The 71,335-nt window shown below is 46.5% G+C and overlaps 4 protein-coding genes and 1 long non-coding RNA gene across 6 annotated transcripts; 3 read left to right on the top strand and 2 right to left on the bottom strand.

Annotated features, from left to right (window-relative positions):
• Positions 1 to 3,856: 3,856 nt before the first annotated feature.
• LOC101766459 lies at positions 3,857 to 5,977 on the bottom strand. Its single transcript, XM_004979929.4, has 2 exons — positions 4,140 to 5,977; positions 3,857 to 4,042 (listed from the first exon to the last, which is right to left on the bottom strand). The coding sequence occupies exons 1-2, from the start codon at positions 5,952 to 5,954 to the stop codon at positions 3,992 to 3,994; spliced, it is 1,866 nt and encodes a 621-aa protein (XP_004979986.1). The 5' UTR covers positions 5,955 to 5,977; the 3' UTR covers positions 3,857 to 3,991.
• A 12,391-nt stretch (positions 5,978 to 18,368) lies between these two features.
• On the top strand, positions 18,369 to 20,394 carry LOC101772804 (indole-2-monooxygenase). Its single transcript, XM_004980823.2, has 2 exons — positions 18,369 to 19,352; positions 19,560 to 20,394. Exons 1-2 carry the CDS (start codon positions 18,447 to 18,449, stop codon positions 20,193 to 20,195), a joined length of 1,542 nt encoding a protein of 513 aa, XP_004980880.1. The 5' UTR covers positions 18,369 to 18,446; the 3' UTR covers positions 20,196 to 20,394.
• An 8,679-nt stretch (positions 20,395 to 29,073) lies between these two features.
• On the bottom strand, positions 29,074 to 30,316 carry LOC111258216. 2 transcript variants are annotated; one of them, XR_002678820.1, is made up of 4 exons: positions 29,987 to 30,316; positions 29,583 to 29,789; positions 29,233 to 29,416; positions 29,074 to 29,131 (listed from the first exon to the last, which is right to left on the bottom strand). It is a non-coding gene; the product is annotated as an uncharacterized LOC111258216 (long non-coding RNA). The 2 variants fall into 2 exon arrangements; XR_002678821.1 differs by having other exon boundaries at positions 29,583 to 29,721.
• Positions 30,317 to 47,047: 16,731 nt separating this feature from the next.
• LOC101766054 (Bowman-Birk type trypsin inhibitor) lies at positions 47,048 to 47,879 on the top strand. The gene is made up of 2 exons (XM_004979927.3): positions 47,048 to 47,247; positions 47,318 to 47,879. Exons 1-2 carry the CDS (start codon positions 47,175 to 47,177, stop codon positions 47,578 to 47,580), a joined length of 336 nt encoding a protein of 111 aa, XP_004979984.1. The 5' UTR covers positions 47,048 to 47,174; the 3' UTR covers positions 47,581 to 47,879.
• A 13,996-nt stretch (positions 47,880 to 61,875) lies between these two features.
• Positions 61,876 to 62,704, top strand: LOC101765637 (Bowman-Birk type trypsin inhibitor). The gene is made up of 2 exons (XM_004979926.3): positions 61,876 to 62,075; positions 62,146 to 62,704. Exons 1-2 carry the CDS (start codon positions 62,003 to 62,005, stop codon positions 62,406 to 62,408), a joined length of 336 nt encoding a protein of 111 aa, XP_004979983.1. The 5' UTR covers positions 61,876 to 62,002; the 3' UTR covers positions 62,409 to 62,704.
• The last annotated feature ends 8,631 nt before the right edge of the window (positions 62,705 to 71,335 follow it).

Genomic DNA, 71,335 nt, shown 5'->3' with positions numbered 1-71,335 from the left:
GTCGTAGCATAGTCTTCCTTCGACTCTAGTCCGAATTGGATTCGAGTAAGGAGTGATGGACCGTGGCTGCGTTGTGGAGTCCGAATGGAGTTTGACCTGGATATGATTTGGAGTTGTAGTTGGACCCCAAGTTGGGGTTGAACTCGAAACTAAAAATGGAGTCATAGTCAGACTTCGAGTTGTAGTCGAACTCGGAGTCGTCGTTGGACTTCGAGTTGTAGTCGAATCTTGATCTGAGATTGAATTTGTCGATTTTCTCGATGAGGCTGTCTGCTTCTTTACGAAGAGGGTTTTCGTTGAGATGCTCTTTCTCCCGGTTGTCGATGAGGTAGCACTGGAAGGATCCGGCGCCGTTGGTGATGCAAAGCCAGGAGTCGAAGATGAAAGTTGCGCCTGCTTTGAAAGCGAGCGCTGGCTTGATGACAATTGGTGCCATCGATCTCGCGCTAAGAAACTCGGCGACTTCCCCTACCTGGTGCGCCAGCTGTTGGTGTTTTAGACCGGCAACCCGCTTAGGGAGTCCTCTAGGAGGTATTTTGTGTGGTGGAGACGTCGAGAATCAAGGAGTTGATGGTGATGCAAGGCACACGATTTAGACAGGTTTGGGCCGCTAGAACGCGTAATACCCTACGTCTTGTGTGATGTTTGTATTGCGTATGAGTTGGTTCTTTGGAGGGGGTCCCTGCCTACCCTTATATATCGGGGGAGCAGGGTTACAGGGTGGAATCCTAGTCGATTATGATTACAGAGTCCTACTCCAACTAGGTAGAGTAGTTTCCTTATGCACCAAGACTAGTCTTCAGTAGTCCGTGTAGGCTACGTTACCCTGTGACATAGCTTCCAACTCCTGCTCATGTCCGAGTACGCCCCTGGGTGGGCCGTACAAGGCCTACTCGTGGCCCTGAGGTGTATGCCCGACACCTCCTCCTCGTCTTGTCCTTCGGCGCCTCCTCCGTGTCCCCACCTCCTAGCGGCCCCTGCTACCATGTGCCTTCTTTGCCTCGCATCGGGACCACCGCCGCACCACCCAGATCGCCGTTGTCGCCTTCACACTGTCACCGCTCCCTAGGAGCTCACCGCCGAGGACTGCAGATGTCGCCACTGGGGTCGAGCCCACCAGTGCGGTGTTGCAGCTGCATGATGACCACAGGGCGCACTGTGACGAGGAGGAATTGCAGCAGCAGCATCTGGACCCGCCACTCCCCATCACTGATCCGCTGGCTCTTGCTCTCGTCGGGGAACATGGTGCGGTCCTGGAGGTAGTCATCGAAGGAGGCCTGCACGTTGACCCCACCTTGCCATAGGACCGCGGCCGCCCACTTCGCCCCTTGCTCAGCCTTGGCCCACGCAGCCGCCACCGCGCGGCATCCACCCTGGCGCACACCGCTCGTGCAGCTTCCGCACCGGGCAGGGTGACCACTGCCCCGCGTGGGGGAAGCCACCGCCACCGCACTTGGAGACAGATCCGGCATCGAGGGCCCCGGATCCGGCCACAGGGGCCCCGGATCCGGCCTCGCTGTCACGGCCGTGTGTCGCCCTACGGGCGACTCCCTCTGACCTCCACAGCGGCCACGCCCACCAGGAGATCAAGGGGAGAAGCAGGCCGCCCCACCGCCGCCGTCCTCATGAGACGCGTAGGCTTTCAGCGGCCGGCTTGGGCGGTGGCACAGCGGTGGGGAGAGGGAGGAAGGGGCGGCAGCGGCGAGGGTTTCGTCCACCAGTGTCACTCATGCGGGAGCAACGTGGGGGCGGTGGGTTGCGGGGACTTGCAAATTCCATACTTCTGAATCTGAACGTCTCTGTTTGTTCATGTTCCCATGAATCATACGAGTGGGCCCATTTCCTCTGGACACGTTCTGAGTCGAAATTTCCGTGCCCTTGCAAAGCATGAGCATCGTTTTCATAGGTTCTGCAAGCACACGATTGAAGGAGAGTATTGGCGTGCCTGCATGTACTGTAAATCGAAAGATGCCGCCAATGGTGTTCGGGTAACACCATAGCAGTTGGTCTTTCCTTTAGCGCTTATTCTCCTCTCCTTTACTTTATCAAAAGGCTCAAATGACAGGGGCCGCCAAAGAACAAAAATTCAAAAGATGAGCAAGCCTTAGCATTTAAGGTACTGGCATAACTTTTGTCACATATAGTTCCAAATGGGAGAGAACCCATGGTATCCTTCTTTTGTTATCAATATCAGCAGGAATCTTGGCCCCCAAAAGAGAGGACCTGATGCCTTCATCATTATGTTTTTTCTTTTGACGTTTTCATTCTAGCATCCTATTCTTTAGCTAATTAAAGAGAAGCAATAATATTTGAGATATATGCATTGCTAACAGTATAACAGTATCTATAATAGTTGAAGTTCGGTCATTGATATGATGTACACAATGATAATGTTGTATCCCTCTAACAACATTGATCGATGATATGCAGAGACAAGTATCTAAATTTTATTATGTGGTGAACCACTTAGTGGAAACTATCTATAGAAGAAAAAAGTGTTGGAAATTAATCTTGACATGTTTTTCATCCATGCGTTTGTTGTGAACACGCATGAGAAGATTAATCAAGTTACATGCATGTGTGAAAGTGTTACATGCAGAAAGAGGGACATGTTGGTGGAGAGGAGGTGGCAGACACTAGGCTTGCAATACTAGAGAACTGACCTTCCATCTTGATGCTTTTATCTTGGTTGACTTTGGACTCGGAACTAAAGTGACTTTAGTCCCAGGTATGAGGCACCAAAGGCCACCGACTGAAGGGGCTTTAGTCACGGTTGTAGGCTTGGTTCTAACAGCTAAAAAATCTGACATCGACGCCACCCTTATCCCGGTTGGAAATTCCAACCGGAAGTAAATCTTTTGTCGCGGTTGGAAATTCCAACCAAGACAAAATCTCGTCGCCTCCCTTTCTCTCCACTTATCTCCTCCCCTCCCTTTCTTATCTCCCACGCAGGGCCTCTCCACCTTATCTCTTCTTCTTCCTCCTCTCCCTTTCTTCCATGCTCCGACGCGGGCGGTCGGTCGGGTGGGTGCGGGCGGGTCGTAGCACGTGGTCGGCGTGGGCGCGGGCGGGCAGCATGAGGCCAGCGCGGCCGTGGGAGGCAGGCGGGCGGCGGGCGCGGATGGCTTTTTTTATTTTTTTTGGAATTTTTTTAGTCTCGCTTGGTAACACCAACCGGAACTAAAGGGCACCTTTAGTCCCAGGTGAATGACCCGGGACTAAAGGAGTCATTTAGCCTTGAATAGTTAGTCTCGATTGGATTTTTGGGATCTATGATCCTTACCAACCGGGACTAAAAAACCGGGACTAAAGCTCTGTTTCTTACTAGTGTTGAGAATTGTGCGCTCACGTCGGAGAAGTGGATGAAGAGGTTGTGGTTGGCCTCGTTTTCTAGGAATTACTGGCATCAACCCATGCATTCACAACGGGTGGCTATATATCTATTTTTAATATATCTTTCGTCCACTCCCTTAGTACCGGTCACATTATGACGCGGTACTAATGTTAGCGTTAGTAGCGGAATGGAGCATGTGAGATGAACCATCCCAAGCAAGCTGTCCTCGAAAGATCGGCACACACGGGAAGCCAATAATGCTCTATGGTTCAAACGCATGACGTGCTACCTCCCACGGTGCGAGGGCTGGCCTGGTCATGCCGGTGTGCGTACACAGCACCCAAAGCACGGTGATGAACTCACCGCCGCGCGCCAGCGCCTCCTTGTGGGCTTTCACGTGGAGGTCGCCGGCCGACGGCGCCACATACACCATGACCTCCGTCCAAAGGTCGTTCAGCAGCTCCCACACGCGATCACGCGCCTCGTTGTTCTCCTCGGCCTTCTCGATCAGTGCTGTCCCTAACCTGGCCCCGTTGCGCACCATTGTCACGGCCTTCTGCTTCGATTCGCCGATCTCCATCAGCCTCTTGTACCTGGTTCCCTGCAGCGACAGGTGGTACCACCAGCACCCTCCAAGCTCCTTGTTCATGTCCTCCTTCATCTTCTTGTAAGTGTGCTTTGTCCCATTCTTGTCGTCCGGAAGAAGCCCTGGGTAAAAGCCCACCAAGTAAGTGCAGTACTTGGACAGCGTCGTCGCCACCTTGCGATGAGATCCCATTTCCTTTTCGTCCTGCGGGTACCTCACCTCCATTAGGGCGGTGGCAATGTGACAGGTGAGGATGAACTCAGCGATGCTCTTGCTCTCACACACCGGCAAGAGCAGGGGACGGTATGCCCTGTGCTTCTCCTGTTGCAGTGTGGAGGACCAGGCCGAATTGAGAGGGTCGTCATGGCCATCGATGCCGTAGACATCCAAGTGAACCACCAGATAATCCACGATCGACTCCATCACTTCCTTGGGCACTGCCTTGGTTGGCACCATGATCGGCGAAGGCGACGACAGTTGGAAGAACCTTAGCACGGAGAGCTGCTTGAAGCTGAGGTTAGGGTGGCTTAGCATGCTTCGCACCCACAGGATGCCGCGGATGAGCCAACATACCATGCGGCTCTGCCGCCAGTGGCGCTTGGCGGTGTACTGACAGAGGAGCGACACGATGAGCCAATTGGAGAGGATAAAGACGAGGACCTCCACGACTTCCTCGTAGACGAAGGCCAGGATGAGCAGAGTGGTGGTGCCTAGGTCGATGCTGGCGAACAGCACCTCGGGTGAATGGGCGATGTTTCTCAGGAGGCATCTGGTCAGCGTCGTCGCGCCAGTGTATATGATGTAGTTGTCACTTGTGATGCTCTGGTAGGCGTAGCGGACGCTCCCATTGCCGCAGATGATCAGTGTTAGGAGGCAGAAGGCAGAAACTACAATGGGAAACAGGATGTAGTTGACCAGGAAGAAGAAAGGGTCGGACAAGACGACGGGTAGGACGGAATGGTAGTACTCGCAAACGAACTGGGTCTCATCGTTGAAGACTTGGAACAGTGCGACCTCGGCACCTTCTTGCTCCTTCAACAAGCCCTTGAAGATGAGGTTCCGGCAGTTCCGGGTCTCCTCTCTTGTTGTGGGGATGTCCTCGAACCTCCGGCGCAGCAGCTTGTAGAGAGCAAAGGAGAGGCAGAGCCTTCTAAGGTGTTCTCTCCGGAGGAGGCTGTCCGGCTCGGCTGCTGCCTGCGTCCAAATGTCACCAACGGTGACAACGGCCGCCTTGTTCAGCTCCACCTGGTAGCCATGCCGGCCAGCCGTCCTCTCCAGATTTTCTTCTCCCATCACGGTGTACTCGCACTTCTTCAACAGCTCCGCCGACGACGATGATCCCGAGTGCTCCTCTTGCTCTTGCTCTTGCTCTTGTTGGATGATCTGGGCCATGTATGAGTTGAGCAGCTGGGTGTTCCTTCCGTAGGCGAAGGAACGCTCCAGCACCATCTTGACGACGACCCTTTGCAGGAACTTGGCAGCAGTGAGGACCCATAAGGTGCCATAGATCGCCTTCTTGCCGGGGCTTTTGACATTGTAGAAGACGAGGTAGCCGAGCCAAACGATGCGGGCGAAGCGATCGATGGCGCCTGAGTACCACTGCATGCCCACGCTGACCAGGACGGCCTCCACCTTCTTGCGGAGGAGCTCCACAAGAAGCATCCACATGAGGATCGTCCTAGCTCGAAGCGACAGCTCGTCGCCGAGCTCGCCATAACTGGAGCTACTGCTAGTAGTAGCAGCCATGGTCGTTGCACCTTGGTTCTTGGCCTCGGAGAAGAGGTAGGACATGACCGGCAGGAAGAGGGACAGGGAGGTGGAGAGGAAGAGGCGGACGCTAGGGTTGAGAATCGCGCTCACGTCGGAGAAGCGGCTGAAGAGGTTGAGGTTGAAGAAGAACACGGCCAGCATGAACATGGCCAAGGTGGTGGTCACCATGGTGGCCTCATTGTTCTGGTCGATGTAGGAGGAAGTCAGGTTGTAAACATAGGGGTAGACTGTGCTGTTGCAGAAGGAGTCTGGTAGGCTTTTCATTTTCAGTAGTTCAGTCAGGCTATGGTACTACCTCGAATGGACTGCATTGGCACAACATATATAGAGGCACACATTCTGATCGTGAGGTGCCACCCACAGAATATGACATATCTAACCATATCAATTTTATAGAGACAGTTAAAGCATCGCACAACAGATTGGAGGAATCGGAGAAAGGGAGGGGGGCGCCACCTCATCGTCCTCACCTAAAACCCTCGCCTCCTCCCCCTCTATGCAACCAGTGGTAGAAAATTGACTATTAGAGCAACTTCAAAAGTTCCCAAAAAATTTTTCCCGAAAATAAGATATTGGGAGCTATGCTAAAAATTTTCCCTCAGGCCACAGCAGAACGTTAAAAATACTCCTCAATTAATATTTGCCACATCATCGTAATTGGACCTACCGAACATACCTCCTTCTACACTCGAATCGATATCAGACAGGTCGAAATAAAGAAAATGATGATGTTATTTCCTGTCAGACAGAAATCTAGGAGAGAATTCCAAAAGCGAGATTCGTAGGAAGTTCGAAATGCCAATGACACAACGACATAGATTAATCTAGTCCAGATAGCTAGCTCATCAAGAATCATGTGTAGTTTGAAGAGAGTAAAGAGCAACGTTTTTGTAGTTTGGTGTTGTTGCGGGTGGAGACAAACAAAGACGGGAGAGCAGCACCAATGGCACTCACCGTTATCCACGACGGGACTGGAGAAAAAACCCTGGCGTCGAGCTGCTGTGCCGCGGCAGCGGCGCCGCCACCGTCCAGCAGCTTCCCCTCAACGCCGAACTGGTGGTAGCGATGATGATGCATCCCTTGCCCGTGCCCGTGCCCTAGTGAGATCTCGCCATGGCCACTGAGATCCGGTGCATGGTCCCCTGACGACGCTAACGGCGGGACTTTGCAGATCCTGACGACGCCCAAGGGAAAGACCATGGGAGCGGATTGGGGAAGATGGGGACGCCCCGAATATTTGGTGGACCGTTGGAGTTATTTTTTTTCTTTTTCCCTAAAAAAGGTATTGGGGTAAAATTAACAGTCTCTTGGAGTTGCTCTTAGTCCCAATCGGGAAGGAGCATATCTCTCCAATGACCAACCAGGACTAATTATATTTTTTGAGACAAAAGGGGTCCCGTTTAGTCCCAGTTCTAAAAAAATTTCGAAAAAAAACGCACCACGCCAGCCGACCGCTGCCCCCGCGAGCCCCCCGATCGTCGCCTGCGGCCCCATCGGCTCCGCCTCCCTCCCCTAGTTTGCTCCGCCCACACCGCCAGCTCTGCTCCACTCCACGCCACCCGGATCCGACCACTCCGTCCCACCGCTCTGGGACATGTGTAATCGTCAACACATGGGCTCTAGGCAGGGCCACCACCTACTGGGAGAGTGCAGAGGAGTTCATGCCCGAGAAGTTCATGGAAGAAGCCGTGGATGCTTCTTCCGACTTCTAGGGGAAGGATGTGCCCGGGTATAAACTTCACCACCGCCACTTTGAATTCATTCTTGCCAACCTCATCTACCACTTCAACTGGTAGCTTTCTGGGGTTGAAATTATTGTATGGCATTTCACACCTGTTTGCAAATAAATATAACTAAGTCAATGTCGGTGTTGTAGACCGGCAACCTGCCTAGGGAGCCCCCTAGGAGGTCTTTTGTGCGGTTTGGGCCACTAGATTGCGTAATAACCTACGTACTGTGTGGTATGTATGATCAAGTATATTGCGTTGGTATGGGATTGTTTTGGAGGGGGTCCCTGCCCTCCCTTGTATATCTGGGGGAGCAGGGTTACAGGATGGAATCCTAGTCGAGTACGATTACAGAGTCTTACTCCGACAGGGCAGAGCTATTTCCTTATGCACCGCGACTAGTCTTCAAGAGTCAGTGTAGGCTATGTTACCCTGTGACGTAGCCTCCAAGTCCTGATCACGTCCGAGTACACCCGACAAGCCCCCGAATACTTTGTAGTCGAGTGGAAGAGCTCCGAGTACTTGTAGCCTGTGTTTTTTGAGCGCTTCCTCGTGGTGACCATGTGGGGCTACGAGGTAGGCTACGCTAGCGCAAAACAAAAATTTTCTACCGCGTAAACCAGGAAAACTGTCGTATATGGATCACGGGATTACCACTCGACGCACTGGTGCGGAAGATGTAAAATCGCGTTGGGGCAGCGAAGTCGATCAGCGTAGTCAAACACGTAGTCGATCATGTCGACATCGAGCAGCTCCTCAGTAGCTCGTCCACGTGCAGCAAGGTCGTCCTCGTGCCATGGCTCGTCGGCGGCTCGTCGTGGCTCGTCGCGGCTCGTCCAAGTGCTACAGGTGCAACACCTCCAAGGTATCCACACGTGCAGGGAGGAAGAGTCGCAAGCCAGACTGCTAGGTTCGCAAGTTGCAACAGGGCGAGGGTGTGGGAGGCACGGCAGATGTGTTTCGGCCAAAGGGATGAAACCCTAGGGCGCCCCACCCCTCTATTTATAGAGGTTCCTGACGGGCCTCTAGGTCTGAGGCCCATTAGTACTTCTAAACCTGATCCAACTCGGATCATATCCAAATTGGGCTTCTAGCCCCTTAAGTGTGTGACCCTTTAGGTTCGGATACGTATAGACATGGCCCGAGTATTCCTACTCGGCCCAATAGTCGGTAGCAGCCTCTAGCAAGACGTGCCAACTCCTATACGCACACGAAGATCATATCAGACGAACCGTCACAACATCATGTACATGATATTCCCTTTGCCTCACGATATTTGGTCTAGCTTCAAACCGACCGCTCTTTCTCGATACTATGATTTGAAATCCCTTTGTAGGTTAACTCTTAACCGTACGTAGCATGGCCATGCATTTTCGAATCTGATCACTCGAGGGCTCCAGAGATATCACTCTCAATCAGAGAGGGGCAAATCCCATCTTGATTGACCATGCCTCACAGCATGCTTCCTGACCAACCCGAACGCTACCTTTTTAACTACCCTGTTACGGTGTAGCGTTTGATAGCCCCTAAGTAAGTCAAACCACATCTTGAGTACATGCGACAATCTCAGGTCTAAGGATAAAGCGTACATGTTGTGTAAAGAGAGAACTACTTCTCTCGTTGGGTCAGTCCTAGCACATGTCTCTACATATGCCTACATTATTAGTTTGACATTTCCATGTCCATGACTTGTGAAACATAGTCATCAACTAATACATGTACCAGTCTAATATTCATGTGTGTCCACACATGAACTCCGACTAGGGACAACTTTTAGAATAACCATACAAGTAAAGAGTTCTACATACAATTCACATAATTGCAGATCAATTCAAGTAGCCTTTAATGGATATTCAATGAACACAATATACAAATCATGGATACAATCAGATATCATCATCTCTATGATTGCCTCTAGGGCATACCTCCAACAGACCAAACTTCGAGTGCCCGAGTACTGTCACATGGCTGCAAGGTATTCTTCGCTTCTCTTGAAGTTGCTTCGTGTAGACTTGGCTTGAATCTTTATATGGAAGTGCGATGACAATCGCACTCCATGTGGAGTAGCCCCCGAACCTTAGGTTGAACCGAAGAATCAAGATGAGGGTCATACTTGTAATTTTGCTTCGTCTTCTCCTTGTCTTGAGAAAAAGAAATCTTTGTTTGATGGGTAACGGTATATGCAGCCCCCGAGCCTTGAATTGATTGAATAATCAACTCAAGGATCTTGAATCTATGCACAAGTCATCATCCTAGTAATTTTTGCAGCATCCAACCCCCGAGCTTATGTGCTGGGCGAGCCGTAGGAGCCACATCGAGTAGTTATTGCGGCGTTCAGCCCTCGATCTTTGGAGCTAGCTGAGCCATTGGAGATATTTCGAGTAGTGATTGGTGCTTAGCCCCCGAGTTCGGCAAGTAGTATGTGCCGTTGAATGCACGCTTAGCGACATGATGAGCGTCATCGCCAAAGTTTGACCTGAAAGAAAAGATGCGTACATTATGTAGCATTTTTGTAAAATATTGAAACTACTTATAGTTATTCAGCGATTAATATGAAAGTTGTGTGTCAAGCTCTTGTTTCGGTCATATTCTTCTTGAGCAGTTAGCCTGTTACGTTTTAGGCTCTCCGTCCCCGTTTAGCCATAGGCACTACGTGTGTGAGTGCGTTGTCTCATATACGTGTATGTGCATAGCTGAGAGCGTGGTCTCGTGTATGTGTGCTAGCATTTGGTGTCACAGGTGCACCTGACACTTTCACGAGTTAAGGCATGTTCTGCTCGAGAAGATTAGTGACCTTAAGAGAAGACAAAAAAGAGTAGTCACTGCTACGACAAAAAGAGAGTGCGAGTGCGCAAGAGTTTGCTGCCCTCCAGCGAGTAGAGCGCATGTTGTGTGCAAGCGTTTGCTACCCTCCGGCAAATAGAGTGTGTGTTGTGCGCGAGAGGAAAGCAACCTAGGAAGTAGTAAGATAAGTGACTTAGCTTGATTCGTGGCCGATTGTGATGAAACTGTGGCGGTCGTCGATGAAACCGCGACAGTTGTTTGATGAAGCCGACTAGTCGGAGTCGATTCCAACTAGTTGTCGATGGTGGGAGGCCCGCCCTCGACTAGTTTTCTAGTCGAGACGAGTAGTCGAAGTAGCTGTCGACGAGTTGCTCATCGATGTAGTCGTCGGTGAGCGTCACAACGCCATAGGAGTCGTTGGCAAGCGTCACGACAAAGTAGTCGTTGGTGTGTCGCCGAGCCAAGTAGTCGTCGGTGAGTTGCCAAGCGCCCCCGCGAGGTTGATGTAGTCGGCGGTGGCTCGATGCGGTCAGAGTAGTTGACGGTGAGTGTCGTGACGTAGTTGGAGAAGTTTTCGGCGTGTCACCCGTTGAAGTTAGAGTAGTCGGTGGCGGGTGCTACGATGTAGTCGAAGAAGTTGTCGGGGAGTGTCACAATGTAGCCAGAGTAGTCGTCGCCGAGCTGCCCGACAAAGTAATCAGAGTCATCATCGGCGGGCGTCATGGCATAGTCAAAGTAGCCGCTGGCGAATCGCCTATCGAAGTTGTCGTCGTCGAGCGTCGCGACGTAGTCAGAGAAATCACTGACGGACATCACGACCTAGTTGGAGTAGTCATCGCTGACTGCCGTGATGTAGTTGGAGTAGTTGTCGGCGAGCTTCATGACGAGGTCATCATCGGCGGGCGCCACGACGTAGCCGAAGAAGTCGTCAGGGAGCCGCCCGTCGAAGTCGTCGAGATGAGTAGTTGAAGTCATCGTCAATGAAGCCGCGATAGTTGCTGGTGTACTCTTCTGGTGTATCCAAGTCATAGTCGTAGTCCTCCTCTGACTCTAGTCCAGATTTGATTCGAGTAAGGAGTGCTTGATGGACCATGGCTGTATTATGGAGTCCAAATGGAAATTGATTTGGAGTTGAAACCGATCTGCGCAGTGACTTCTTTGCTAGCTTACGTGGACTAGTCCGAGCCATGATCGAGTTCGAGCTGTAGTCGAACTGGATGTTTGAATAGATCAAAACTGTTGATTTTCTCGACGAGATCGTCTACTTTTTGTCGAAGAGAATTTTTGTCGAGATGCTTCTTCTCCCGGTTGTTGATGATGCAGTATTGGAAGGATCCAGCGTCGTCAGCGATGCAAAGCTAGGAGCCGAAGATGAAAGTTGTGCCCGCTTCGAAAGTGAACGCCGGCTTGATGATGATTGATGCCATCGATCTCGCGTGGATAAACTTGGCAACTCCCCTACCTGGTGTGCTAGTTGTCGATGTTTTAGACTGGCAACCCGTCTAGGGAGGCCCCTAGGAGGTATTTTGTGCGGTGGGGATATCGAGAATCAAGGAGACGATGGTGACGCAAGGCACACGATTTAGACAGGTTTGGGACGCTAGATCGCGTAATACCCTACATCCTGTGTGGTATGTATGATCGAGTATATTGCGTTGGTATGGGATTGTTTTGGAGGGGGTCCCTGCCCACCCTTATATATCTGGAAGAGCAGGGTTACAGGGTGGAATCCTAGTCGAGTACGATTATAGAGTCCTACTCTGACTAGGCAGAGCAGTTTCCTTATACACTGCGACTAGTCTTCAGGAGTCCGTGTAGGCTACGTTACCCTGTGACGTAGCCTCTATGTCCTGATCAGGTCCAAGTACGTCCTTGGATGGGCTGTACAAGGTGTACTCGTGGGCCCGAGGATGTACGCCCGACAGTCAAGCTCAGCTGCTATGTACAACAATAAAGTGCCTTGTTAGCTTCAATTATTCAGGTCGTATGGCATTCTTGTAGGCCAAATAAACGGTTTTGTCCATTTGTTTGGTTGATGATCGAATGTAATCCCTTTATCTCAAATTGTAGGTTATTTTTTTTAGATACATAATTTTTGCTATACGCCTAGACATATACTTACTAGAATATGAAGGAAAGGCGTCGGATGTTCATCTGACAGCTAAAAAAATTGAGTGAGGAAGGCTCATGTTTCACCTAGTAAGGAAAGGCGTCGGATGTTCATCTGACAGCTAAAAAAATCGAGTGAGGAAGGCTCATGTTTCACTCAGGTGACGCATAGACAGACCCAAAAAAATGTGAGTTAGTTGAAAGGGAAAGCTAAATCTCACCCGATTGAAATAAAGCCTCTCGTCACCCAATTTTTCTTTACCCCATCCCCCTTTCTTCTCCAACTCCAGCAAGATTCCGGCAAGGTTAGGGGTTCGAGGTTAGGGTTTCGGGATTAGGGGTATAGGGGTTGCCGGGGTGGGGCTCCTCACTGCTGGCCTTAGAGGGAGGGCTGCCGGCGGCGAGGCGTGGCGGCTTGGGCGCTGCCAGCCAGGCGGCGGAAGATAGCGGTTGGGCGGTGCCAGAGCGGGGGTGCCGATGGTGGGAGGCGGCGGTGGGAGGTGGCGGCGAGAGGGGCAGGAGGCGGTCTGCGCCGGCGGGCTTGGGGCCGGTCGGCACGGAGCTCTGGCGGATCCTAGCCCGCCCGCGCCGGAGGGGTCGGGGAGGGTTTAGGCGGCGGGTAGCGAAGGGGTGGGGGAGGAGATAAGGTAGACATTGAGGAGGGATCTGAGCCGCTGATTTTTGATACACTGGCACAAAAAATCGTGTGAGGAGGATCTTTGTTTCACTTGGGTGAGCTATAGACACTCTAGTTGAATGATAAGCATTCTATACGTTTCCATCACTAATCTGCACCCTTGCAAATGTTTTTCTAATCTGACACACAGCGCCACCTCTGAAGCTCAAAATGCTTCACAATTGCATGGTCATATAAATGAGTTGCACAAATTAAAGGTGGTCTTGCCCATCCCACCCATCCCAACAACCGAAAGAACCATGAGATCCAGTTTCTAGCTTCATCAAGCAGCGTACCACATTTTTTTCACCAAAAAGATGGCAAGAGGATTATCATGTTACTGCAGCAGCACATTGTCAAATCATGAACTAATTAGGCTTAATAGATTCGTCTTGTCATTTAGCCTCCATCTGTGTAATAGGTTTTGTAAACAGTCAACGTTTAATACTCCTAATTAATTAGTATCTAAACATTTGATGTGACGGGTGCTAAAAATAAGTTGAGGAAACCAAACGGATGTGACGGGTGCTAAAAATAAGTTGAGGAAACCAAACGGGACCTAGTAGAAAGGAAAAAAGGAATAAAAACAATAGTAAAAGAGACAACTGAAAAGCTGTGGAGAGACAGAGAGAACGCAACACTTACAAACGGGTTCCATAACACGAGGGGATGAGGATAACTAACACAAGAGTATAACCAAAGAAAAAAGAAATGCTTCCACTACGGGGAACAGAAGCTCTGCAAAGCCCCTAAAATACTTGGCGAACCCTCGGCAAAGCGGTAAAAATTCTTCCGGCAAAGTGTTTTCCGAGTATTTTCTGTCGGGCACTTTGCCGAGTGCCCAGAAAACACTCCGCAAACCATTTTTTCGAAAAAAAACACCAGCGGCCAGTATCCGCTGGCCGCCATCGGTCTTCGCTGCCGCCTGCACAACCTACGCCACGTGCTTGCCCTCCACCTTCGCCGCCGTCTCAGAGCTGCTTTCCGCCGCATGCTTGGTCTTGCCCTCCGACCTCGCCACCGGCTCGAAGCTGCTCGCCGCCGCTTGCTTGGCCTTGCCATCCACCTTTGCCGCCGGCTTGATGCTGCTGGCCGAAGCCCCCATGTTCCCCGCTGGCTTGGTGAAAAAGTCACTCAAGGACGCCGCCTTCACCATGCCACTCCCCGACGCCACCTTCACCACGCCACCACCGACCACCGCCTTCACCACGCTTTCAGACGGCTCTGCGAGGAGGGGCGCAGTGGATCTGGGGAGGGGCACGGTGGATCCGCCGGATCCGGCGAGGAGGCGGCGAATCCGCCACCCCGAAGGCCGCCGCCACCAACGCCACCTCTTCCACCGGCTCCACCACTGCCACCACCAAGCCAACACCGCCACATGCTGTGCCACCACCACCCATTCCACTACGCCGCCGGATCCGGGAAGGGGGCGCCGGATTTGGCGAGGGAGGGTGGGAGGAGGGTGAGGGAGGGGAGGGGGAGGGTCGGCGTCGGGAAAGAAGAAGGGGAGGGGGAGGGCTGGCACCAGGGAAGAAGAAGGGGAGGGGAGGGGCCGGCGGCCGGCGGGGCTGGGGGGCGTGGCTGGCGGCGCGCGCGTGGGGCGGGGGGCGGCCCCTGGCGGCAGGCGTGGGAGAGGGAGCGGGGGAGGTAGAGGGAGTGGGGAACGCAGAGGGGTTGGGATGGGGAAGGCGGAGGGGGCCAGGTGCGCGTGATTTTAGGGGCGTGGAGGGGGTGGTTTTTTTGGTTTTTAATGTTCGCAGAGTGTTGGTTTTTTACACTCGGCAACACCCCCCCTGCCGAGTGTAATTTTTTGACACTCGGCAAACCCCTTATTTTTTGACACTCAGCAAACCCCAAATTCAGTGCCATTTTCACACCAAATTTTTAAAAGTGGTTCTCCCATGTATCAACCCATTTAAATCCAAGTCTCACTAGTATCAACCCATTCAGATCAGACAATCATAGAACAATGTATATGCAATGAAATATATATAGATATATGTATATATATATATATTTATATATATATATATATAACCAGTCTCACAAGTTCTTACATCAATATTTAAGGTATTAGAGAGAACAACTTCAAATCCATGTGAAAATGGTACCGAGTACATCTAAGGGATATGGGTACCCCATGGGTCCCCACCGACTAGGATACTGGCTGGACCTGACAAGTGGGCCTGCCCGACCAGAGCGTGCGGGCTGAGGACATGAAGTTACTTGAAGGCAATGAGACAGTCCAAATCTATCTGGATATCATGGAACACGTTTTGTAGTCCAACTCAGATTACCTTCCATGTTAATACCAAGTAGATTAGATTTAAACTAAATTGTAGTCCCGAGGGCAATCCAATCGAATCGCATCGAACCACTAATCAATACAAACTACCAAGCATACAAGACGTAGGGTATTACTCTCTCTAGAGGCCAGAAGCTGTCTAAAAACCCTCGTATCCCCTTCATGTTCTCGCAATTACCTTCGAGTTCATGGTTTCGCAATCACCCTCGCCTACAAATTAACTACTTAGGTAACCACCTTGTGGACTGTCGGGCTACTAAATCGAACAGTTGGTGTACCAGGTAGGGGGTTGTGAGGTCCTTTTTGCGACCTTGATGGCATCCCATCCCGATGTTGTTTTCTCCGAGAGCATGAAGGACATCCTCAACAACCCAATCTAGATTCACTTCAGGTCCATGCTGGCAGATTTCGATCCGACCGCTTGTTCTGTTGACTTGGCGTCTTCCATCGAATCAGCGTCCACAACCAGCTTGGCTTCCGTCGGATCTGTTGCAGCAAAAAAAATTCTCCACCCAAGGATCGTCATGCCACTCTCCTAGCAAGGCGGCGAACTCTCTCTTTGTCCAAGAAGGTTCCAGATCTACTCGTCGGCGCCCGCCCACGCATGCCCAACAATCTGATCGTGGAGCTAGATCGCATCAGCAGCACTATTGCTGAGTGCATAGAGTTATCTGAGGTGGCACTATGCTCAACAAGGTTGGCGTAGGGTCCGTTCCCCATCCCTTTCAGTCTACGGAACTCGGCCGTCGAGTACTCCGGTAAGCTTGACTAGGTTTTCCAGATGCAATCTAGAGACCTGCCCAAATCCACCCAGTTTCCAAACTATGATGAATTGTAGGTGCCCCGCATCGTCCTGACACCAAATCCTTATGGAAGCGATGATGAGAGCAACTCCTTCACGCCCGATCATGAAGCTTTCATGGTCTCCGCTGATGAGCCACCACATGATGGCAAAATGGAATCTTAGGAAGAAGGCCGTAATGCCAAGAATCAAAACCGTGCAGCACGGTGCCAGCAGGAGCAAGTCAACGCCCAACAACAATCCGTTGCTAACGCAGATGCAGCAAGAGACTAGTGCTAGCAGCTGCGCAAGGACCGCGACAATGCCGACCAAGGCAGTGCTCGCTACATATTTCATACTCCGCTTCGCTTCCTTAGATATTCAACATAGTTTAAGTCTCCAATCCTAAAGCCTTTAACTTCATCAATATGAACTACAACATGGATTAGTGCACTTTCTATCGCTTCACATGAACAGTCACATGCACTACCATAAATCTCGAACAACAGGGAGGTAAACTCATATACCCTTTAGAAAGTGAGATGAATCTGGAGCTTGGAATCTCTGGGGCGTATCGGATTTCCATTTATGTAACTATAATTCAACACATCCAAGAGTTGATCCCAGAATCGCATGAAAGCTTATTGCTGCAATGGTTTGACCAAAGATAACATAAAAATGAGAATAACACGATGAAAGTTAAAAAATGTAACATAACTAGAGATAAAAGATTTATTAGATATGTTCCAAACCATGTCATTTTCATTCGGCTAACAAAGTCTCTCGGTAGTTATTGTCACATTGCTTTCTCCCACCTAAAGTGCCTTTATTCAAAAATATGATAAGACTAGCACATAGTACCCATGATCCTTAAGCTGTTGTAGGTAGGCCTCAAATTGCACTGAAGGAGAAGTGCCACCTAGAGCTTCGACAACATCTTTGAGCCAATTTCTTTGAGCCATCTAATAGGGTTGATAAGCTACATTGTATGTAAGTAAATTTATGAATTATTCATGTGTAGTAAAAATATCAATTATAAGAAGGAAATAATATTACTATGTTGAGAATTACTCCTTTACTTCGATCACCGGTAGGCAAGTCAATGGCGTGAAAAGGAAAGTGAATTCATGGAGGATGAGCTAATGGTGGCTCCACAAAAATGTAGCGTCCACTGTCACTTCCACGGCCGCCACCACCACCACGGCCGCCAACATCATGGCGGAAAGAATGACAACTTGCGCGTTAACCCAAACTATCCAAATATAATTGTAATAAGTTAGATTATCCCACAAACATCTACTCAATAATCATTACGCCATAAAACATCATAATTTACGAAATGCTAAGAATAAAAGATTGTCCATACTTCTAAGAATAAAAGATAGGCAACAAAATAATGGAAGAAATTTACAATTCTTGTTTTAGATCTCATGTATATATCAACAGAACATTTTTCATTCCACTTTGTCATATATCAAAATTGCAATAAGATAGATTATTCCACAAACATCATCTTTAATTCATGAAATTATTTAAAAATCATTTTAGTGCATCAAAATTAAGATTATCGGATTATAAAAAGAAAAACTAACCGAGGAGGGAGGCACGGCACTGGATACGGTGGAGCCTATAGGGGAGAGGAGGGAGGTGCAGCAGCGGCCTACGGGAGAGGCGCGGCGGTGACCTGCGTGGGAGAGGAGGGAGGCGCGGTGGTGACCCGCGGCGGAGAGGAGGGAGGCACGGTGGCGGAAATTACAAAAACAGGTGCCGTTGTTTTGTCAAACATTCAACAGGCTGGTGCGGAAATTACAAAAAAAAATAATAGTGGCCTTCCAGTTAGCACATGGGGTTGCAAATCAAGAACTTGTGGCCGGGTTTTTGTCAACGTTTGCACTTTTGGATGTGTGCATCTGATGGATACGGACAACGAAAATAGCACATGCATGGGATCTTAAATAATGCAGTTGCACTCAAGAACTTGTGGGTTTTTGAGAGATGTGCTTTGTCAATTCATGGATACCGATGGATCGAATCCCTTCGTATATATCCATGAATTATTTATGTTGTTACTCCATATCCATTCATGGATGAGAGATGTGCTTTGAGAGATGTGCTTTGTCAATTCATGGATACCGATGAATTATCCCTCCGTATCCATTCTATTTTTTTTTAAAGCTTCACTTGTGTTACTCCATGTGCAATTAGTACTTAGAAACTAATTAAATATATGTCAACTAAACACACCATAAGTCCACAATTACTGTTCTTTCACTTCGTCCGATGCATCATGAATGAATGCCAACTTCAGAGCGCTATAGAAATTGCAACGGGCACAGTACCACAAGCTAGCTGTTGATCGAGCACAGCAGCCGCCATGGCTCCAGTGCTAGAGCACCTCTTCGAGCACGCATCTCCACAGTCCCTAGCCCTCGTCTTCCTCCTCTTCGTCGTCGCCGTTCGCCTGGCTACGCCAAAGTCCAGGTCCGAGAAGCTGCTCAGCAAGCTCCCATCGCCTCCGTTCAAGCTCCCGATCATCGGCCACCTCCACCTCATCGGATCCCTTCCCCACCACTCCCTCCGCGACCTCGCAAAGAGGCATGGCCCCGACGTGCTGCTCCTCCGCCTCGGCGCCGTGCCAACGCTCGTCGTCTCCTCCCCCGGCGCCGCCAAGGCCGTCCTGCGCACGCACGACCACGTCTTCGCCTCCCGGCCGCGCTCCGCGGTGGCCGACGTCCTGTTCTACGGCTGCACCGACGTCGGCTTCGCCCCCTACGGTGAGTACTGGCGCCAGGCCAAGAAGGTGATCACCACCCACCTCCTTACCGCGGCGAAGGTCCGGTCCAACCGCGCCGCCCGCGAGCACGAGGTCCAGCTGGTTTTGGCAAAGGTGACGGCCGCCGCCACCATGGGCATGGCGGTCGACGTCAGCGAGCTCTTCAGCTTCTTCGCCAACGACATCGTGTGCCAGGCCGTGACGGGCAGGCTCCCCAGGGAACAAGGCCGGAACCAGCTGTTCCGGGAGCTGCTGGAGACGAACGCCAAGCTCCTGGGGGGATTCAACCTGGACGACTACTTCCCGAGCTTGGCGAGGTTCGACATGGTGTCGGCCAAGGCCGTGAAGCACAGGAAGATATGGGATGACCTCTTGGACAGCCTCATCGACAAGCACAAGAGCAAGACGGTCGTCGATGGTGAGGACGAGGAGGACTTCATCGACGTGCTGCTTGCCGTTCAACAAGAGTACGGCCTGACCACAGACAACGTCAAGGCGATACTGATGGTATGTTTAATTTATCAAATAGTAGATATGCCGTGTGTCTGGTGGTTTTTGCTGAGTGCATTCCATCGGACACTCGGTAAACAATACGTTTGCCAAGTGCCGCCAGAGAAACACTCAGCAAAATAATTGCTCTCGGTAAACAAGGCATATATGCTCCACTTTATTTCTCACGAGAGGTACATATGACTGATCGATATGTTCATGTAGGACATGTTTGAAGCCGGGACGGACACAACCTACATAGCCCTAGACTACGCCATGGCCGAGCTGATGCGTAATCCCAAGGCGATGACCAAGCTTCAAGCCGAGGTGAGGGGGTGTGCAGCATCCAAGGGGAAGAAGAAGGAACTGGTCACCGAACACGACCTGAGCAGCGGCATGAGCTACCTCAAGGCCGTGATGAGAGAGTCGATGCGGCTGCACGTGCCGGGGGCTCTTCTGATACCCCACCTGGCCATGGCCGAATGCGACGTGGAGGGCTACACCATACCCTCTGGGACGCGTGTGATCGTCAACGCGTGGGCTCTCGGCAGGGACGCCACCACCTGGGAGAGTGCAGAGGAGTTCATGCCGGAGCGGTTCATGGAGGAAGCCGTGGATGCTGCCTCCGACTTCCTGGGGAACGACTTCCGTTTCCTGCCGTTTGGGTCCGGGCGAAGGATGTGCCCGGGTGTGAACTTCACCACCGCCTCCTTCGAGATCATCCTTGCTAACCTCATCTACCACTTCAACTGGGAGCTTCCGCCGGGGTCGGCAGGCATCGACATGGCAGAGTCGTATGGGTTGGATGTGCACAGGAAGGAGAAGCTTCTTCTTATCCCTCGCATGGCTCAGGATGTCTAGATTTCTGAATTATTGTATTGCATTTAAAACCTGTTTGCAAATAAATATAGTGTTGGTGCTTTTTCTAGCCAACACACGAATACTCTAGATCACGCGCGGGTCACGAACAGACCGAATAAACATAGCTAAGTCAAGCAGCTCAGCTGGTATGTACAACAAGCACTGTTAGCTTTCAGTTATTCATTCAGGTCGTATGGCATTCTTGGAGGCCAAATAATTTAAAGGGTTTGTCCATTTGTTTGGTTGATGTTCCAACGTAATCCCTCCGTTTCAAATTGTAGGTCATTTTTTCTAGATACATAATTTTTGCTACGTGCCTAGATATATACTTCACTAGAAGATAGAAGATGAAGGAAAGGTGTCGGATCGGATGTTCGAGTGAGGTTCGAGTGAGGAAGGCTAATGTTTCACTCAGGTGACGCGTAGGCAGACCGAACAAATAAAAATCTGAGTTAGTTGAATGATAAACATTCTATAAGTTTCCATCACTAATATGCATCCTTGCAATGATTTTTTCTAATCTGACACAGAGCACCACCTCTGAAGCTCAAAATGCTTCACGATTGCAAGGTCATTATAAATGAGTTGCACAAATTAAAGGTGGCATTGCCCATCCCACCCATCCCAACAATCGAAAGAACCATGAGATCCATGTTAACAATCGAAAGAATCATGAGACCCATCCCAACGCTGCTAGCTTCATCAAGGAGGCATGTGAGTGCCCTCTTTATGCTTTTCATTTTTTCTGGAAAAGCATAAAGGAGGGGACTCACATAGTCACATGTACACACGACTGCCATATGGAAGCTTCATTGCGCACCACCACCACTCTGCACCACTACCACCTAGCAGAAAAAGCCGGCAAGTAGCCCTTATCGCCAGCGCCATCGTTTCTGATGATGCCCCACGCCAAACCAGTCGCTGCCATGCAGGACTGGCCGCCACAGTCCGCTGCAAGCCGTGTAGCTACTAGAACTTCTCCACCATGCCGTTGTCAGCCTCAGATCACACACACGGTCGTCAATCTCCTAATCATAACTTTGTGTTAGACTGTTAGCATAAGTCAAGAAAGGAGCACACTGCACCATACCGAAAAGTCCATCGCTCTGCAGGACCCAACGCTGAAAGTCCACCGTACTTCTACCTAGAGGACAAGGTTAGTAAAAATAGCAGGGACTGAACTACCAGACGTATGGACAGAGTTAGATTCATACATACCATGGTTTTTATATACTCAGAAAGACAGAACTTGGAAGCGTTGTAGGTGAATGATTATATGCTTTGACAGAACACCTCATGCAGATCATTAGATCGAATTCAGTACACTCACATCTTCATGTTCCAACAGAAAGAACTCATGTGTGTAATCATGAGGGCTCTCCTATTTCAAGCATCGAGTTTCATCGTCATGGACCATTTAAGTAGTACAAAAGATCAAGTTGATAGGGAAAGACACCTTTTGTGTCCTAAGCGCGTGGCTCTAATTAATCTTTTGGTTCTGCTGGGACCAAAATTTGGAGAAGTGTCTGCCTTTGCCTACGTGCAACGCACTCTTGCTTGTACATGGAGTTTCTATATATATTCAGTCTGCTGAAGTAGTGAAATATGTGATGGCTTGGTTATGTGATGCTACGGTAAATATGTGCTATAGTTTGTGTATTCTCTAGAATATTTCTATTAAAATAGTTTGTGTGAAGAATTAAAATTAAGAGTTTCTTTTGATATAAATTCCGAGAATAATTATGGTACGCGAAACAGCTTGAGTCCTTTAATTAGAGATTATTATATATGCCTTGGTCATATCATCTTTTTTTTTGAACGAACTGGTCATATCATCTTTGATTCGCCCATACAATATTCTAACATAAAATTCAACTGCAGGGGTTCTTGCGAAGCGAGTGCGGCATAATATAACTTCCAAGAACTGCAGGGGTTCGAGGAAGAAACAAAGGGGAAGGAGAGGCCTGGGCTCGGAAGAGTATAGGACGAGGAGGAAGCGTCCAGAGGCTACAGACCCCTGCAGAAAGGTGAGTTCTTGGGCTCCGTCTCTCTCTCTCTCTCTCTCCAACTCATTAGGATTCTTATCAAGGGTACGGTAGCTTTGATCCAGTCGGTGGCCTGAGATTGGAGTCTGGCCGGTAGCAAGCGTCTCTCGGCTATCCCCTTTTCCCCAGCAGGATAGTTCAGGGCTGCTCTGAATTCTGAATGTACAAGTAGCTAGCTAGCTAGTAGGGTGATTCGGGTGTTGATGATGCCAAGGAGTATTTGATTCCTTGCTTAATTGTCTTGCTGTCCTGACTTTGCGATCGACGTTTGTGGGTGCATCATGGCAACATTATAAGCTCTTTCTGAAAGAGGTCTTTTGCGGTCTTTGTAACGGTGCCGAAATTATCACTCTTTCTAAAAGCGTTGGTTATAGCTGAACTATGTATGTAGTAGTGACACCAGGTCAAAAACGCCTAGATATACGCATGCAACTGGTTGATGTGTTTTGGCGTTACGTCGCTATGATTAATGAGACACTACTTGCATGAACATATATATAGTATCGTGCTAGTGCCTGCCCTACGACTTTTTGAATGAACACACACACACACACACACACACACACACACACACACATATATATATATATATATATATATATATATATATATATATATGACACTTGCATGAACATTTATACAATTTTCACTTGCATTAACATATACATAGTCTCGTGCTAGTTGCTGCCCTACGACCTTTTGCATGAACATATATATAGTCTCGTGCTAGTTGCTGCCTTACGACTTTTTGAATGAACACACACACATATATGACACTTGCATGAACATTTATACAGTTTTCATTTGCATTAACATATATATAGTCTCGTGCTAGTTGCTGCCCAACCACACCTCCATGGCTTTACCACCATGGTGTCGCTAGCAAGACTCGCGCGAACCACCCTTGGTTGCGCTACCACAATGCCTCCAAGCCACACAGAGCTGCATCCTTGACGTGCTGCTGCCAACACCCACGCCGCACACCACCATGCCACTCCTAAGTACGACGCCACTTATGCACCACCGTGCCACTCCCAGGTGGCCTGTCGCCATGCCTTCCTCCCGGTAGCCGCCCGAGGGCCTCCGTGGCCCACGCCAACCACCTCCGGCCTTCACTCGCTCACTAGGCTTGAGCAGCATCGGCTTCAAGATGGCACCGGGCACGGCCAACAACGGGAGTGAAGGGGAGTGTTAGGACCTAACCTCACGGGCAGGCGAGGTCACAATAAATGGGAAGAAGTAACAGTCGAACACGAAGGAAACAAGATATCACTCGCTGTCTTATCAATGAATAGTGTCCATTATAGTGGGCTGTTCCCCTCCTTATATAGTGTTGTAAAGTTACATTTCCGTATACCTGTTATACCCATGCCTAACCACTACATCCTAGGGATATTCCGTACCATCAGAATCACTGCTTAGTGATGTGATATATTGAGTCGAAGATATAAAGCCCCAAAGAAAACTAAATCCTCTAAATTGACTACCACATAACTATTTTATCAGAAAAATTAATAGAACCGATTCACACCAAACTATTGAATCAATTGACTAAATATTATACATGGCTAAACACTAATTATGAAGATGATTACATGGTCTAACCGATGTTATATGACACTAGACAATTATTAAACTAAGGTGGGGATGATACATGGAACCGATTTAGTTAGTTCAGGGCTTGATTTGTACCAAATGAAACATCAAGGATGAATGTTACACTTTTGCAATACTTGAAGGATGAAAAATACACTTTTTCCTTTTCCTTTTGAAAATTCACAGCCTATATTTCTCCATTAATTAAGAAGATAGTCAATCGAGTTTTTATATTTTATAATAAATTTATATATTTACAAGTATTATTTTTATACGATAAATTGGGCTTCGGGCTCCACCATTAATCTTTTTATTAGGGTGTACTCCCTTCGTCCCAAATTGTAGGTCATTTTGAATTTTCTAGATGCATAGTTTTTGTTACGCACCTAGACATAGCGGATGTCTAGATACATAATACTATCTATGAATCTAGAAAAGCTAAAATTACCTAAAATTTAACATGACATCACGTGTTGTACATAGACTTGTCAATACCACTTGTCGGCATCCAATTGTTTTTGGATGGCGGAGGGTAGACATGTATACTCATATACGTGCAAATCTGACGTTGCAAGCATACAGGCGCAGCGCAATCGATCGAGATGGTTGGGGTGGCCGAAGCAATTGGGCTTATTTCGTCGTTGATGAGCATCGTGGAACAGATCAATCGGCTGGCGGAGGCGGCTCAGCGCAACAGGGAGAAATGTACTCTGCTAAAAGACCACGTGCAAATGATTAACCTCCTCCTGACGGAGCTGAAAAGCCAGTGGATGCCGGACCCAGTGACCTACAGCACGCTGAAACATCTTGAAGATGCGCTCAACGACGGGAAGGCGCTCGTTGAGTCCTGCAGGGAGAAGAGGACTTGGTCGCTTGTCTTCAAAACCAAAAAGAAAGCCAACAAGATCGTCGCCGTTGATGCACGGATATCCAAAATCCTGGAGTCGTTCCACATTGCCAACATGATCCTCATTGTAAGCATCAATAAGGAGCGCTTCTTCATGAACGTGCTTGAGAAGCTGCTTCGAAATGGTGCTTGCAAGCGCCTTCCACAGGTACCAAAATCTAGCTAGCTAGACTCTTGAATCCATCGGAATTACATATTACTCAACGGCAAACAACTACAAAACTTGAGAAAGAAACTGTACGTAGATTGTACCATAAAAGTTTAGCATTATAAGATTCATATTTGCAAATAATTTGTGGCAATGAACAATGCAACATAAATAAAAGGTAGTGACAAGCTACCTTTTGATTCCAGAATTCATTTCTTTGAGTCGGTTTGATTGGTCGAAACCATAGTGTGGATGTAGCAACAAGCTACGTTTTGTAATAATTGTGGACTGATCCGCCTCGTCGAAAGAGGAGGGTGAAGCCGGATATTTATCCATTATCTAAAAAAACAAAAGGTAGTAAAGTTCAAAACATAAACTATGACTTATAGACAGCACCATGTTACATCACGTTGGACTCTTTTAGGGTGCACAATACTAGACTGTACTAGTGTTCGAAAAGGATTAATATCTAAAGAGAATGGAGGGAGCGGTAGATTAACATTGTTGCCTGATTTTGCGATATATTAATAGTTTTTGACCAAGCTCATGCATGACATGATCATTATGACTATATTCATACTATATGCATGTCTTATTGAATATTTAACATGCATGGAAGCTTTGGATTTTTTGTACTCTGACCACTCTCAGAGCGAAAAAGAGGAGCTGAAGTCATCTATCATATCAGGAACTTGACTAACATGGACAATATGTCATCCGACGCTAAAAGTGTGATGGAGTTGATAATCAGGGACATCACGGACGGGTATTCATCGTGTGCTGATATATAAAACATTCATATAGTACTTCCTATATGGAGTACGTAAATAACGAAAAATTTAACCAGAGATGATCGGCATGCATGCGCAGGGACGTGAATGCAGTGAGGAGCAGCGCGTTGTCGGTAGGTCCAGGAGGACGCGGAGACCAGCAGGGGGCTCGAACCGGCGACCATGACGAGGTCGTGCGCCTCGCACTTTCTATCGTGCAGGAGGCGAAGGCGCTGAGGCAGAACAGGGGGGAGATCCAGCAGCTGGTACAATTCGTACAGCAGATAGCCGACCTGATGCAGCAGCCCCAGTCCTGGAAGCTGTCGCGGGACCAGAACACCAGGTCGATGGTGAGCAGTCTGAAAGAACATCTCCGAGATGCGTACAAGATCGTGTTGCACAACCAGCAGCACAAGAACAATACCAGGATCGCGCAGACCTTCCTCTGCGGCGTCGACGGCGGCTACAATTGGCAGCAACCCGATCTCATACTCAAGGTTGCCTACAGGATCGAGTACTACGTCCAGGTCCTCCCCGTCATTACCATGCGTCAGATGTTGGCGTGACACCAGCTACCTTAATATATATACTACTTGTGGCAGCAGTGTATTTTAATTTCTGGTATTAGTGTAATTAAAGGCATGCATGCGTGCCATATGTTTCAATCTCCCTTACTTCAGGTTCTGCATGTAATAAGATTCTGGAATATGGTTTGAGTGTGCTTTGGTTCCCATAAATTAAGAAACCTTACATAAATACTCTCTGCTGGCTAGGGGCAGAGCTAGGATTTGAGGTAAGGGGAGCAATGGACAAAGCAACGTAGAACTGATAGCCACGTGAGCTGATTTTAGTCGCATATAATGATATAATAATAGCATAGTTCACAAGTCTTAACTAAAATAAAATTACATATCTATCAACTTAAATTTAGCTCTTCGACTAGCAGCAAGATCGTACGCTGTAATAATATCATCAATACTTAAATTAGAGGGGGAAATTTAGAATTACTAGTGACTGTTAATTAGATAAGAGAATATCATTGGATGATTTATGATTATGGATTACCTGCGGACAGCAACAATCTGACGCCTGGCGAAGAAAACAACAGCGAGTCATGTCAGTGATCCATTCATCCTTGTCCTCGTACTCTGGTGCTTCGTGCTCATGTCCTGATGACGGATGACCTGATGTGCCTATTTGCTTTTTTGACTGGTGGTGGCAGAATACGATTCGACTAGCGGCGCGAGCTAGGAACAAAAAACTGCTACCAGGAGCGGAATATGATTTGACCTGATGTGCCTATTTGCTAATCTGCTACCAGGGGCGGACTATTCCAGGGCCAGGACTCCTGGGAGGTGCTTCTAATTTTTTATTAGGCCAGCCGGGCAGGCCGCTCGCCAGGGGTGACTGGTGACAGGCCGATAGGCACACAGGCCATCAGGGGGTGCCTGCCTGCCAGGAGAGGCCCAGGCCACCAGGGGCAGGGGCGGATGCCGCAGAGGGTGGGGGGTGCCAGGCCCCCGTGCCCCCCCCTCCTCCCTCCGCTACTGCTGCTGGCTTCTTTAGCTAGTTGTACCTGTTTCCTTTTGGTTCTCCTGCACTTCTCTTTGCCCAGCAACGCCTGTTCCCTGCTATGGAACAATATTTTACTAACCAAGCATTGGGGCTCTAACTCAGCATCGACGGCTATAATGGCAACCAAAACTTCTCTCTACTATCAAGCATAGTCTTGTGGCTGCCCTTATTAGGCCTTCAACCTCGAGCCTCACACAGATTTATTTTATGGGGGACGCAAGTTTACATGTGACCAGTGGGAGCCTTCTGTGCGGTCGATTTCCAACCACACGTCAGAACGGCTTCCCACGTGTGATTCCTGTTTCATTAAACAAAAAATGAGAATTTTTTATAAAAAAGTTCGAAAACAAAAGTTTGGGGATAACTTTTTTTAGAAAACTTGGAAACCAAAGTTTGCGAACAAAAATTTTGAAACAAAATTTGGACAAAAAATTTTAAAAGACAAAATTGTGAAAACAAAACTCAGAAAATAAAAATTGAGACAAAATTTTGGAAAAAGTATTGAAAAAGAAATTTTTTTGACAAAGTTTTGAAGCAAAAAAATGGAGAAAAAATTCACGATGCAAAGAAATAAAAAAAAATGGAAGCAAAAACTTTATACAGACAAAAGATTTTGAGACAAAAGGTAGAAGAGAAAAAAGGAAGGAAAAAAATGAATAGATCGCTGTCGACCGCGGCCACGGCGGAGCTCGCCAAGATCCATCAGCCACTCATCGTCAAGACCACGGCGGTGCCCTCGATGGTCCTAGTGCTCCTTCCCCCGCTCCTCGCGGGATGATCTCGAGCGCTACTGTGTGCTGCAGGGCGGAGCCTCGCTGCTTCCCCTGCCCGCCACCAGGCCTGTTGCTACTGTGCTCAACGTTGGGTGGAACAGCTCCACATGCAGAGTCGCTCCGGTGGATCTCATGAAGAAATCGAGAAAGAGAAGGATGAGAAGGGGAATGGAGAGGGGAGAGAGAGCGCGTGCGAGGGGAAAAGAAAGTGGAGTGGGGCCCACATGATGGACTGATGAGAGGACCGGTGCGCGTCGACCACGAGGATGGGAACGTCCGGTCGAGTGTAAATTTAGCATTGGGGTATTTTATGGAGTTTTGCAATTTGTGGACAGCAGTAGCCCAGGTTCAACTCATACCAGACAACCTAAACAACATTGTATGGAAAATGACAGAGAATAATAAATACACTGTGAGTTCGGCCTACCAAGCACAATTTATCGGCTCCACCTTCACAAACTTTAAAGCGATCATGTGGAAGCCGTGGTGCTCCCGAAGTGCAAATTCTTCAGTTGGTTGGCAATCCAAATAGGATATGGACGTCGTCAGATAGGTTAGCAAAATGAAATTACCCTCACAATGACACATGCGCGTTGTGTCGCACGGTTCAAGAGTCTGGAATGCATCTCCTAACAGACTGCCGGTTTACCAGGCGCATTTGGGATGCGATCGCTGCATGGGTAGATGAAGGTCTTAATGCTAGTAACTGGGAGCCGTGCACTTTGGTGCACGCGTGGTGGACAGCGCAGGCAAGGACACCAAGCGTCGATAGGAGTGGGCTAAGGAGCCTAATCATTTTTTTTTGAACGAATAAATTTTTTTTTGAACGAATGGAGCCTAATCATTTTGGTCTGTTGGAACTTTGGATTGAAAGGAATGCAAGAATTTTCAATCACAAAGAGTCCTCTTCATAGCAAGTTTTCTCAAAAATAAAAGGGGAGGCCACTTCTTGGGTGGCGGTCGGGGCTAAGCACCCCTGGCATGTTTATTGCAGCTTTCTTGAGGGTGTTTTTGTGCACCGTTTCTCTTTTCAGTGTGTGTAGTTTTTTCTTCCTTGTCAAGGGTGTACACTTCTCTGGCCCTTCGAGCGTCCCTTCTTTTTAATATAGTGGGGCAGCTCTCCTGCCGGTTTCATTTTAAAAAAAATAAGAGTGACATCATATTGTCCACAGCTTTGATGGATGACAGAAGGGAGTAGTGTGCATTAGTGACGAGAGAATTACCAGCAGCTAGTAGTGCCGTGAAAACAAACTTAGTCGTTTTTGTCATCCACTGCAGGCCTGTCATCGTTAGCAGAGACTTGCAATGAAGCTGAGTATACAGATGGCAGTCGTTCCAGTACTTAAGAATATGTGTACAAGTGAGTGCCCTCCTTTATGCTTTAATTTAAGAACAAATGGTTGATGTCTGCACCGAAAAAATGAAAAGCATGGGGGTAACAAGTTAACAACACGTCCACCATATATGTGCTAAATGAGATTTGATTAACACAGACGAAGGCATGGTTTTTTACTATCCCAACTTATATAAAGGAATTGTGTTGTTGACAAAACACAGTGCGCCTTCCACGTACCTAGTTTAGGCCCTGGCAGCGGAGAATGGTACGGTACGACTCCATGAGTTCTTCAAGCCTTGGGACTGCTTCCATTCACCAGAAATTGCTCTCCAAAACTGAGACCGATCAGGATCTCGTTTCAGTGATTCCGCATCAGCTGATCTCAACACCAAGGGATATCACATATTTCTAGAATTTCTCTATGCACGTCAACTGCATCCAAGACTGAAAACCAACAGCCGTATAAACCAACAATATGTGGGGTTACATCAGTGAGAAAGGACCGCGGAATGAAGATGAAACCCCAAAATCCCACCCCACAAACCCATCTATTAACCAGTTCATCAACAAAATAGGAGGGCATGCAAAGCAGGGAAATCTGAAGGAAACAAATTGAATAAGAGGAAAGTGAAAGGTCGTACCTTCATCAGAGCTGCTTGAATGAACGTGTGATACGTCTTCCTATACAAAGCTGTCAAGCAGCTGTTTGATGGCGTTAGTAAAACTGCTTCATGTCTATGGCTGGGCAGTATTCGATCTTACGGCTCTGAAGAGCAGAGTAACTCCCACGACCACCATCACATCCTAAAGATGCAAGGCATCGGCAGCCAGAAAGAAACAGTGTTTCTAATGATGGGTGGTCTCCCAATGAATTGACTGACTGTAACTTATTGCAGTTAAAAATATGTAGTTCCTCGAGTGCACACAGGTCTCCTGACACAGAGCAGAGCTTCTCACAGCTGCTGATGATTCTCACAGCTTCTCACAGCAGTTAAAAAAATGTTTGAGGGACGGTGGTAGATTTGGAAGTGTTACCAGGCTATCACATCCTCTTATTTTTAGATCTGTTGTTTGTGTAGATTTGATCTGTTGTTTGTGTAGGTTCGCCACCTTTCGCTTTTGTGGGCCCTATTAGCTTGTTGCAGGACAGAATCCATAAGTTCTTCAAAGATACCAAGCTTTGGAACACTTCTTCTGGCCAGTAGATGAGCACATCACATTTTTCAATTATGAAATTTGCAAGATGTTCAAACCATTTCCAGACCCCAGGTGTTAGCTGTGACTGGCTTGATACGAAGAAAAAGTTGCAGCCAGATATGCTCAGTTGTGACAGAGGTGCGGCTTCTGCGCCACCCAAAGATAGTTCCAGTTTCTGCGCCACCCAAAGATAATCTATCTGAGGCAGTGCTTCTGCGTCACGGACACGCAGCACTAGCTCAGAAATTGAAGACATGTGCCTTGATTTAACTATTCTGCATGCAACCAGCAGAATAAGCAGCTAATATAGTCTCACCACAAGGCACAAACATTAAGCAGAAATTAAGTTTGAGCAAAGAAATAAGTGAACGAACCAGTACTATCCGTTTCTACCAATTGCTTCAGGTAATTAGCTTTCGCACCAGCTGGGTTCCAACGGTTATGATAGAGGGACGGATCATAACATCACTCAATGGTGACTAGCTTCCATCTCTTCAACTCGATTGATCTTTCTTCCGATTGCAACAAGTAGTTTGGTGAAGGGTCAAGGGAGGATGAGCAGCAGCAGGAAGAGGGAGGATAAACCATGCCTTTGAGATGCGAAAATCACATGGCTCACTGTCGGGGTGCCAGGTCACAGTCAATAGGTGCAGCATTGATGCATACACGGGGGACCAACTACACATGGTGGTGGTCCTACTTCCACATGGCCAGTCTAGATGGGGATCGCCCTCCTGCACCTGCACAGAGAGAAGGAGAGAAGAAGGGGCTCAATGCGAGGAAGGATGGACGTGGTGCAAGCACGCGGAGGGGCATAGGAGCTCGAGCGGCGACAGGAGGTGAGCAGGCATTGGAGTTGCGGTACAACTGGAGGTTGAGGACGCGCCTGATAGGCGGGCCCTGCCTGTCGGTGGGAAGAGAGGGGGAGTTGGGCTGGGGAGATGCTTGAGGGGCCGGTGGATCAGCTTGGGTCGGTGCAAAGAAATGAGGAGGTGGGCTGGCTGGAGAAGGAAAGAGAGAGCGGGCCGGGAGGGAAAGAAAGAGGAAAGGTGGGCTGGCCTGCTGAGTTGGACAAAAAGAGATAAATAAGATTGATAAGATTTTTGATTTAAAATTTTACAAATGCAAACAAAAACCGAAGCAAACAAACAACCCTAACAAGCACTTGTCTCTAAACAATTATTTCAATTGTTCTTTAATTTATTAAAGGCTATAATATAATAATAGTATTTTATTTAGTCCTTAGAAAAGAAAGAGTTAGACCACATGTTTCTTACATTGTGTTTATGATGAAACTTTTGGGTGTTACAAATCCTACCCCCTTAAAGAAAATCTCGTCCTCGAGATTCAGAGAGATTGGAAAACAACTGAGGGAATTATTCGATAAGCTCATCTTCTCTTTCCCAAGTAGCTTCATCTTCTGACTGATGACTCCACTATACTTTGCACATTCTGGTTACCTTGCTCTGAGTGACCCTCTGAGATATTTCTGGTATTTTGGCAAGGTACTCTAAATAAGTCAAATCATCCTTCACATTGAGTTCTTTCAATGGTAATTGTTCTTCAGGTACTCTTAGATACTTCTTCAACTGAGATACGTGGAACATGTCATGAACATCTGATAGCTGAGCAGGTAAGTCTAACTGATATGCCACTTCTCCTTTTCTTTCCAAAATTTGAAAAGGACCAATGTAACAAGGTGATAGCTTCCCTTTAACCTTGAATCGACGAAGACCACTAATAGGTGATACCTTGAGATACATGTAATCTCCAACATCACATGTCAATTCTCTCCTCCGAGTATCAGCATAACTCTTCTGTTGTGACTATGCAGTCTTGAGATTATATCAAATTATTTGAACTTGTCTTTCAGCTTCTTTAAGAATTTCCGGTACAAAGACTTGGCTTTCTCTAGTCTGACTCCAGAACAATGGTGTTCTGCACTTTCTTCCGTATAACACTTCAAACGGGGCCATCTTAAGACTGGCTTGATAATTGTTGTTATAAGATAATTCTACGTATGGTAAACTTTTATCCCAACTACCTCTATGCTTTAAAGCATAATCTCTTAACATATCTTCTAATATTTGATTGATTCTTTTAGTCTAACCATCCATTTGTGAATGATACACCAAACTGAAATTAAGCTTTCTATCCATTGATTCATGTAGCTTCTACTAGAAACGTGACATGAATTGAGTACCTCGATCAGATACTATCTTCTTTGGAACTGTTGGGGAATCGCCCAAAACAGCCCCCCTCAAGGTCATCTCTCTCCCGAAAGATGCGACAAGATTCGGTGAACTTTACAGCTTCGGGACAAACCGAAATCGGGGGCGAAGGCAAGGTGGGTTAACCTCTATTTTCTATGCACCAGGGCTCAGCGGACTTTGCAACTTCACGCCAAGGGCTCAGCTTCGGTCGGGGCCGTGATTACCCAGCTTCGGGACAAACCAAAATCAAAGGTGAAGGTAATATGAGCTAACCTTTGTTTTTCTGACTCATTGCCCGTCCGTTGTCTTCGGTGCCCGCAGGAGCAGCATCAACCTCGCCAGGGGACTTGTGGGCCCGAAGTCAGTATAACACGAGAGACTGAAGCCAACTTGCTATGGGAGCATCATTAAGGAGTGGCGAACGAATTAGGGCATAGACGCGAAGCTAAGGGGGAAGGCGACTTGACCGACAGGACAACACCAATTACGATACCCTGTGAGAGTGTGATTTATGGGATTGTTGGGAGGACAAAACACGTGACTTCATGAGATGACAAATGTGTACAGAATATACTGAGGATGTAGTGGGTGAGAGAGGGTAAAATTGTAAATTGTAGGTATCCTCTGGACAGTATAAAAGGGGGTCGTCCCCTCATGTAACGAGATTCAGACACTTCATTTAATAGAGAGCAGTTCATTTACTACCTATTGTGTTGTTTCTTAACCTCGCAAGAGATTGGAACGCAACAGGAACACCATGTAAACATACAATCATTGACATATACAACTCTGCAAATTTGGTCCACTATAGGTTATTTTAACTGGAATGAAATGAGCAACCTTAGTTAATCTGTCCACAACAACCCATATGGAATCATAGCCATCCCGAGTGTGGGGTAACCCAACAATAAAATCCATTCCGATCTCTTCCCATTTCCACTCAGGTACTTTCAATGGCTGAAGTAAACCTGCTGGTCTTTGGTGCTCTGCTTTCACTTGCTAACATACATCACACAAAGCAACGTGGGTTGCTACGTCTCTTGATACATCTAGTACTACAAGGGTGAATAGAATAAGCCGAATCGTGTGCTTCCTTCAATATGCATTCACGAAGATGGTCGATCTCTGGTACATAGATCCTTTTCCTGAACCAAACCATTCCTTGATCATCTTTAGTGAAGTTGGGGGGCTTTCCTAAACCAATTTGGATCTTGGTTACCTAGATTTTAGCATTCGTCAATTGCCCTTTTCTTATCTCTCGTTCCAGTGTAGGTTCAATTTCCATGGTCATGGATTCAGTATGGGCAATGATTCCCAAATTGAGTCGCTCTATTTCCCAACATAACTCTTGAGATATCAACAGTACTATAGTCACATTAGCTTGACCTTTTCAACTTAGGGCGTACGCTATGACATTTGCTTTGCCGGGATGATACTGAATATCCAAGTCATAGTCCTTTATCAACTCTAACCATCTGTGTTGCCTTAAATTAAGACCCCTCTAAGTGAATATGTACTTTAGGCTTTTGTGGTCAGTGAAGATCTGACACTTGTTCCCGATCATGTAATATCTCCAAATCCATGCACAACGACAGCTAGTTCCAAGTCATTACTTGGATAATTTTTCTCGTGGTTTCTCAACTGTCTTGAGGCATAACCTACTACTCTACCTTCTTGCATTAGTACACATCCAATACCTAGACGTGAAGCACCACAATAAACATCAAAGCCTTTGTGTATATCAGACATTATCAGTATAGGGTTTGTAGTCAACTTCTTCTTCAGCTCTTCAAAACTCACTTCTTGTCATCCCATTTAAACTCTTTTCCCTTTTCTAACAATGAAGTGAGGGGTTTGACGATCTTCAAGAAACCTTCAATAAACATGCAGTAATAACCTACTAATCCAAGAAAACTTCTGATTTCAGACACATTCTTGGAAGGATTCCAATTCAGCACATCTTGAACTTTGCTTGAGTCTACTGTGATTCCTCCATCGGTGATAACATGTCCAAGGAAGGAAACTTCTTTCAACCAGAACTCACACTTACTCAATTTGGCATATAATTGATTCTCCTGAAGCTTCTGTAACACTAATCTTAAGTTCTCCTCATGCTCTTCTTCATTTCAAGAAAATACCAATATATCATTGATGAACACTACCACAAACTTATCTAGGTAGTCCATAAACACCTTGTTCATCAAGTACATGAAATATGCTAGAGCGTTGGTCAATCCAAAAGACATCATAGTGTACTCATATAGGTTGTATCTGGATGTAAACGCCATTTTAGGTATATCTTCTGCTGGGATCTTGAACTAGTGATAGTCTGATTATAGATCGATTTTGGAAAAGACTTTTGCACCTCTCATCTGATCAAACAGATCTTCAATCCTAGGGAGTGGATATTTATTCTTAATGGTCACATCATTAAGAGCTCTATAATCCACACACATTCTTATGGTGCCATCCTTTTTATCAACAAAAAATACAGGTGCTCCCCAAGGTGAAGAATTAGGACAGATAAAACCTTTACTTAATAATTCTTCTATTTGTTTCTTTAACTCAACCAAATCCTTAACATGTATTGTTTAAGGTCTTTCAGATATTGGTGAAGTGCCAGGTAAAAGATCAATGGAGAACTCAATATCTCAGTCAAGCGACGTACCTGGTAAATCCTTGGGAAACATTTTGGGGTATTCGCATACAACCTTGATATCCTCCTGTTGACACCGGATTTTGACCAATCCTATAAATTCGGAGTACAAGATAATTGGAGTCACGTACAACAATAAAAAGGTAGCATGCGTGTATATGGGCACGGAGTCCAAATCGGCTTCATTGGATTGATCGGCAAGGAGAGGCAAGGATGATATAAAGGAAAGGCCAGCACGTATGGATAAAAATGATTAGAATATACAACATGGATTCTGGTGCACTTTGCATGCCATGCGTGTGAGGCTTCCAGAATAATTATACATGCGGCCGATCTGTGCATGTACGGGAGGTTGTTTCATAGAATTAAATATTTTAGAGATAGAGTTGGGTTAGTTAGAGATAGAGTTTTTTATTAGAAAAGATTGTGTACGTGACTTGCCTTGTGCGTGGTTAGATGCCAATTATGTAACGTCCGCCCTATAAATATAAAGGGACGTGGCCATTGTAAGGAATCATCACACGATCAATAATACAACATATTTACCTTTACCTTTCAGCTTCACGCCATTGCCCTAGGAGTAGGAGTAATGTAGATTCTCGACGAGTTCCTTCTAGCAAGCTGGGCTGCATCGACCTCGATCTCCGGCGAGCTGCAAGTTCCATCACCAGGTGTTCTAGGCTTTAACCACCGGGCGCATCGCTGTGGTTTTGTCTAGTTTCATTTACCAATTATCAAGTATCTTGGATCTTTAACTTACGGCGCATCGCTTCTGTCTCGATCTACGGTATTCACCAGTTATCACGCCTTGATTAAGCTTGCATCGGCTGATATTTATCTATTCTTTCGTCTTGCTGTTCAGTTTGCTTTAATTAGCTTTAGATCGGTTCATCATAGACGATAGATCATTTAATAGCCTGTTGCATCTTAATCTTGGTTACCCCTTCGAGTGCTGTTGGGAGTAAGTTCCATTGTGATTGGATTCATCAGCTGGCGGGGTTCAGATTAACGTCTTGCTAAATATTTCTAGACTGCAACTACCGGGCGCATCGCTATGGTTTCACCTAAAAATATTGGTGGTGATGTTAGTTTTGATCTCATCGGCTTGTGGCTCTAGCTATGGTGGAGCAACAACTCAACAGCATTGTGTTTCCTATCGTCCGTATGGCTAATGGTTATTGTAAATTATATTAAATCGGCCCGATCGGCCGACTCCATCGAACTTCGAGAGAATTATCTCCACCTTGTCAGTTGAATGGTCAAACTGAATGGCATGCCCGCGCACACCATGCGCGCCGATTTGGATTCTGCACTGGAGTTAAGCAGATCTCCCAGGTCCTCATGTGGTGATGCAGGGTCCACCACCTTCAGGATTTTGCGTCAACACCTCCAAAGATTTTCCTTTTATTTGATTGACTATACCCTTTTCTTCAGATGAGGTAGTAGCCACAAACTCAATTTTGTCCCCTGAGGGGTAGTTAAAAGCACTGACTTCTTGGCATATAGGATAATTCCATCATATACTCCTAACCGGTTCATTCCAAGAATCACATTAATACCTTTGGAGTTTAGGACCACTAGGTGGGCTATGAAATCTACCCACATGATTTTCATATTGACTTGCGAGCATATTTGACTTGTTCTTATATCACCACCTAGTGAGCTAACTAGCAAAGTTTTCTTCATAGGTTGCATAGGTATGTTATGTTTTGCCACAAATTGATTGGTTATAAATGAGTGTGATGCTCCAGAATTAAATAAAACTGACGCAGGTTCGGAATTCATGAGGAACATACTAAAAACAACATCTGGAGCTTCTTCAGTTGTCTCAATTCTCACGTGGTTCGCCCTACCATGCATGAAGTTCTGCTAGCCCTTGTTGCCCTGAGAGTTTGGATTTCCATTACGCGCTTGCAACTGTTGCTGACCAGACTTCTAACCATTGGTCTTCTGAGGGGTCTGCATTCCATGCTTGGGGCAGTTATTGGCATAATGTCCCACTTCATCACACTTGAAGCATCCATTGGGTCGAACCAGGGTAATTGGATTGTTACACACGGGTGCTCCTGTGGTATTGTTTGCTCGGTTTTGCTGTGGGTTTGAGGTGTACTATGCTTGTTGATTGAATCGCTATGGTTGTTGAGTGGTACTTTGGAATTGCTGATTCTGTTGATAGCTTCAACCTTGTCCTCCTGAATGAAATTGTGATCCCTGCGATAAGTTGAAGCAAGGGTGGGTGTTCCTGCTAGATTGACCTTGCGACTGAAACTTCCGCTTTTGTTCCCCGAGCTCCTTATGTTTGTTCTCTAAACCAATGGCTTTGTCTAGTAGTGTCTAAAAATTAGGGAACGTGTGACTCTGCAGTTGATAGTTAAGTGGCCCTATCAGTCCATCCAGGAAACTTTCATGTCTCTTCTCATTGGTGTCCACCTCATTTGGCGTGTAACAAGACAGCTATGTGAACTTGTCCCAATACTCGCTGATCGAAACTCCTTCTACTTGAGGTTCATCACACCAGCTAGAATGGGGTGTGTGCGAAAGTTGTTCGTGAACTCTTCCCAAGTAATAGCATTAACATTGGCGTGGGCAGTAGTATAGGCATCCCACTAGTTGGCTTCAACTCCTTCCAAGCATCCTGCAGCATACAAAACCTTCTCATGATCGTTGCACTGTGTAATATCTAGCTTCTTACTAATGACCTTCATCTAGTCATCAGCATCCAATGAATCCACTGAGTGAGAGTAAGGAGGAGGGTGGTGGCTCATGAATTCCCTATGCTTATCTCTCGGTGCCTGAGGTGCTTGTGGTGGTTGTTGATTCTGCTAAGCTTGTAGATTCTAAATAGTAGTAGTGAGGTTCTGCAGTAGTTGCATCTAAGCAGCCAAAAATTGTTCCATTGTCGAACTTGGTGGTGGAGGTGGTGCTTGATTCTGCTGATTAATTATGTGAGCATGCCTCTCACTTGGAATGTCTTGTCCTCCTCCTGACCTGGTGTTTACCATCTGAGTATTAGACAAATAAATCTCGGATAAGAGTCATGATTTGATAAGGTAGATATAGGGGCAAAGAACCAAGATTTAGACCCAATAAACTAATAAACTTTATTTTCTGTAATGATGCATTTGTGGCCATCACTTCACAAAATATCCTAGAAAATACAAAGGTCCAAATCAAACATGTTTTCAACCAGCAAACGTTATTACATCGCACGTCCTCACAGTAACAGCTCTAACAGAAAGACTTTGGAAGGCAACCTAAAAGCACAACCTAGTCTAAAAGACCGGTGATGGAGCCAGACGCGCCATAGCGAAGCCTCTTGCGGGGTGGTGAAATGGTGGGGTAGTGGAACTCGGCTGCCTCCTCAGGTGGCTCTTGTTCGGCAAGCTGTGCCTCAAGCTACACAATCCTGGCGTGAGCATCTTGCAGCTTATCATTGGTCTTGGCAAGCTCTGCAATAGCTCCGTCGAGGTTGGTGTTGAGAGCAGTGGTGACTCGAGCAAGGATGTTGATGCAGTCTTCTCCTGCTTCTCCCAACTGTACAGCTGTGTCCTCAGTGCCACTAGCTCGGCGAGGCAGGTTACGGTAGATGGTGTTGCTCAACTCCTGGAGATGGGTGAAGCAGAGGGAAGACAGAGCTCTCCTGGCGGCGTCGCTGATGGCTGAGGCATAGGTGGCGTGGGCCGTAGTGGAGTCGTGTGCTGAGCAAGTCCTCAATACTCTGGAAGTCGCCAACCGTTCCCTTATGTGGACCTGACTGGCGTAGTAGTCATCCATGGTGGAGTGGGAGACACGATGAGTGTCGTAGAGGGGCTTCATGGTGCTTCCCAAACTCTATAGTACTTCCCAGAGCAGTGTGGGAAAGTATCCAGACTCATCCTCCAAAGTGTGGTAGTCACAAGCTGGTGTCACATTCTGCGGTCCACCATTCTGATTTCCATCTCTACCACTATTGTTATCATGGTTGTTGTTGTGGTCTTTGTTGCTATTGTGGTCATTGTTTTTGTTGTAGTCGTCATCGTCATCTTCTTTATCCTCACTATTGCTGTCATTCCCAGAGTCGTCCGGGTCTCCACCATCGGTAGCAGGTGGTGGAGCTAGATCAGCTAGTGCTGGAGCATCTGATGTAGGGGCAATTGATGCAGGACTGTATGAAGCTGGGGCAGCTTGTAGACCTCCTCCAAATCTTCTTCAACCTCCTCTACATGCTGAATCAGAGCAGCTGGCTAAGCAGGGGCAAGGCCAACCTAGTATCCTCTAGTGCTTTTATGAGCGGTCAACCTGGTCTTAGCCATCTGACAAAGAAAGAAAAGATACTCAAAACAAAGCCAACAAGAGACAACTTTTTGTGGCAAAGAACAAAAATAAAATAGATTTTTCTGTGAAAAATAAGATATTTTTGAGAAGACATGGCTTGCTAAGAAAATGAGTCCTTATTTAGACCATTTTTATCTAGGCTTATATCCTACAGTCAACACAGCTGTGATACCACTTTTGTCACACCCGATTTTTGGACAAAATTGAATGCATAGCAAGAACCTAATTTTTAGGTGTAAGTTTATACCAACCCACTTAAGCATAAAGCATTTAAAAAACCCAACGATAAAGGAACCATGATTTATTCTCATCTTTAAGTTCAATTATCATGTGAGGGTCCAAGCCGCATTTTAACCGTGAGTACGGCTGATATATTAGTTTTACACTCTACAGCGGTTGCACATCTTTACCCACAAGTAGCATAAAAGTTCAAAAGAACTGTAAACCCAACCATGCTATGCTGGCCAAGCACAATACCACACTTCTGAGGTGTGATTGCATAGGGACGCTATGAGGCCTTTACAAAGATCCCCTAGTAAGTGGTAACCCGCTAAGATTTCTGGATCGGTAGTAGAGCATAAGCTCCTCTCAAGACTGCGAAGCTTCCATAGAGTAGATCAGTTTGAGAAGCGGGTTATACCCCATCATCCGCCACCCCTCTTGCCCTTCCGTAAGATTACCCCAGACTAGAGTCTCTAATTAATTAGCTAAGACAAGAGTCATGATAGTACTTGTGGTTGCACTGTTTTCCTAGGTGGTTCTCCATGTTCCGATTAAATCAAGTGATCTTGTAATAACATAGGTATAGCATTAATAAAGTCATGATTAATATTCTCAAAATTATTACCATCCCAAAATTAAGCAACTAAGCAATTCTACCCAACATGATTAAAACCATTGTTCAAGGATCAGGATTAAAAACTAGGTAAGTCCTTAATAGGTATTCCCATCAAATTATACACATACAAGAAAATAGTAAAGTGATTTAGCATGCTATTATTGGGACAAAAAAGAATATGCAGGGGAAGATGACCACTTGCCTTCCTTGAAAAACTGAGGGAACTCTTCGTCGAACGGCTGCTGCTGCTAAATCTCCTTGAATGACATGTCGTCCACACGATGACACAAGCAAAATAAACAATAAATAAAATAGTACACCAAACATGAGAAAAAAAAAGACTTAAAACAAACTCCTAAAACTAACAGTCATGCAGAGACGGTCGCGTGAGGGTGAGTGTATCAGAGATACACAGCTTAAATACTGGAAATGGAGGCTCCAAACTTCACAGGCAATCGACTGGGGGTTGCGTACCTTCTTCTTCTGAGCAGCAGTAAGCAAGGGTGAGTACACTTATGGTTGGTACTCAGCAGGGCCACTAGAAATAACCAGAATAATGATTTAAGTCCATCTTCAAGTTTAATTAATCATGTGACGGTCCAGGCCGCTCTTGACCGTGAGCACGGCTGATCGATCAGTTTTACACTCTGTAGAGGTGGCACATCTTTACCCACAAGTCGCGTAAAAGTTCAAAGAACTTTGGACCCAACCATACGGTGCAAGCTAGGCACCATACCACACTTCCGAGGTGTACAGCCGTGCCCTTGGCCCCTAGCCTGGCCATCGCCACCTGCACCACCCGCCCAGGCCTCCGCCGCGCCGGAACGCCGGCAAACCACCGGCCTGGAGCTGCGCCATGCTTGTGGCGTGAGGAAGAAGATGAAGCGCTGCTTTTCGATCTAGCCCCTGGAGAATCTGTTAATTTCTGTTCCTATTACTTGTGTCTTGCAAACCTTGTAGAAAATCCCCTGTAACTTTGAGATCCTTTCAATCTAATCCAAACCTTGACCTTTTGCAGATCTAACCTAGTGTTTTCAGCTTTTCATGAGTCCTGTTCCCTGTGTCTCGGTAATCTTCTCAACTAACCCTCCAAGTCTACGGTTAATTACATTTAGACCCTTGCAACCTTGTTTAGCTCCTATACTTCACGTTTTAGATCCGTTTAACCTCGTTCAAGTTGCGTTAGATTCATAATAACATAAATGACGTGTTAGTAGTGATGTTTGCGATCATGCATGTCTTTAAAAAAATAAATTTGATATTAATTTGATTAATGCCACATAAACATGCGTCTTCTCTAAATAAAATCTACTTAGAGTTATACACCGCTTTTGATAATAAACATCAATTTGGTTAATGCTTACTTCATACCCTCTTCTAAATAAAAGCCAATTAGGTTATATATCGGTTTTTCATAAACTAAAGTTAAATTGATTAATGCATATCTAAATAATTCTTGCAATTAAAAGCCACTTAGAGTTATACCTCGACGTTTCATAAATTAAATTCAATTTGATTAATGTTTATTCAATTTGTTTTCTAAATAAAAGCTACATAGGTTATATCTCGAGTTTCATAATTAAATGTTAATTTAGCTAATATAAATATAAATGTGTTTTTAATTTAATCTACTTAGTTGAACTCGAAATGTAAAGCTATACGCTTATATGTCTACATGTATCTTATTTTTAAATTAAATGTCTAATTTGCATAAATTGTACTTAAATATTTATAAATAAATTTGGGCTAAGCTTTACACCGTCTTTTCTTATGAAAATATAAATATGACTTGATTAATTCTAACTAAGGATATTTCTCTGAAATATCTTTACATTATTTTTCTCAACTAAAATAAATGAAGTTTGTAACTCTCACCTTTCTTTTAAAATTCAAATCTTTCGATAGTTTTATCTTTTCAACCATAGTTACGTTGTAAGCGTTCCTGCATCTGCGTAATCCTAGAATCAAGCCATGTCCTTTAGTATGCTCTTTTAAAGCCTGTCTTTTGTTTTGGTGTATTGTTCTTAGTTGTACTTGTTTGTTGCTTGTATGTTTGTGCTGATGTTTGCTCCGAGTAGAAGGATCGTTGTTTCGAAGTTTTGAAGAGTAAGAGTTTCAAGAAAGCAAAAAGCTAAAGAGCAGTAGGAGTAACTTTTCGTTGGAGAAAAGGCAAGTGTCCCTAACCAACCTTCTACCTATGCTTTGTTAATAATATCATAATAATGTTAATTGAAACATGGAGAACCACCCAGGAAAACAGTGCTACCACAAGACTAAATAGCTCTGGTCTTGGCTGAATAATTAGAAACTCTATTTTGGAGCGGTCTTACCGAAAGGGCAAGAGGGAGAGACAGTAGTTGGTGTATAGCACTCGCTCTCTTAGGAAGTGGGCTTTGCTAAGACACTATACCCACTAGGGGACTGTTATACATTGCACTGATCATGAAACCTTAGCGGACTACTTCTTATTAGGGAATCTTTGTAAAGGCCTCGTAACGTCCCTTTGCAATTACACCTCGAAAGTGTGGTATGGTGCCTAGCTGAGAATCGCTGAAATCGGAGTTGAAATGATGAAGATATGTAGTAAACAAGTTTTAGGGGCTTAAACGGAATTAACTATATACTTTAGGGGCTACCAAGGAAGTTTCACAAGACTAAGTGAACAACTAAGAAATATAGAAAAGTATAGGGTTAGATCTGCAAGATTGTAGAGCTCAGGTTAAAAAGAAAGGTTCTAAGGATTGCAGGGGATTCTTTGCAAGCCTTACTAGACACATGAATCAAGCAAGAGAATATCAGAGAGTTTAGGGACTAGATTGCAAAATAGCCTTATCCTCCTCCTCTTTCCTTTCTCGCGCACGCGCATAGGCACATGACCGGTGGCTCGCATGACCGGTGGCTCGCCGGCGAGCTCAGGCGCGGCGGTGAGCAAAGCGGGTGGCGCAGGCGACGGAGGTGAGCGAGGGGAAAGCGAGGGAGGCCATACCTGCGGCTGTGGCGGGCGAGAAAGGCCGGCGTTGTACCCAGCGGCGGAGGAATTTGGACGGTGGCGGTGCTGTGAGATGCGGTGGCGCTCTGGCGCTCTGGTGCGGGTAGCGTTGGTGGTGGCGAGAATGGGAGAATGGAGCCGGGGAGAGGGAGTAGGCGCTACTTATAGGCCGTGAGGAGGAGTTGAGACGGCGCTTGGGTAGATGAAACGAGCTCCGATGGCCATTAATCGCGAGTGGAAAATGGGACGCCTGTAACTGGAGTTAGGAGAGGAGAGGGCGCTAGCAGCGCACACGCGTGGGAAGGCGATGTAGTTCCAGCAAGTGGAGGGACGCAGGAGATGGAGTGGCGATGGGAGGCGAGCAGGCGCTGCTGGCAGTGCTGGAGTTGCGGTGCAGCTGGAGGTTGAGGACGCGCCTGACAGGTGGGCCCCACCTATCGGTGGGAGGAGAGGGGGGGTTGGGCTGGGGAGATGCTGATGGGCCGGCGGATCAGCTTGGGCCTGCGCAAAGAAATGAGGAGGTGGGCCGGCTGGAGAAGGAAAAAGAGAGCGGGCCGGGAGGGAAAGAAAGTGGAAAGGTGGGCCGGCCTGCTGAGTTTTACAGAAAGAGAGAAAGAAGATTGATAAGATTTTTGATTTAAAATTTTGCAAACGCAAACAAAAAGGGAAGCAAACGAAGAACCCTAACAAGCACTTGTCTCAAAAAAGTTATTTCAAGTGTTTTTTAATTTATTAAAGGCCATAATTTAATATTAGTATTTTATTTAATTCTTAGAAAAGAAAGAGCTAGACCACATGTTGCTTATATTGTGTTTATGATGGAATTTTTGGGTGTTACAGTGAGCACGGCGTGTGGGCTCAGGAGGGTGGCCGTCGTGCACAAGAATGTCAAGGGTCGGAATGTGCTCCTCAACTGCTGCGACACCAAAGGCTACGTCGTGAAGCTCGCCGATTTCAGTGCGGCAAGGCTGGTGTCTGAGACAGCGCCCCGTGGTCTCACACAAGAATTCTACAAATTCCAATCTCCCTCCCAGGCTAGTTCTAGCCCAATCACAAACTACTTAGTGCCGGGAATTCCATGTCTCGCGACTGCCACCAGCCACCAAACCTCATCGCCGACCAAATTCTCACCACCTTCGCCAAAACCCAATCCCTCGCACCCGAACCTCCCTCACCTTGCGCTCGACCTCCCCGACCTGCTTGTTGGCTAGGATGAGCTCAACCCCGCCGGGAATCGTCCTTTCCTTGGCGACTCGAGCCGTCAGCCCGCCATGACCCCCCTCCCTTGGAGCTCCACCGTCCCGACCATCCTCGATGCCAATAACCACACAAATAGAACTGTAGTGAGCTCCTGGTGCCTAAGCTCTCACCTGGACAGGAGGATGGATGGAGCAGTGGGGGAGGTACAATAGAGCGGATGGAGAAGGTGAGTAGATCGGAGAAGGGTGGTGGGGCTCACAAGGGCAAAATCGTCTTTTCATCGGGCATTTAATGGTTCTCGTATGAAAAATCCAACAGAATGTTATATAAAGAATGAAAATTGAACTCAGTATCAAACGGGAACCAAAATTTATTTAGTGTCACGATTAGTTTTTTTAGTGTCGAATAGTGAATTCTGTCGGTGCACAGCCACCAGTCCTACCCTCGTGGAGTAGTGTGCAGCCACTAGTCCTGCCCTCATGGTTCACGCGCACTAGGCAAGCAGACAAGCTATGATGTACTCCCTTCATCCCAAATTATAAGTCATTTCAAGAATCTTGGAGAGTCAAAGTATCTCAAGTTTGACTAAATTTATATGATAATATAATAACATTTGTGATGTCAACAAAGTATCATTAGATTCTTCATCAATTATAGTTTCATAGTATAACTATTTAATGTTATGAATCTTTATAATTTTTTCTATAATTTTGGTCAAACTTGAGATGCTTTGACTCTCCAAGATTCTTGGAATGACTTATAATTTGGAACGGAGGGAGTAGTCAGTATAGATCATTGTGATTGTTAGGCACCATGCATCCCTCATAGACAAGCGTACAACACTGTTATTGCTAGCTCAATTATCCAGTGCCGCACATGTTGCAGACTTTTTTTCCCTTATGTTGCGCGTGGTGCATGTATATAGGACCAATAATTCAGAAGCCACCAGTGGAGACAGCTAGCTCACACAACGAACAGTCACTTTCAGTCAATTCCTTATGAGCTGAGCATCCCGAAAACCTTTGGCTCGTGGTGCATGCTTAGCAGCAGCCCAGGACAAGCTGATGATCGTGCCAGCAGTACTCACATGCCTCACCACAGCAAAAGATACTAAGAAAACACTACGCCAGATTTAATTTGTGTTCACACAGGTAAATTAGTGTGCTGGTGGGTTTGATTGGCACCCACCAGCACAAATCTTCCTTGGGCCTGCGGGGGAGAACTCGTAAGCATACTAGCCTCTGTGCTGGCGGGCAACGCAAGTACCCATTTAAGACCGCGGGCATCTTCTATCTTAGTCAACCTTCCATTTGGAGCTTGACCGAGATTAGCTCGGGAACGCTCCAAAAACATCAAATATAAGGGGGAATGTTTTTCATGATATTTTGCATGTAACCACTTCAGCAGTGAACCAACATGGATTAAAAAATATTAACATAATTTTGAGATATTGTAACAGTACGTTTTTCTCAAATGGATATCCAAGTCATGATCACCCTATAACTCATGAGGTGTTTCAACCTATAGGGACATGTGAACTAACTAGTCAAAATATCTGTGTTATGTATGAAATTATATTTTTTACATTCACTAAATAACATTTATGTTCACTTGTAAAAGTTTGAAACAACATTGAAATCATTTATCAAATATTTAAATTGTTTGAAATTTCTTGAAACCACTGTGTTGGTGGGCGGTGGCGGATGGTGCAGTGGCACGGACGGAGTAACGCCGGTGCTGACCTGACCGGCGGTGGGTGGAGCACGGCGGGACGGGGCGAGCACGTTGGATGCACAAGCGACGCTGCAGGCGTGCCGCACAAACTGCTAAGCGAGGCCGGACGTGCTGGGAGGAAGGGGTTGTTGGGCGCTCGGGCTGAGGAGAGGGAGTGGGCTAGGGGAGATAGGGCGTCGAGTTGGAGGAGTGGGGAGGCAGGGACGTCGAGCCGGAAGAGCTGCGGGTGATGGCCATGGTCATGAGAGGCAGGGGCGGCGTTCTGCAGGAGCTGAGGAAAGGAAGATAAGGATAGAAGGAAGAGGAAATAAGAAAGGAAGAAAAATAAATGGTGAAGGAAAAAATGAGAAAGGAAGAAAAATGACCAGGAAAGAAAAAGAAATTAAAAGAAAAGAGAAAAGAAAGGAAATAAATAAGGGTATTTTGGATATTTGACCTCTTCCATCTATCTTAAAAGATTGTTTCTCCAACATACAAGATCATTAGATAAGCTAGAGCTAAAGCCATTGTTCAAGAGCCGTGCCAAGCTAGCCTTAACTTGGCAGGCACACAGCTGTCATGGCACCCCCTCCTCTTATAATAAGGCCTCTAGCCTCATACAGATAACCATCACCCATCAGTAGGAAGGAAGTCCAACCACAACAAACCTGGCAACACCCTGTATTCCTACATACCAAGAGAAACAAGCATGAGACCTCAGGTGTTGCTCGTCACACTGGCTGTCCTCGCCGTCCTCGCAACTCTGCCACTCCTCAGCAAAGGTGAGAAATTAACAGTTTGACACTCAACTCAACTCAACTGGATGCGTCGACTAATCTTTGGTGGCCGCAGGGAGCGGGGAGGAGGGAGGAGCGGCGGTCGCTGACGACGCCGCGAACGCGAGCTCCTGGCCGTGCTGCAACCAGTGCGGCTTCTGCAACAGGAAGAATCCACCAGATTGCAGTTGCCTGGACATCTCGTTCCAGGGTTGCCACCCAGCGTGCATGAACTGCGTCAAGTACACCAGCACCACCGAGGCGCCTGTCTACCGGTGCGTCGACGTCCTCACTAACTTCTGCAAGCGCCGCTGCACACCGACCGCGGCGGCCATCTGAATGAATGAATCCCGTCAACTTCTTTGATGACCAGTTCTGTTCTTGCTTGCTTTGAGAAAAGAAATAAGTGTTGCTGCTTTATGCTTGATGGCACATCGATCGTATCCTATACTGTTTCTGTAATAAAGAGCTGTACGTGCTCAAGCAAAGCTCTGTTGGCGGGGTTTCAATTTCATCGCCATTTCCTTTGGTATTTCGCCCCCTTTGCAAGAGTATTGATTGTGTTGCTTAGTGGTACATAGCTTCTTGTTATGTGTTATTTTCATGCCGTGGGTAATACAGTTGTTGTGTTGTCACTACTGGAAAACTCGTGTTGATGCCGAAAAGTGGCAGGTCTGGATAGATCTGATCAGACATGTTTAGACCGGTCTTCCAAGCGGTCAAACCGGTTTGGGAAAGTTCTCAAAAAGCAAATTGGACTTCACCAGGACATATCTCTCATCAAGGCGATCAAAATGCATATATGGAATGTCCGATTTGGATTTCGGACCTGAGAGTTATGCCCTCGGAAAGATCAGCACCCCCGTACAGACAGGTCAGACCGGCTGATGCCACCAGTCCTGATGCCACCAGTCGGACTGGTTGGATCAAAGTGCTCCAAATGAAGATTGGACTCTACCATTTCCTGTATCTTGTTGAGTAGATCAAGATTCTTATATAGAACGTCCGATTTGAAGTTCGGATGAGAGAGATACGACCTTCGCAAGATATACACCCGGGCAGACTGGTCCGACAGGTTGCCCAGGCTGGTCTGACCTATCTGGCTCAGTGTAAACCGAGTAGAACTTTTAATTTAGCACGATTTTTGTTAGGATTTTGACTCCCTCATGGGTAAGACCTTCCCTTCCTATAAATATAAAGACCTTCCCTCCTTAGAAATATAAAGGGATTCGACCGATTGAGGGCATCCAACCTAATCGAAAAAAACCAAGCTACTATTTATTGTCTTTTCCTTTATTCTTTTTCCCTAAATTTTCCAATCTACTACTAGGTGGCCTAACAACCGGTCAGACCGTAAGTGGTCAAACCGGCATGCATCGACGTGCTACAGTGAGCCCCTCCACGCGCCGCACAATCGCGTACATTCATGTGTTGGCCCAAAAAAGCGTCGACAGATTGATTAGCGGCAATAGATGTGTTTCACATGCAACTATAGAAAAAACATTTGAAATGGCAGTTCAAAGAAAACTAATTCAATGTCAATTCGATGCAAAAAACGTATCAACCACTAGCCTCCAAACTCGCTCAATTTCTCGATCACTCCATAAATAAATTGCAGGCAGAATTGCAAGAAGTTGAGCAGCGGAGCTGGCGGCTCGGCAAGTTCGGTTGCGGAGAGGCGCTCGACCCTGCCTTTTATAGTCGGTGATGGTAAGGGCTGTGGAGCGGCTCAAACATCTGACTTTTTTGTTAGCCTTTTTTCTGAAAGATTCTTACAAATACGCCTCTACAAATACGCCTCTGACGGAAACATTTCAAAATCTGGACCCATACCTTGGCGCCATCCACGCTGGTGCCAAGCTTACGCATCTCGACGCCGGCTATCCCGGCGCCTAGGTCGCTCAACAGCTGCTGATGGGGCAGCTGATGTAGTGGTGGCCTCGTGCCAGCTAGCCTGGAGCCAAACCTGCTAACATAAGGCCGCACCCTTTCTTCTTGCCTGAAGCTTCTTCCTCCTCTTTCTCCTCCCTCTCAGGTTTTTTCTCTCCCCACTTCACCTTACACCACGAATCGGCATATTAAATCTTAGAAACTTCGATTTGATCCATGGATCTTCGAGAGCAAGATATCCACTCCCTCCTAGTTTTTTTCACATCGATTCGCTATATATTAGTCGGATTTTTGAACATAGCGTTTCGTGCAACCATAGGATGCCAAGGCGTGGAAAAGCTACGAAACTATGGTAACCTCAGCGCACGTAGTTATGTTATGGATTCATTCTTGTGGATCAAATGGGAAACCCTAGGTGTAGGTTTAATGTTAACCGCTTTCGGTTCTTAGAATGAAAATGACTAAATTGTAGTTATGCCCGTATGACCCGAAATAGCTTCGACCCATTACCTCTGCCTAGTGGTGTTCCAGTACCCATGTGCTTTTGCAGCGATCCTTGCAGGGTAGCCAAGTCCGATGCAGATGACACGTATAGGTAGAGGTACTGGATGTGTTCTAATTTTAAGTTTGAGCCTACACTTCGTCAACGCCGCATTAACAAGATGGTGAGGAATTATTGTTGGGTTATAATTATTTTACATGATTTTTTTTATTTTATAACAATTGCATTTGTTGTAGACCCCTGCACCGCTCTGTGATTTTGAGCACTGGATCAACACCGAGATCAAGCCTGAAGACAAGGAGGAGATGCAGGAAATATTGCGGTTGGAGGCAGAGAGGAAGGAGATGATGGAGAAGAGGCTCAGAAAGGAGGCCGCATAAAAGGAGCACAAGGAAGAGGAAGAAAGGAGGCGTGTTGCTGCGGATAGGTAGGAGAGGGAGAAGAAGCTTGAGCATGCACACCAAGCGAAAGCTACGATTGAGGAAGGGAAAGTGGACTCGTTGCACTCAGTAGTCTCCATTACTTGTAGTCTGATAGTTTATTTATGAAACATGTTGTCTATTGTTGGACTTTTCATTGTGTTGTCATGTAATGCACTTTAAGTATGGGCACCATAGTAGTATGTGCGATGTCATTTTCTTTGCGAGAAATATGTGAGCACATGCCTAATGCACATAAGCTTACATGCCGAAGAATTTTGGTTAGCGAAATGCAATTCTATATTTTTGTGAAATTTCAGCAGAATTTCCCCTATTTTTGGATGTAATTCATACACAATTATGAGATGAATATTCTACCTGAATACAACATGTTCAAACAGATGCCACATTCATAATGAAAATCTACAATAGTTCGTAATAAAAGTCCACAATAGTTCATACACATAATAATTCACAATGAAAGTCCATATACACAATAGTTCATAATAAACGTCCACAAAATTCATAATGAAAGTCCACAATAGTTCATACACACAAAATTTCATAATGAATGTCTATATGCACAATAGTTCATAATGAACGTCCACAAAGTCCATAATGAAAGTCCACGAAGTCCGTAATGAAAGTCCAAAATAGTTCATAACAAGAGTCCACAAAGTCCATAATAAGTAAACCAGTAAATCACTAAGTAATTTAACATGGGAAAGTAAGGTACTTGACTTACCATTCTATCCAGTGATCTTCCACTTCTCAATGTTCTAGTGTTAGCACAATTGTGTGGCCTGACAACTTTTGTGATCTTTCACTTCTCGGTGATCTTTTTCTTCCTTGCACAAATCATCCATGGGCACTGTTACTTGTCACACACAACTGTGTAACGGTGCTCTGCATATGAATGCAAGACCTTGTAAGGTCTCTTCTTTATCACTGCAAATGCCTGTAACCACCTCATCAATGCGCTACCCTCCTCAATCACTATGCTAGGTCCAGCCTCAGGAGCTTCTAGGAGCTCATCATCACTTCCCTCTGCACACGCATGATTAGAATGAGAAAGATCACTGAACTCGTGAACTCTTGGATCACGACGGTCAGGAAAGCAACGCCTGAACATCTCAACATCACTCTCTGTCATCTCTCCAACAGGGCGATCATTATCAGAATCAAGATACATTCCCATCTCATATGCATCCGAATCATTCATAATTCCAACACTATTAGAGCCACGTAATCCATCTCCATAGTGCAGTTGAGTAGCAACTGGGGGCACATCCACATTTTTAGGAATGTCTCCTAAAACATTGGTAGAAATATGAGAAAGGAAGAAAAAAATTGATGTAATGAAGGAGGTTAGCTCCCAAGAAGCGTGCCGATAAGACACTTACTCGGATGATTTTGTGTCAAAGGGATCTCATGAGGAGGATTTACCACAGCATCAAGTGTCCGACAAGCAGCTCCAACTACCTCATTGGGGGCAGATTCAGCATCGGGAACCATATGTGCAACCTCCACATCCATAATAGGTTCTGGGACGAAAGGGTCGAAGTGTGCATGCTGACCCATTGGTCGGGAAAACCGATGACGGATGGGATCAACTAACACCCGACGCACAACCACGTCCAAACTTTAGAACTGGCGCTTCATAACCGATCTCACATCATTCTCCCACTTATCTGCGCACCAAATTGGGATCATCTTCCTTTGGATGTTGAAAGGGGAACCTAGGTGAAGTACGCCCTCCACTGTGATGTCATCATCTTCATGGCAATATAGCTCCTCCCGAGCACTTGCAACCAACTCACTAAATGAGGGCTTCTCAATTAATAACACAACCATGCTTTGCATGTTAACAAACTTAACACATCCATAGTCATCTCTTTCCACGGTACCTTCATGATATATGCTCACTACGTTGTCCATCAAGGTTATAAACAGAACAATTCATTTAGTCCAATATAAATGAAGCATTCTAAGTATAAAATCTTCATTACGTACCAACTAACTAAATAGATACTATCTATTAACTACAAACTACTAAATACTACTAACTATGTCGAGTTACTATGTAATTTAGTATATAACTATTTAACTAACTATCATACTAACTATATTACTATCTATCTAACTATTCTATCTATCTAAGTAAAAAAATTACATATGAATAAAATTCTATCTAACTATCTATCTAACCATCTATCTAACTATACATATCTAAAAAGAAAATTACATAAGATGAAAATTCTATCTAATTATCTTTCAAACTAACTATCTAACTGTTCTATCTATCTATCTAAATTCTATTTAACAATTCTACCTACCTATTCTATATATCTCACTATTAAAACTAATAAGAAATTTACCTTCCAACGAGAAAGGGCGCGGAGGCGAAGTGGGGTGTCATCGGCGCACTGCGCCCACTCCACCCGGTGGCTAGGAGGCGGCAGCCGGTGGGAGAAGTTAGAGGCGGAGGCCGTGTGTTAAACAGCCAGGCGCCAAGCCACCGTCACGTCAGCTGCCCCATCAACAGCTGCGCAACGACCTAGGCACCAGAACGGCTGGTGCCAAGACGTGTAAGCTTGGTGCCAGTGTGGATGACGTCAAGCTATGGATCCAGATTTTGAAATATTTCCACATGTGTGAGAATCTTCAAAAAAAAAAAAGCTAAAAAACAAATAAAAGGCTGCTCAAAGGCACGGCATCAGCGGCGGCGCTGTGGCCGAGCGGCAGCTTGCGGGCGTCGGCTTGCAGCGTGGTGGTGGGGAGGTGGAGCGTAGCGGCAGGCAGGCACTGTGCCTGACGAGCTGACGGGCTCGCATAGCTTGCAGGCAGCGTACCGCCTCAAGAACTGCTGCTACTGTGACGCGCGAGAGCGACGAGGCGAGCAAGTGGCCACGACAGCACAGGCGGAGTTATGGTGTGGCAGTGGTGAGTGGGGCGGAGCTCGCGAATTTATGGGTCTAGGCCCACTTAGAAAAGGACATTTCGCCACAATATTTCAGAATCCATTTCAAAAATGCAGGTGGAGATTCGCAATCGCCGACTTTTTCAAAGAGGTTAAAAATTCTCACCGAGGATCGAGGATCCGTGGCGGAGCGTGAAGCAAATTTTAGGTGGGAAATTGGTTGGCTTGAACCAGAGGCTGCTCGACAGTCCACAATTGGTTCATCTCTTTTGCTTTTGAAAAATGAATCAATAGGCTTCTCTTTACCTATTTGTACCTACCTACCAAATTGCAGAACTGTATTTAGTTATAAAACCACAAAATCATATAAACTCTGCAATTTGGGGATTAGGGCCAAATAAACTAGCGAAACATCTCAATTTTCTCAAAAGAAATAATAATAGATCTCAATTGACAACAAATTACCAGCTAATTAGGCAATAGTAGCCTGCATACTCTACGGATCTAATGTGTTAAGAACTTAGAAGATAAACAAAAGAAGGAAGAAAAGCAACCATACCTTCAGGATGAAAGTTCTAGCACCAGGCTGCAAGGCGCCAGCCCTGGCAAGTGGCGACGGCCGACGATGACAACCTCAATGAGTCAACTGTGAAGGAAGTGTCCATCTTGCGAAGGGGTGACGGCTGAGGTCGTTGTCTCATCCGCTAGTTGCTGGAATTGGCTCAATATTTTTTTCTATTGTTTTCAATGTTTGTTTGTGCCTATGTGGTTAATGCCTTGTGGGATTTATTGATTTATTAATTACGTGTCAACAAGCCACGGACTGCACTTGGACTGGGCCTTTGCACTTTGCTCTTCTGATTTTTTTTTTTACCAAGCAAGGGGGCCATGGTCCTCTATGCCCCAACGACGCTCTGCCAGTGCCGAGGATGACGAGGACAGTGACATCATGTAAAATTTTGCAAACGCAAACAAAAAGGGAAGCAAACGAAGAACCCTAACAAGCACTTGTCTCTAAAAAGTTATTTCAAGTGTTCTTTAATTTTTTAAAGGCCATAATTTAATATTAGTATTTTATTTAGTTCTTAGAAAATAAAGAGCTAGACCACATGTTGCTTATATTGTGTTTATGATGGAATTTTTGGGTGTTACAGTGAGCTCGGTGTGTGGGCTCAGGAGGGTGGCCGTCGTGCACAAGAATGTCAAGGGCCGGAACGTGCTCCTCGACTGCTGCGACACCAAAGGCTACGGCGTGAAGCTCGCTGATTTCAGCACGGCAAGGCTGGTGTATGAGACGGTGCCCCGTGGTCTCACACAAGAATTCTCCAAATTCCAATCTCCCTCCCAGGTGTCGGTGATTTATACCGGCCGTCTACCAAGGGGTACTCGAGGTAGCATAATGTGTAGTGGGAGATCGTCGAACCTGGAACTTGAAGGTAAAAGCGAGGACACAAGACACGGATTTAGACAGGTTCGGGCCGCCGGAGTAGCGTAATACCCTACGTCCTGTTTGGGGGTATTTGTATACTGCGCCCTGCGCTTGGGTGTTGAGGTGTGACCTACGGAGCTAGGTACCCCTGCCCTCCTTTATATACTCCAGGGGGCAGAGTACTAGTCGGATTACAAGGAGGAGTCCTAGTAGGAGTACACGGTATGAGTCCTAGTCGGATTACAGGGGAATCCTAGTAGGAGTATGACTTCTTCCTTCCTTGCGGGTAGTGGGGATGTATTCCTGACAAGCCTCCGAGCGCTTCATAGTCGAATGCAGCAGTCTTCGAGTAGTCTTGAGATATTCGCCGGGTAGTTTTGGTGCTCTTCGAGTACTTTGTCAGACTGAATCTTTCAATGTTTCTCAAAGCCACCATGAGGCTATGGTGTGCTCAAAGTCTTGATCAACATGATATTGAAGTCTTCATGTATGGAGGACGGTGAAAGTCACACTCCATATGGAGTAGCCCCCGAGCCTTAGGTTGAATCGCAGAATCAGGCTGAGGGTCAAAATCTTGAATCTTCCTCTTTTGACTTGAAAAAATCAATTGTTGGGTGTAGCTTATCAGCCCCCGAGCCTTTGATTGATTGAATAATCAACCCGAGGGTCTTGAATCTTCACTCAGGTCATCATTCGAGTAGTCTTGCGGCGTCCAGCCCCCGAGCTTGTGCGCCAGGTAAGTCGTTGGAGCCACGTCGAGTGGTTTTGCGGCATCCAGCCCCCGAGCCTGGGAGCTAGCTGAGCCACTGGAGATATTCCGAGTACTGATTGGTGCTTAGCCCCCGAGTTCGGGAACTAGCCTGTGCCATTGGAGGCATGCTTAGTGTCACTGAAGCTCGATCTGAAAGAAAAGATGCATACATTATGTAGCATTTTTGTAGGATTTTGAAACTGCTGAAATTTATTCAGTGATCAATATGAATGTTGTGTCATGCTCTTATTTCGGTCATATTCTTCCCGAGTAGTTAGCCTGTTACGATTAGGCTCTCAGTCTCTGGGTAGCTGTTGCCACTGCGTGTGTGAGATCGTTGTCTCGTATACGCGTATGGGCTTAGGCGTGACAGATGCGCCTGAGGCTTTCACGAGTTAAGGCGTGTTCTGCTCGAGAAGAGTAGTGACCTTAAGAGAAGACAAAAGTGAGAGTAGTCGCTGCTGCGACAAGAAAGAGACTGCATGATTGCGAGTCAAGCTCTTGTTTTAGTCATACTCTTCCTGAGTAGTTAGCCTGTTATGCTTAGACTCTCAGTCTCTGGGTAGCCGTTGCCACTGCGTGTGTGAGACCTTTGTCTCGTATACACGTATAGGCTTAGGCGTGACAGATGCGCCTGAGGCTTTCACGAGTTAAGGCATGTTCTGCTCGAGAAGAGTAGTGACCATAAGAGAAGACAAAAAGGAATAGTCACTGTTGCGATAAAAAGAGAGCGAGGTAGCGCGAAAGAGTTTGCTGCCCTCCGGCGAATAGAGCGCATGTTGTGCGCGAGAGTTTCCAGCGAGTAGAGCGCGTGTTGCGCGCAAGCGGAAAGTAAGCCGGAAAATAATTTAGAAAAGTGACTTAGCTTGATTCGTGGATGATTGTTTGACGAAGCCGTGATGGTCGTTGATGAAGCCGTAATGGTTGTTAACGAAATCGACTAGTCGGAGGAGATTCTGACTAGTTGTCGATGATGTGAAGTTTGCCCCAACTAATTTTTTAGTCAAGACGAGTTGTAATCCGCCCTCGACTAGCCTTGTAGTCGAGACGAGTAGTAGTCGTCAGCGAGCGTCGCGATGTGGTCGGAGTAGTCGTCGGCGAGCTGCCCGTAGTAGTCGGCAAGCGCCGTGACGTACTCGGAGAAGTCGTCGGCGAGCGTCATGACGAAGTAGTCATCAATGTGTTGCCGAGCGAAGTAGTCGAGGAAAGTAGTCAAAGTCATTGCCGAGCCGCCCGTAGTCGTCGGCGAGCTTGCAACGTAGTTGAAGTCGTCGACGAGCTGCCCGTAGTCAACAGAGTCGTCGGCAAGTCGACCGTGGTCGTCGGCGTGCCCGCAACATAGTCCAAGAAATCATCGACGAGCCGCCTGTAGTCGTCGGAGGGCTCGCAATGTAGTCGGACTTTTGAGTTGTAGTCGAACTCAGAGTCGCTGTTAGACTTTGAGTCGGAGTTGAAGCTGGAGTCGCCGTCAGACTCCGTGTTGCGATCGAACCCGGAGTCGTCATCGGACTCATAGTCGTAGCCAGACCTGGAGTCGCTGTCGGACTCCGCGTTGTAGTCAGACCCGTAGTCGCCGTCGGAGTTCGAGTTCGAATCATGGTCGAACCCGAAGTCGCCGTTGGAGTACGAGTTTGCAGTCGAACCTTGATCCAAGGTTTAATTTGTCGATTTTCTCAATGAGATTTTCTGCTTCTTGTGGAAGAGAGTTCCCGTCGAGGCGCTTCTTCTCCTGGTTGTCGATGATGCAGCATTGGAAGGACCCAGTGCCGTCGGTGATGCAAAGTCAGGAGTCGAAGACGAAGGTTGTGCCCGCTTTGAAAGCGAACGCCGGCTTGAAGATGAGGTCCTTCAAGCTCGCCTGATGATCTCGACGAGCTGCCCCACGGTGGGCGCCAATGTCGGTGATTTATATCGGCCGTCTACCAAGGGGTACCCGAGGTAGCAGAATGTGTAGTGGGGGATCGCCGGACCTGGAACTTGAAGGTAAAAGCGAGGACACAAGACACGGATTTAGATAGGTTCGGGCCGCCGGAGTAGCGTAATACCCTACGTCCTGTTTGGGGGTATTTGTATACTGCGCCCTACGCTTGGGTGTTGAGGTGTGACCTACCGAGCTAGGTACCCTTACCCTCCTTTATATACTCCAGGGGGCAGAGTACTAGTCGGATTACAAGGAGGAGTCCTAGTAGGAGTACACGGTATGAGTCCTAGTCGGATTACAAGGGAATCCTAGTAGGAGTCTGACTTCTTCCTTCCTTGCGGGTATTGGGGATGTATCCCCGACACCAGGCTAGTTCCAGCCCAATCACAAACTACTTAGTGCTGGGAATTCCATGTCTTGCGACTGCCACCAGCCACCGAACCTCATCGCCAGCCAAATTCTCACCACCTCTGCCAAAACCCAATCCGTCGCACCCAAACCTCCCTCACCTTGCGCTCGACCTCCCCGACCTGCTTGTTGGCTAGGACGAGCTCAACCCCGCCGGGAATCATCCTTTCCTTGGTGACTCGAGCCATCAGCCTGCCATGACCCCCCTCCCTTGGAGCTCCACTGTCCCGACCATCCTCGATGACAATAACCACACAAATAGAACTGTAGTGAGCTCCTGGTGCCTAAGCTCTCACCTGGACATGAGGATGGATGGAGCAGTGGGGGAGGTACAATAGAGCGGATGGAGAAGGTAAGTAGATCGGAGAAGGGTGGTGGGGCTCACAAGGGCAAAACCGTGTTTTCATCAAGCATTTAATGGTTCTCATATGTTATATAAAGAATGAAAATTGAACTCAGTATCAAATGGGAACAAAAATTTGTTTAGTGTCACGATTAGATTTTTTAGTGTCGAATAGTGAATGCTGTCGGTGCACGGCCACCGGTCCTGCCCTCGTGGAGTAGTGTGCGTCCACTAGTCCTGCCCTCATGGTTCATGCGCACTAGGCAAGCAGACAAGCTATGATGTACTCCCTTCATCCCAAATTATAAGTCATTCCAAGAATCTTGAAGAGTCAAAGTATCTCAAGTTTGACCAAATTTATATGATAATATAATTATATTTATGATGTCAACTAAGTATCATTAGATTCTTCATCAATTATAGTTTCATAGTATACCTATTTAATGTTATGAATCTTTATAATTTTCTCTATAATTTTGGTTAAACTTGAGATGCTTTGACTCTCCAAGATTCTTGGAATGACTTATAATTTGGAACGGAGGGAGTAGTCAGTATAGATCATTGTGATTGTCAGGCACCATGCATCCCTCGTAGACAAGCGTACAACACTGTTATTGCTAGCTCAATTATCCAGTGCCGCACATGTTGCAGACTTTTTTTCCCTTATGTTGCGCGTGGTGCATGTGTATAGGACCAATAATTCTGAAGCCGCCAGTGGAGACAGCTAGCTCACACAACGAACAGTCACTTTCAGAGCATCCAGAAAACCTTTGGCTCGTGGTGCATGCTTAGCAGCAGCCCAGGACAAGCTGATGATCGTGCCAGCAGTACTCACATGCCTCACCACAGCAAAAGACACTAAGAAAACACTACGCCAGATTTAATTTGTGTTCACATTGGTAAATTAGCGTGCTAGCGGGTTTGATTGGTACCCGCCAGCACAAATCTTCCTTGGACCTGCGGGGGACCACTCGTCAGCATAGTAGCCTCTGTGCTGGCGGGCAACGCATGTACCCATTTAAGACCGCGGGCATCTTCTAACTTAGTCAACCTTCCATTTGGAGCTTGACCGAGAGGAGCTCGGGAAACGCTCCAAAACCATCAAATATAAGGGGGAATGTTTTTCATGATATTTTGCATGTAACCACTTCAGCAGTGAACCAACATGGATTAAAAAATATTAACATAATTTTGAGATATTGTAACAGTACGTTTTCCCAAATGGATATCCAAGTCATGATCACCCTATAACTCATGAGGTGTTTCAACCTATAGGGACATGTGAACTAACTAGTCAAAATATCTGTGTTATGTATGAAATTATATTTTTTACATTCACTAAATAACATTTATGTTCACTTGTAAAAGTTTGAAACAACTTTGAAATCATTTATCAAATATTTAAATTGTTTGAAATTTCTTGAAACCACTGTGTTGGTGGGCGGTGGTGGACGGTGCAGTGGCACGGCCGGAGTAACGCCAGTGCTGACCTGACCGACAGTGGGTGGAGCACGGCGGGACGGGGCGAGCACGTTGGATGCACAAGCGACGCTGCAGGCATGCCGCACAAACTGCTAAGTGGACCGGAGGTGCGAGGCCGGACGTGCCGGGAGGAAGGGGTTGTTGGGCGCTCGGGCCTGAGGAGAAGGAGTGGTCTAGGGGAGATAGGGCGTCGAGTTGGAGGAGTGGGGAGGCAGGGACGTCGAGCCGGAAGAGCTGCGGGTGATGGCCATGGTCATGAGAGGCAGGGGCGGCGTTCTGCAGGAGCTGAGGAAAGGAAGATAAGGACAGAAGGAAGAGGAAATAAGAAAGGAAGAAAAATAAATGGTGAAGGAAAAAATGAGAAAGGAAGAAAAATGACCGGGAAAGAAAAAGAAATTAAAAGAAAAGAGAAAAGAAAGGAAATAAATAAGGGTATCTTGGAAATAAATAAGGAGGATGGATGGAGCAGTGGGGGAGGTACAATAGAGCGGATGGAGAAGGTGAGTAGATCGGAGAAGGGTGGTGGGGCTCACAAGGGCAAAATCGTCTTTTCATCGGGCATTTAATGGTTCTCATATGAAAAATCCAACAGAATGTTATATAAAGAATGAAAATTGAACTCAGTATCAAACGGGAACCAAAATTTGTTTAGTGTCACGATTAGTTTTTTTAGTGTCGAATAGTGAATTCTGTCGATGCACAGCCACCAGTCCTACCCTCGTGGAGTAGTGTGCAGCCACTAGTCCTGCCCTCATGGTTCACGCGCACTAGGCAAGCAGACAAGCTATGATGTACTCCCTTCATCCCAAATTATAAGTCATTTTAAGAATCTTGGAGAGTCAAAGTATCTCAAGTTTGACTAAATTTATATGATAATATAATAACATTTGTGATGTCAACAAAGTATCATTAGATTCTTCATCAATTATAGTTTCATAGTATAACTATTTAATGTTATGAATCTTTATAATTTTTTCTATAATTTTGGTCAAACTTGAGATGCTTTGACTCTCCAAGATTCTTGGAATGACTTATAATTTGGAACGGAGGGAGTAGTCAGTATAGATCATTGTGATTGTTAGGCACCATGCATCCCTCATAGACAAGCGTACAACACTGTTATTGCTAGCTCAATTATCCAGTGCCGCACATGTTGCAGACTTTTTTTCCCTTATGTTGCGCGTGGTGCATGTATATAGGACCAATAATTCAGAAGCCACCAGTGGAGACAGCTAGCTCACACAACGAACAGTCACTTTCAGTCAATTCCTTATGAGCTGAGCATCCCGAAAACCTTTGGCTCGTGGTGCATGCTTAGCAGCAGCCCAGGACAAGCTGATGATCGTGCCAGCAGTACTCACATGCCTCACCACAGCAAAAGATACTAAGAAAACACTACGCCAGATTTAATTTGTGTTCACACAGGTAAATTAGTGTGCTGGTGGGTTTGATTGGCACCCACCAGCACAAATCTTCCTTGGACCTGCGGGGGAGAACTCGTAAGCATACTAGCCTCTGTGCTGGCGGGCAACGCAAGTACCCATTTAAGACCGCGGGCATCTTCTATCTTAGTCAACCTTCCATTTGGAGCTTGACCGAGATTAGCTCGGGAACGCTCCAAAAACATCAAATATAAGGGGGAATGTTTTTCATGATATTTTGCATGTAACCACTTCAGCAGTGAACCAACATGGATTAAAAAATATTAACATAATTTTGAGATATTGTAACAGTACGTTTTTCTCAAATGGATATCCAAGTCATGATCACCCTATAACTCATGAGGTGTTTCAACCTATAGGGACATGTGAACTAACTAGTCAAAATATCTGTGTTATGTATGAAATTATATTTTTTACATTCACTAAATAACATTTATGTTCACTTGTAAAAGTTTGAAACAACTTTGAAATCATTTATCAAATATTTAAATTGTTTGAAATTTCTTGAAACCACTGTGTTGGTGGGCGGTGGCGGATGGTGCAGTGGCACGGACGGAGTAACGCCGGTGCTGACCTGACCGGCGGTGGGTGGAGCACGGCGGGACGGGGCGAGCACGTTGGATGCACAAGCGACGCTGCAGGCGTGCCGCACAAACTGCTAAGCGAGGCCGGACGTGCTGGGAGGAAGGGGTTGTTGGGCGCTCGGGCTGAGGAGAGGGAGTGGGCTAGGGGAGATAGGGCGTCGAGTTGGAGGAGTGGGGAGGCAGGGACGTCGAGCCGGAAGAGCTGCGGGTGATGGCCATGGTCATGAGAGGCAGGGGCGGCGTTCTGCAGGAGCTGAGGAAAGGAAGATAAGGATAGAAGGAAGAGGAAATAAGAAAGGAAGAAAAATAAATGGTGAAGGAAAAAATGAGAAAGGAAGAAAAATGACCGGGAAAGAAAAAGAAATTAAAAGAAAAGAGAAAAGAAAGGAAATAAATAAGGGTATTTTGGATATTTGACCTCTTCCATCTATCTTAAAAGATTGTTTCTCCAACATACAAGATCATTAGATAAGCTAGAGCTAAAGCCATTGTTCAAGAGCCGTGCCAAGCTAGCCTTAACTTGGCAGGCACACAGCTGTCATGGCACCCCCTCCTCTTATAATAAGGCCTCTAGCCTCATACAGATAACCATCACCCATCAGTAGGAAGGAAGTCCAACCACAACAAACCTGGCAACACCCTGTATTCCTACATACCAAGAGAAACAAGCATGAGACCTCAGGTGTTGCTCGTCACACTGGCTGTCCTCGCCGTCCTCGCAACTCTGCCACTCCTCAGCAAAGGTGAGAAATTAACAGTTTGACACTCAACTCAACTCAACTGGATGCGTCGACTAATCTTTGGTGGCCGCAGGGAGCGGGGAGGAGGGAGGAGCGGCGGTCGCTGACGACGCCGCGAACGCGAGCTCCTGGCCGTGCTGCAACCAGTGCGGCTTCTGCAACAGGAAGAATCCACCAGATTGCAGTTGCCTGGACATCTCGTTCCAGGGTTGCCACCCAGCGTGCATGAACTGCGTCAAGTACACCAGCACCACCGAGGCGCCTGTCTACCGGTGCGTCGACGTCCTCACTAACTTCTGCAAGCGCCGCTGCACACCGACCGCGGCGGCCATCTGAATGAATGAATCCCGTCAACTTCTTTGATGACCAGTTCTGTTCTTGCTTGCTTTGAGAAAAGAAATAAGTGTTGCTGCTTTATGCTTGATGGCACATCGATCGTATCCTATACTGTTTCTGTAATAAAGAGCTGTACGTGCTCAAGCAAAGCTCTGTTGGCGGGGTTTCAATTTCATCGCCATTTCCTTTGGTGTTTCGCCCCCTTTGCAAGAGTATTGATTGTGTTGCTTAGTGGTACATAGCTTCTTGTTATGTGTTATTTTCATGCCGTGGGTAATACAGTTGTTGTGTTGTCACTACTGGAAAACTCGTGTTGATGCCGAAAAGTGGCAGGTCTGGATAGATCTGATCAGACATGTTTAGACCGGTCTTCCAAGCGGTCAAACCGGTTTGGGAAAGTTCTCAAAAAGCAAATTGGACTTCACCAGGACATATCTCTCATCAAGGCGATCAAAATGCATATATGGAACGTCCGATTTGGATTTCGGACCTGAGAGTTATGCCCTCGGAAAGATCAGCACCCCCGTACAGACAGGTCAGACCAGCTGATGCCACCAGTCCTGATGCCACCAGTCGGACTGGTTGGATCAAAGTGCTCCAAATGAAGATTGGACTCTACCATTTCCTGTATCTTGTTGAGTAGATCAAGATTCTTATATAGAACGTCCGATTTGAAGTTCGGATGAGAGAGATACGACCTTCGCAAGATATACACCCGGGCAGACTGGTCCGACAGGTTGCCCAGGCTGGTCTGACCTATCTGGCTCAGTGTAAACCGAGTAGAACTTTTAATTTAGCACGATTTTTATTAGGATTTTGACTCCCTCATGGGTAAGACCTTCCCTTCCTATAAATATAAAGACCTTCCCTCCTTAGAAATATAAAGGGATTCGGCCGATTGAGGGCATCCAACCTAATCGAAAAAAACCAAGCTACTATTTATTGTCTTTTCCTTTATTCTTTTTCCCTAAATTTTCCAATCTACTACTAGGTGGCCTAACAACCGGTCAGACCGTAAGTGGTCAAACCGGCATGCATCGACGTGCTACAGTGAGCCCCTCCACGCGCCGCACAATCGCGTACATTCATGTGTTGGCCCAAAAAAGCGTCGACAGATTGATTAGCGGCAATAGACGTGTTTCACATGCAACTATAGAAAAAACATTTGAAATGGCAGTTCAAAGAAAACTAATTCAATGTCAATTCGATGCAAAAAACGTATCAACCACTAGCCTCCAAACTCGCTCAATTTCTCGATCACTCCATAAATAAATTGCAGGCAGAATTGCAAGAAGTTGAGCAGCGGAGCTGGCGGCTCGGCAAGTTCGGTTGCGGAGAGGCGCTCGACCCTGCCTTTTATAGTCGGTGATGGTAAGGGCTGTGGAGCGGCTCAAACATCTAACTTTTTTGTTTTTAGCCTTTTTTCTGAAAGATTCTTACAAATACGCATCTGGCGGAAACATTTCAAAATCTGGACCCATAACTTGGCGCCATCCACGCTGGCGCCAAGCTTAGGCATCTCGGCGCCGGCTATCCCAACACCTAGGTCACTCAACAGCTGCTGACGGGGCAGCTGACATAGTGGTGGCCTTGTGCCAGCCAGCCTGGAGCCAAACCTGCTACCATAAGGCCGCACCCTTTCTTCTTGCCCGAAGCTTCTTCCTCCTCTTTCTCCTCCCTCTCAGGTTTTTTCTCTCCCCCCTTCGCCCTACACCACGAATCGGCATATTAAATCTTAGAAACTTTTATTTGATCCATGGATCTTCGAGAGCAAGATATCCACTCCCTCCAAGTTTTTTTTCACATCGATTCGCTATATATTAGTCAGATTTTTGAACATAGGGTTTCGTGCAACCATAGGATGCCAAGGCGTGGAAAAGCTAGGAAACAAAGGTAAGGTCAGCGCACGTAGTTATGTTATGGATTCATTCTTGTGGATCAAATGGAAACCCTAGGTGTAGGTTTAATGTTAACTGCTTTCGGTTTTTACAACGAAAATGACTAAATTGTAGTTATGCCCGGATGACCGGAAATGCCTTTGACCCATTGCCTCTGCCTAGTGGTGTTCCAATACCCATGTGCTTTTGCAGCGATCCTTGCAAGGTAGCCAAGTCCGATGCAGATGACACGTATAGGTAGAGGTACTAAATGTGTTCTAATTTTAAGTTTGAGCCTACACTTCGTCAACACTGCATTAACAAGATTGTGAGGAATTGTTGTTGGGTTATAATTATTTTACATGATTTTTTTTATTTTATAACAATTGCATTTTTTGTAGACCCCTGCACCGCTCTGTGATTTTGAGCAGTGGATCAACACCGAGATCAAGCCTGAAGACAAGGAGGAGATACAAGAAATATTGCGGTTGGAAGCAGAGAGGAAGGAGATGATGGAGAAGAGACTCAGAGAGGAGGCTGCATAAAAGGAGCACAAGGAAGAGGAGGAAAGGAGGTGTGTTGCTATCGATAGGTAGGAGAGGGAGAAGAAGCTTGAGCATGCGCGCCGAGCGAAAGCAGCGATTGAGGAAGGGAAAGTGGACTCGTTGCACTCAGTAGTCTCCATTACTTGTAGTCTGATAGTTTATTTATGAAACATGTTGTCTACTGTTGGACTTTTCATTATGTTGTCATGTAATGCACTTTAAGTATGGACACCCTAGTAGTATGTGCGATGTCGTTTTCTTTGCGAGAAATATGTGAGCACATGCCTAATGCACATAAGCTTACATGGTGGAGAATTTTTGTAAGCGAAATGCAATCCTATATTTTTGTGAAATTTCGGCAGAATTTCCCGTATTTTTGGATGTAATTCATACACAATTATGAGATGAATATTTTACCTGAATACAACATGTTCAAACATACAAACATATGCCACATTCATAATGAAAATCTACAATAGTTCATAATAAAAGTCCACAATAGTTCATACACATAATAATTCACAATGAAAGTCCACAATAGTTCATACACACAAAACTTCATTAATGAATGTCTATATGCACAATAGTCCATAATGAAAGTCCAAAATAGTTCATAACAAGAGTCCACAAAGTCCATAAAAAGTAAACCAGTAAATCACTAAGTAATTTAACATGGGAAAGTAAGGTACTTGACTTACCATTCTATCCAGTGATCTTCCACTTCTCGATGTTCTAGTGTTAGCACAATTGTGTGGCCCAACAACTTTTGTGATCTTTCACTTCTCGGTGATCTTTTTCTTCCTTGCACAAATCGTCCATGGGCACTGTTACTTGTCACACACAACTGTGTAACGGTGCTCTGCATATGAATGCAAGACCTTATAAGGTCTCTTCTGTATCACTGCAAACGCCTGTAACCACCTCTTCAATGTGGGGAGATCCTTGAATACCCTACCCTCCTCAATCACTATGCTAGGTCCAGCCTCAGGAGCTTCTAGGAGCTCATCATCACTTCCCTCTACACACGCATGATCAGAATGAGAAAGATCACTGAACTCGTGAACTCTTGGATCACGAAGGCCAGGAAAGATACGCCTGAACATCTCAACATCACTCTCTGTCATCTCTCCAATAGGGCGATCATTATCAGAATCAAGATACATTCCCATCTCATATGCATCCGAATCATTCATAATTTCAACACTATTAGAGCCACGTAATCCTTCTCCACAGTGCAGTTGAGTAGCAACTGGGGGCACATCCACATTTTCAGGAATGTCTCCTAAAACATTGATAGAAATATGAGAAAGGAAGAAAAAAAATTGATGTAATGAAGGAGGTTAGCTCCCAAGAAGCGTGCCGATAAGACACTTACTCGGACGATTTTGTGTCAAAGGGATCTCATGAGGAGGTTTTACCACAGCATCAAGTGTCCGACAAGCATCTCCAACTACCTCATTGGGGGCAGATTCAGCATCGGGAACCGTACGTGCAACCTCCACATCCATAATAGGTTCTGGGATGAAAGGGTCAAAGTGTGCATGCTGACCCATTGGTCGGGAAAACCGATGACGGATGGGATCAACTAACACCCGACGCACAACCACGTCCAAACTTTAGAACTGGCGCTTCATAACCGATCTCACATCATTCTCCCACTTATCTGCACACCAAATTGGGATCATCTTCCTTTGGATGTTGAAAGGGGAAACTAGGTGAAGTACGCCCTCCACTGTGATGTCATCATCTTCGTGGCAATATAGCTCCTCCCGAGCACTTGCAACCAACTCACTAAATGAGGGCTTCTCAATTAATAACACAACCATGCTTTGCATGTTAACAAACTTAACACATCCATAATCATCTCTTTCCATGGTACCTTCATGATATATGCTCACTACGTTGTCCATCAAGTTTATAAACTTAGTATATAACTATTTAACTAACTATCATACTAACTATATTACTATCTATCTAACTATTCTATCTATCTAAGTCAAAAAATTACATATGAATAAAATTCTATCTAACTATCTGTCTAACTAATCTATCTAACTATATATATCTAAAAAGAAAATTACATAAGATGAAAATTCTATCTAATTATCTTTCAAACTAACTATCTAACTATTCTATCTATCTATCTATCTAAATTCTATTTAACAATTCTACCTACCTATTCTATATATCTCACTATTAAAACTAATAAGAAATTTACCTTCCAACGAGAGAGGGCACGGAGGTGAAGTGGGGTGTCATCGGCACATTGTGCCCACTCCGCCCGGTGGCTAGGAGGCGGCGGCTGGTGGGTCGGCAGCGCCTGGCGGCAAGTGCAGGTGGCACCCTGCTGGCCGGCGCGGCCCCCTGCGGCGAGGGCCAGCGGCGGGTGGAAGGCAGGGAGGACCGGCGGGAGGCTGACGACGACACGAAGAGCCGGACGGTGGGGAGGAGTAAAGGGAGAACGGAGAAGAACACGACGGTGGACAGTGTGGATGACGTCAAGCTATGGATCCAGATTTTGAAATATTTCCGTATTTGTGAGAATCTAAAAAAAAGCTAGAAAACAAAAAAAAGGCTGCTCAAACGCACGGCATCACACTACGGGAGACAGAACTTTTGCCGAGTGCCTGGGGCACTCGGCAAAGGCACGAAAACACTCGGCAAAGCCTTTGCCGAGTGTAACACTCGGCAAAGGGCACACGGCAAATATTGTGTCGGCAAAGCCTAGTTTGCCGAGTGTCAAAACTCGGACACTCGGCAAACATGTTGCCGACGGCCAAAAAACACTCGGCGAATAGATGGACTCGGCGAACCGCGGACTGACGGCGTCGGGTAACGGCGAGTTTGCCGAGTGCCACGCGCCTGGCACTCGGCAAACACTGTCCCTTTGCCGAGTGCCGGCTCCCGGCACTCGGCAAACACTGTCCCTTTGCCGAGTGCCGGCTCCCGGGCACTCGGCAAAGTCGGATATGTTTGCCGAGTGCCGGCGCTAGGGCACTCGGCAAAGCCGCCCACTTTGCCGAGTGCCTTGACCATAGCACTCGGCAAAGGACCTTTCCTACACCTGGGAAATGCCCCTTTGCCGAGTGCTATGGTCACGACACTCGGCAAAGGCCCATCTTTGCCGAGTGTAACACTCGGCAAAGTGACCAGAACCGCCCCTTTTTCGAAATTTTGCCACGTATAACGGACCCCTCTCAATTCACAATACACATATCACAGGCATTTGTAATAAACAACCACATGAATAATTCACAACCACAGGCATAATTCATAAACACCACAGGCATAGTTCAACATAAGCACGAAATAATCCATAAATCCAAGTTCTTCTCACAATTTAGTTTCCACATTGTTCACAATCAAGTCTACTTCCGTGGAGGCCAAGGAGACCACTGCGACAAATCTTGATCTTCATTATTCGAAGCCGCCGATTGATTCTGCACATAGGATAGGACATTCTGAGGTAACATCTAAAGTTGTCAAATTTAAACTATTGAATCTTAAACACAATGTGTCAAGTGACTCACAGGAGTAGTCGTGGGTGGCTGAGGCGGAGGGAACATCATCGGCGGTGGCGGAGGCAAAGTCTGTCCCATGCTCGTAGCAAAGTTCTGCATGTACTGGAACATCTGCTCCATCCTAATCCGGTTTTCCTCCTCCATCCTCCGCCGCATTTCCTCCATCTGCGCCGCCATCTCCTCTTGTTTCTTCCTTGATTCTTCCACCTGGGCCTACAATATTTCATTGCAATGTTATAATGCAAAGCTAAAGTACAACAACAAACGAACGATGAATGGAAGAGAAAGAACCTGTAGAGCCTCCATCTGGAAGTGTGCAGCGGTGGGTCGTGGGCGTACTGCCGGGCTCGAGTCCGTGCTCCTAGCTCGGATCTGGGAGAGAGTGGGAGTAGAGGCCGTGTCGATGACGCCGTCGCCAATCCAATATCGGCCATGCTTCTTGCCTCCTCCCACCCTCATCACGATTTCTCCATCAATGTCCTCGGAGCTCGGATCGAAGTCTGGCCCGTGAACCTCCCTAGCCATCTTTGTATACTCGCTGACGCGGCTGTATATGCTAGGGTGGCTGTACGCCTCGGACGGGTCGTCTGGGTTGAAATCTATATCGGCCGTCGCCTTGCCCTTTTTGGAGAGGACCCATGCCTTGAGCTGGGAGCAAGGTCGGCCATCATGTGACGCCGACTGCGGCAAAATACAAAATTATTAAAAATTACGTAGAACTAAACGTTACAATAAAGAATTGAAGTTGCGTACCCATTTTTCTCTATATTCATCAAGGCTTAGGCTGCCTTGATGGTGTGATGCAGTCGGCATCTGCAAACGCCGCTGCCGGCAAGAAAGGTGGGTCTCCAACCACCCGGGCTCCAACCACACGTCGACCATCCTCTCCCAGCACGGCATATGCGCACGACACCACCACGGAGGCACCTACATCATCAAGCGTGTGACGTATGAAAAAGAAAATGAGCCTAATTAATCATAAATAGTAAGCATCAACGTTCTTTACTTACCCTCATGAATTGATCCTTAGTCAGGTTCATTGTTCTTGCCTCCTCTTTTCTAACCTTCGTATGATTGTATTGAGCGTTGAACTCTATGATGGCCTGGATGCGCGCCTCGTAATGCATGTCCCTCACGAGCTTCTTGGCGGCTACATCACAGACGGCCTTCGCCTTGGCCTCGAACCCCTCCTGGCATCTATAGAAGTCCTGCATATACACGCGTAAACAATTATTATTTCAAGAATGTCGAAAGTAGTGATGTATTGAGCAATTTAGTACGAGGAGTACTTACCCACAGCTCGGCCTTGACCCGCTCCGCTATGTTGGGGAATCTTCTTTGTTGACGATCAGGGACGTCGGGGGCGGCGACGTAGTGGTCCCACGTGTAGGCCGGCTGCAGCTGTCCGGCGTACACCACCAAGCCAGGGAAGTGAACCCTGCACAAAAGGCCAAGGATCCCGTTGGCCTTACGGTTGTGGTCACCCCCGCTGAGCTTAACCCAACTCCTGCACAAGTAATTAATATGAATTATTATTTTTTGTAACTTACAACATAAGAACAATTTCAAGAATATTTAAAGTTACTTACTTGATCCCAACCGGTTTAATGAGCGGGCGTAAATGCTCAGGTATCGGCCGCTTCGGGAGGGATGAGGGACCTCGCAACCATATCTTGGCCTGGGTATCCCCTGCCTCCCCATCCCCCTCCTGCTCCTGCTGCTCCTCCTCCTCCGCCTCCTCGTCCCCAGAGGAGTGTGCGGAAGGTACCTCCTCCTCCTCCTCCTCCTCCTCCTCCTCCTCAGGTTCAGGCGACGGGGGCCTCGCCGCTTTACCTTTCCCTCGAGGCCTCTGGACCACCTCCTGCTCCTCCTCCTCCTCCTCCTCCTCAACCCTACGTCGAGGCCTGCCTCGACGCCTCCCTCGACCCGAGACTGAACGTGACCCTGACCCTGAACCAGTCCCTGCCGCGGCCAGTCTCTCGCAAATCGACGTGAGCTTCCTGATACCGCCCACCATTGCTTGATGACCTGCAATTAAAAAGAGTACACGAGTCAGCATAGACAAACAAAACATAATTAGAAATATATGCAAATTACAAGTAATTATAGCTAAATTATTACGAATCATACATGTATTAGAAATAATCATCATGATCGGGATTAGCTGGATCATAAGTCTCATCATCACTATCACGCGTGTCGATATAGTCAAGCTCGTGCTCCGAAGAAGAAATGTCGTCATCACTGTCATTATCTAACTGTAATCGTTGAAGTAATTCTAAGTCCTTCACATTCTGAACCTCGTCTCCACCGTCTTCTGCAGCAACCCTCTCGTTGTCTACTTCCATTCCGATCGCTTCGGTTAAATCTATCACAAAACTCCCTTCGAGCCCATCTTGTTGGAATAACTCTCCTTCGTACGTGTCGGGGTCTATATTGTAATCTTCATTGTTTGGTACAGGTAGTTTACCGTGTGGTGATACCTTGTACACAACATCCCAACCCTTAAGACGGCTGTCGGTTTGGCACGGGTATGACAAATAATAAACTTGCGTGGCCTGTTGAGCCACAATATAGACATCGTCTCCTGGTAACCTGGATGACTGTCGAATTTCGACTAGCCCAAGGTTAGGGGCCCGTCTCACGACAGATGGATCAAACCAATGACATTTGAATATAACTGGATTAAGAGGTTTACACCCATGAAAAGTGAGTTCGTATATTTCTTCAATTCTTCCGTAGTACTCGACTCCATCGGAGCCTGGCGTGAAAACTCCGGTATTTGTGGTTCTTCGATTGGGCCGACTCTGCTCGTGCCTTGTTGTGTGAAACCTATATCCGTTGACGTCATAACCGGCAAACGACCTGACCCTATAGTCACAGCCATTGGCAACCTGTCTCAACTCGGCATTCATAGACGCATCGGTTCGGCCCTGCAAGTACGAACAGGGCGGTTCGTTATATTAATCGTATGCACGAGTATC

The sequence above is a fragment of the Setaria italica genome, chromosome VIII (genome assembly GCF_000263155.2).
Source record: "Setaria italica strain Yugu1 chromosome VIII, Setaria_italica_v2.0, whole genome shotgun sequence".
Classification (NCBI taxonomy): Eukaryota; Viridiplantae; Streptophyta; class Magnoliopsida; order Poales; family Poaceae; genus Setaria; species Setaria italica.
Note: the sequence above shows the minus strand (reverse complement) of the source record. Positions and strands in the feature narration are given on the sequence as shown.

Coding starts and splice junctions, on each gene's coding strand:
- LOC101766459 (XM_004979929.4), bottom strand. CDS start 5,954: ATGAAAAGCCTACCAGACTCCTTCTGCAACAGCACAGTCTACCCCTAT. Junction 4,043..4,139: donor TTGCCACCGCCCTAATGGAG/GTGAGGTACCCG, acceptor GCTTTTACCCAG/GGCTTCTTCCGGACGACAAG.
- LOC101772804 (XM_004980823.2), top strand. CDS start 18,447: ATGGCTCCAGTGCTAGAGCACCTCTTCGAGCACGCATCTCCACAGTCC. Junction 19,353..19,559: donor ACGTCAAGGCGATACTGATG/GTATGTTTAATT, acceptor ATGTTCATGTAG/GACATGTTTGAAGCCGGGAC.
- LOC101766054 (XM_004979927.3), top strand. CDS start 47,175: ATGAGACCTCAGGTGTTGCTCGTCACACTGGCTGTCCTCGCCGTCCTC. Junction 47,248..47,317: donor TCTGCCACTCCTCAGCAAAG/GTGAGAAATTAA, acceptor TGGTGGCCGCAG/GGAGCGGGGAGGAGGGAGGA.
- LOC101765637 (XM_004979926.3), top strand. CDS start 62,003: ATGAGACCTCAGGTGTTGCTCGTCACACTGGCTGTCCTCGCCGTCCTC. Junction 62,076..62,145: donor TCTGCCACTCCTCAGCAAAG/GTGAGAAATTAA, acceptor TGGTGGCCGCAG/GGAGCGGGGAGGAGGGAGGA.